This window comes from Saccostrea echinata, unplaced genomic scaffold (genome assembly GCF_033153115.1).
Source record: "Saccostrea echinata isolate AGI-Se365-2 ecotype Australia unplaced genomic scaffold, CSIRO_AGI_Sech_v1 ptg000009l, whole genome shotgun sequence".
NCBI lineage: Eukaryota > Metazoa > Mollusca > Bivalvia > Ostreida > Ostreidae > Saccostrea > Saccostrea echinata.
The window spans coordinates 8942548-9014636 of record NW_026889758.1 but is presented as its reverse complement, the minus strand read 5'-3'; the positions used below and the strand labels follow the sequence as shown (position 1 = coordinate 9014636).

General features: G+C 34.7%; 3 protein-coding genes and 1 pseudogene across 3 annotated transcripts; 2 read left to right on the top strand and 2 right to left on the bottom strand.

Moving 5' to 3' along the window:
- Nucleotides 1-14377: 14377 nt before the first annotated feature.
- LOC133181739 (transmembrane protein 53-A-like) lies at nt 14378-44834 on the bottom strand. Its single transcript, XM_061316314.1, has 2 exons — nt 44707-44834; nt 14378-15570 (listed from the first exon to the last, which is right to left on the bottom strand). The coding sequence occupies exon 2, from the start codon at nt 15559-15561 to the stop codon at nt 14758-14760; it is 804 nt and encodes a 267-aa protein (XP_061172298.1). The 5' UTR covers nt 15562-15570; nt 44707-44834; the 3' UTR covers nt 14378-14757.
- LOC133181740 (uncharacterized) lies at nt 37158-38853 on the top strand (annotated as a pseudogene).
- Nucleotides 44835-63313: 18479 nt separating the features above from the next.
- Nucleotides 63314-65348, top strand: LOC133181730 (angiopoietin-related protein 7-like). The gene is made up of 2 exons (XM_061316303.1): nt 63314-64363; nt 64535-65348. The coding sequence occupies exons 1-2, from the start codon at nt 63451-63453 to the stop codon at nt 65173-65175; spliced, it is 1554 nt and encodes a 517-aa protein (XP_061172287.1). The 5' UTR covers nt 63314-63450; the 3' UTR covers nt 65176-65348.
- Nucleotides 65349-65990: 642 nt separating this feature from the next.
- Nucleotides 65991-71566, bottom strand: LOC133181538 (uncharacterized). The gene is made up of 5 exons (XM_061316024.1): nt 71539-71566; nt 69866-71208; nt 66367-66433; nt 66135-66191; nt 65991-66049 (listed from the first exon to the last, which is right to left on the bottom strand). Exons 1-5 carry the CDS (start codon nt 71564-71566, stop codon nt 65991-65993), a joined length of 1554 nt encoding a protein of 517 aa, XP_061172008.1.
- Between the last annotated feature and the right edge of the window lie 523 nt (nt 71567-72089).

Sequence of the window (72089 nt, the reverse complement as noted above, 5' to 3'; positions counted from 1 at the left end):
AATCAATAAAACTAAACGCGAAATCAAGTCCACTCAATTTAAATTATTTGATATAAAGGTTGAAAAAAAACCTCCTTTCAAGATTTTCGAGGTAAATGCTAGCGTGCCAAAATCGCATTAGGATAGACAAACTGACTTTTAGTGATCATCCGGGTAATAAAACCACGTGGGAGGCACCCCACATCATGCATAATTGAGGTTTTCATGCGCTCTGAGATCTATTTTCCTTTAAAAAGGATCATTTTGTAATAATCTCAAACAATAGAATCTCTTCGTTAAAACCACCATGCATGCAAACCTGCAGAAAAATCTCTCGGACAGAATGGACTCAAAATCTTTGTACAGCGTGATGGAAACAGATATGTTACTTATGTTACAGATTTTCAAAGAAATAGTAATCCGACCAAAAATGTAAAGTAAATAGAAATAGTAATCCGACCAAAAAATGTAAAGTAAATAGAAATAGTAATCCGACCAAAAATGTAAAGTAAATAGAAATAGTAATCCGACCAAAAATGTAAAGTAAATAGAAATAGTAATCCGACCAAAAATGTAAAGTAAATAGAAAAAGTAATCCGACCAAAAATGTAAAGTAAATAGAAATAGTAATCCGACCAAAAATGTAAAGTAAATAGAAATAAGAATCCGACCAAAAATGTAAAGTAAATAGAAATAGTAATCCGACCAAATAGTGATCCGACCAAAAATGTAAAGTAAATAGAAATAAGAATCCGACCAAAAATGTAAAGTAAATAGAAATAGTAATCCGACCAAAAATATAAAGTAAATAGAAATAGTAATCCGACCAAAAAATGTAAAGTAAATAGAAATAGTAATCCGACCAAAAATGTAAAATAAATAAATAAGTGTCAGTAAATGTATGTTCAATGTGTACGTGAATGAAGTCCTTAAATGTTTGAACGATGAGTTATAATGCCCGAATTCCACTGTTTGTATGGGATGGGGTTATTTTTATAAAAAATCTATTGTCTTAGACAATTTTTAAAAATATTCTGATATATTTAAAACCTTTTAAAACAATTTTTGAAATATCTAAATAGTATTTTAGAGGAACTTGAATTTAATTCTACAATTGGTAATCCAACTTATACCCATAGCTCCCTTTCTAAGGAGGAAATTCTTCAAAATCATATGTCAGTTTTGAATATTTTTAATATTCCCAACAACTAACATGAATTTGAATTATCACATCTATATTGGATTCCGAAACTTCATAAAAATCCTTACAAACAAAGATACATAGCGGGTTCCAGTAAATGTTCTACCAAGCCTCTTTCTTTACTCCTCACTAAAATATAACAGTAGTGAAGGAGAAACTTCAGGAGTGTTGTGCAACAGTATATTCGAGAAGTAGTGTAAATCAGATGTGGATACCAATTCCAAGGAACTTTTGGAAAATTTGTAATCACAAAATTTTACCAAAATCAACAACATAAAATCTTCCGACTTTTCAACTTTATACACAACCATTCCCAACGATTAACTAAAGTCCAGGCTTTTTGATATCATAGACAGCTACTTTTTCAATACATATATAAAATAAAGTCATTATAACTGTTTAAAATTCTTATAGCAGTTTATCGCCAATGACGCGAACCCTTCAAATACACTAGTACATAGCACTTGGAACAATTACGAGGGGTAGTTAAAACAATCGCCCCCAAAAGCCTTAATTTGGAAGGAAACTGTTAATATTTTGAAAAGAAATATTTTATAGTGATGATTAGTTAATTTGAACTCGTTTAACTGAAATAATCATGCGGTTAAAACGGTTAAAGAGTTTTCCTTTGTAATTCCAACAGATATGCACCAATCGGAAAACCTCATGTAAGTTCAAAACAATAATCATAAGACATTTTAATTATGGGATAATTTCACCGGAAGTGAGCACACATTATCTGTGACAGACATTTCTGGCCTGTCAGACGTATTATTCCAGCAAGTTGGCTTACCATATCATTAACCATCGATTCTTCCCGGCATGTAGAGAGTCCAGTCGATGTTCTTTAATGAGACCTTTTTAAGTCCGTACTCAATTTTCTGTAATCAGGCACACCCCCTGTAAGATTGCCTCGTGCGATATTGATGTCAACTTTCGACCTCGACCCAAACAAAGAAACAAAAATTACAAGATTCTGGAATCTGGATATAAAAAAGCAATTGACAACCAGTCTGCTTAGTAAACATCGAGATTTTTAGGAGTATTTTTACTTGGTTGATTCCATACCAATTGTATGTAATTTTTTTAACCCCTCCCCCTTCCCCGTTTTCTTCAGGACAAATGAAATTCTTAACTTTGCAAATGTAGCAATTTTTTTTGTTTTCATAACTGTATGTGGCAATTTTATCTAGCAACACGGTGTGGATGATTCTTGTCCTCGAACAAAGTGTGCTACACTGAAATATAGTATAATTTTGAAGTTTTATAGAAGAATATATCTGAACTCTAAAGCAGACGCCTGGAAATGTTACGTGAAACGTTTGCGAGGCTTGATGGATTGGGGATTTGTATTTTCGACGTCAGTTATTTCGATGTATATTACCTCAGCCTGCTTGCGTATTCAGTCGATTAATGCGCCTTGCAAAGTAATCCCTGGTACCAGTTTAGTATTTGTTACCGTAATTTAGTCGTCATGTTAAAGAATTAGTAGTAAATCTCGCCCATGAATAATAATGACCGGTTACAATTGTAGCTGACAAAAATGATGTTCCTGTTACATTAAAGAACTTGTGAGAGAGGGACAGATATTTCCATTATTTTTAAAAGAATTTTTTTCTTAAAAAAATAAAACTATCATGTTTATTCATTTTTACATATATAATTCTTCTTTTGATTTATAATAATTATGCCACGGGCCACAATACTCACCTGAGTAACCTTAGCCCTGCTTTTCTTAAAGATCCCCCTCTTTATTTAGAAATCCCAAACTATGACCTCAAGCTACATGTAGCCCAAAGGGGTCATGACTTTAATCCACACAATACGGAAATGTTTCAAAACCAATATGACAAACACGACATGGTCCATTATTTGAAAATTCTTTTTTTCAAATAATGAGGAAGTATTTCCATATTGATTAATTGTGGCCCTGGTCCTCTTGTAAAGAAACGTAAAGATAAGGAACAGTATAATCATGCTCTAAATTCCAGTTAAACTAACCGGGGAGAAACAAATGCAACGGACCAGAGCGGGATTCGAACTCGGGCCCTCTGAATCTCCAGTCATGTGTTCTAATTACCGGCGATCGAACCCGTCTCATTGCTCCCTCCTTAAAAGTCTTTGGCCCCCGAAGACACTTACCCAGTCTATTCCCTGGAAGGTCTTTCACCTGTCACTTTCAGGGCATGGCACGGCACCAAATGTAACGGGGGAGGAGAAAGATGCGACGGACCAGACCGGTCTCGAACCCGGGCCCCCTGAATCTCCAATCAGGCGCTCTACCAACTGAGCTATCCGGCCACCGGTGATCGAACCCGTCTGACCGCCACAAAACAATACAAATTGTACGCAGAGGTAACACGGATCCCTAAAAACAGAGATGGAATAAGGTGCCATGGAGGATTGAGCAATCCCTGTCGACCTGTCTCATCCGCCGTTTGCTCATTGTCATGAATGAGTTAAACAGAATAATTTTGAGGTATTTCACCATATTCCTTCCCACATCTTAGGTTTGTTTACCTACTATGTTCGGTTGCCACAGTGCTTGTTGTAGCTTTATGCGTCAGCTGATATGCAGTCCCTGACCAGGGTGTGGTTCTCCTTCCCTACAAATATACCAAAAACTACAGAGTGGTATTTAAAATTTTGAACCTTCTAAATTCTCGTTATCTCCAGTAGGGTACTACTGAATATCTGTATCTGGTTACTGTTTATCTCCAGTAGCGTACTATTGTACCTTATTGCTACACAACATTGCATATCATAGAACATATTATTTAGACCAATGAAAATCTGTATATTAATGATAAAAGATACAGAATTATTGATTTAAAATTCAATTTATTAAATTATGATTTCTATTTACAATGTGAACATAACTTTAATTTATCTTTTGAATTGTGTGAACTTTGTACATACTGTGAAAAAAAAAATGTAAACTCAAGACTTTACCTGTTCAAAGTGGTCATGTTATCCTTAAGAATAAGGGGTTGTACTGGAGTATTAATCAGACATTTGTGCTGATCGAAATAACTAAATGAAAGAAATAATGAGTTGCATCCAGGACAGGGACTTGCTCAAGAGAGGCCATAGTCTAAAGACTATCTTCTTAATCCTGACAGGTGATATGACACAATAACTAGTCAAATATGACGTAGAACGGTTGGAATACTTGTGCGTTTTGCATTTACTTACCAAAACATATAAATAAACATATGTTAAGTCTGCGTGTGGAGAAAATTCGGGGTAGTTGTACTCTTCACAGATTAAATTTTGAAAGTCATAAATAATTAACTATAAAACTGATACTTATCTTGAAAGAACTGTGAACGATAGTATTGTTCTCCCGCCTACCTCCAAGTCAATTTTCAAAAGTTAACGCATTTGAATGATTTTTCATATTTATATAGATATTTATATGAATTTTCATAAAACATTACTTCTTTGGGAAAACAAAGAGAGATAACTCTATAATTTGGGTAAAACTTGGGTTTTTCACCATAGAAATCAACGGAAAACGGAAAATGTTTTTAAAACATCTCCCCCCCCCCTCCCGTGAAACAAAAATTCCTTTTTACAGGTAATATGGACTGTCAGTTCACAAATTCATACCAAAGCTTTTTGTGTTTCACGGGGGGGGGGGACATATTTTTACAGACAAAAAAACTACAAAAATGCTTATTTTTTCACCAATTTCAAAGGGATTTCCAACTAAAACATTGTACTTTATTAATAATATATGTTAATTTTATATGCGTAAAACATAAGAAAAGATTTAAGGAACATTTATTCATATCCAAGAATATTTTAAAATGTGTTGATGCTTTAAAGCCCGATTTCAATAGAAAATATCGTCTACACCCCTTATTTAAAGAGCTGGAATTAGGGGTAGTTAACTATTTAACACTGGCATTAAAATTATCAGTCAATTACCATTGAACTGTTCTTTGCATTCAACAAAGATTTTACGGCCAAATTGCCATTAGTATTGAATTAAATGGGTGTAAAATGTAGGCGGGAATCGAGAGTTAGCATGCGTAGTTCTTTGGTGATTATTCTCCAGAATTAAATACATATGCATTGATGTTGTAGTTTATTATATTAGAACAAATCTGAGCATGAAATCACCATTTTGTAGGATCTTAAATTCTCCTCTAGACCACGTGATCGGGAGGTCGTAAGTTCGAATCTCGGCCGCGACTGACCTAAGTCGATAACAAGAGGCCCATGGGCCACATCGCTCACCTGAACACTGTAGCTAGGAAAAAGGCAAAAATCAGTTCAGTATTGAAAAGCTTTAATACATAAGTGGTCCCGACCTACCCCTAAAAAGGGACCCGGGGGTGGGTTATGATTTGAACAAAATTGAATCTACACTAACTAAAGATGCTTACATATTTCTTTGTCTATGACTTTTTTCCTACAAGTTTGAACTTTCATTATGGTCCCACCCTATCCCCGGAAGGGGGGGGGGGTCATGGTTTGAACAAATCTGAATCTACACTATCTGAGGATACTTTCATATAATTATGACCAATCATAGCTTTGCCGTTCTTGAGAAGAAGATTTTTAAAAAAATTCCTATGTATTCCTATGCATAACTTTAATCATCAATTGTGGCCCCATCTTATCCCCAAGGGGTCATGATTTTTTAAACATGAGTCTACACTACCTTAGGATACTTCCGAAGAGTTAATAACCAATCGTGGCTTTGTTGTTCTTGTGAAGATTTTTTCTATATATTCCGGATCCTATGTAAAACTTTGATCGTCCATTGTGGCCCCACGCTACCCCCATGATTTTTAGGCTTTGTTGTTCTTGAGAAGATTTTTTCTATATATTTCGGATCCTATGTAAAACTTTGATCATCCACTGTGGCCCCACTCTATCCCAGGGGGTCATGATTTGAACAAACTTGAATCTACACCACTTGAGGATACTACCACTAAATATGACCAATCATGGCTTTGCTGTTCTTGAGAAGAAGATTTTTAAAGATTTTTCCTATATATTCCATATATAAAACTTTGTTCGTCCATTGTGGCTCCACCCTACCCCCGTGGGTCATGATTTGAACAAACTTGAATCTACACTACCTGAGGATGATTCCACATTAGTTTCATCTTTCCTGGCCAAGTGGTTCTTGAGAAGAAAAATTTTAATGATTTTTCCTACAAATTCCTAAGAACAAATTTGATCGTCCATTGTGGCCCCACACTACTCCCGGGGGTCATTATTTGAACAAATTTATATCTACACTACCTGAGGATGATTCCACAAAAGTTTCATCTTTCCTGGCCTAGTGGTTCTTGAGAAGAAGATTTTTAAAGAATGCCATTAATTTTTCACTAATTAGTAAGTATCTCCCCTTGGGAGAGGGCGTGGCCCTTCATTCGAACAAAATTGAATTCCCTTTATCCAAGGATACTCTGTGCCAAGTTTGGTTCAAATTGGCCCAGTAGTTCTGGAGAAGAAGTTGAAATTGTGAAAAGTTTACAACGACAACGACGACGGACAACGGACAAATTTTGATCAAAAAAGCTCACTTGAGCCTTCGGCTCAGGTGAGCTAAAAATGGGTAGCAACTATTCCTTCTCCATGCACACTTTGAAGTGAAAGATGCGGGTCCTTTGGATGAGACCTTAAAAACCGAGGTCCGGTGTCACGACAGGCGTTGGCTATAGATCCCTCACTGCGCAATGGCCCTGAGTGCCGAGTAAAGGTCAAAATTTCATTTGAAGTCCTTCACCGGTATATGTGAAAATAAATATAAGTGAAAAATTCTGGAATAGGACGTAAAACAACATACAATCAATCAATCCTCTAGACCACTCGACGCCATACTGTTTCCGAATCGGCAATGGTAAAATTGATGGATTGGGAATTTGTATATTTCGATGTATATTCAGTTACTTTTTTGGTTATATAAGAGTGATCAGATTAAATCCAGAGAATGAAAAAAAAATTATAGCGTACTTGATGTATGAGCCAAAAACCACTGAACTGTGAGAAAATTTACTTAATATATTGTGTTTCAATAACATTATTATATTAAGTAAATGATTTAATATTGTGAGCAATTTAAAATAAGAGTTCAGAGAACGAGTAATCAATTGGTAAATCAATATACATCATTCTGTAAAAAACCTTTATAAAAGGAGAGTAACTTGTGCCAAGTGTGAAACAAAATGGCCAGAGAAACTAATTTTGGGGTCATGCATATGGTAAATACAGATTTATATTGAATATCATTCAAACTATTTTACGCAAAATAAGATTATATTTATTGCTATGATTACAACTATTAAAGTATGATAAAGGTTAAAGTGATCAACCTAAAAGTTATAATTTAGGTGCAAAAAGGTCAAGTTAATTGTCCGTTATCATTGGGCAATCATGCAAATATGCAAAAATTATAGTGTGACCTTTTTGCACTTAGAAAGTGTCACATTTGGGGTATTAAAATCTAAAAGGGAATAAAATATTTTCATAACTTACCTTAAGTATCCATTTTTTTTTTATTTTTTTTTTTTTAAAAATGTTGTTGGAAAGGTCTCCTGTAGTCTCTCTTTAACTTGCTGCTTTCATATTTTAGTGGGGGTTGAAGAAAGAGGTTTGGAAGAACGTTTACTTGAACCCACTATGTTTCTTTGTTTCTACCTGACCACCGTATAAGGCTCACGGTAGGTGTGAACAGTCGACAGGGGATGCCTACGCCTCCTAGGCATTTGGTCCCACCTCTGAAAATTCCAGGGGTCCGTGTTTTATGCCCTGTTCACAGATTTATATTGTTTGTAGATTTCTTCTAGATCTATCACAGTTCCTTATCTTCACCTTTTTCATTGTAAGTTTTTTTTTTTGAAGTTTTGGAATCCAGTTTAGGTATAATAATATTCTTGGTTGTTGGGATTACTAAAAATATTTAAGACATACGGTTTTGAAGAATTTCATCCTTAAATAGGGAACTATAAGTTGGATTACAAATTGTAGAATTAAATTTATGCACATCTACAGTACACCACCATTCATCTTCTAAAAGATGATTTGGCTATTGCTTAAAATATAAGAAAGGATCTGGGAACCAGTTTTCTTTTGATCAGTTTTTATGGTAGAAAAACATCACTTTTAGACCCTCATTTGATACCCCCACCCCATAGCCCGGATGAAAATCTAAAAACCTTATTGCTTATCTACAGGACACCAGCAATCATCTTTCAAAAGATAATTTGGTAAAATGTAAGAGGAGTCCTGGGAACCAGGGGTTTTTTTTTTGTAGAAAAAACGTCATTTATCGATCCCCGTTTGACCCATAGGATGAAAATAAAAATCCGAAACCTAATTGCACAAATACAGTACATCACCATTCATCGTCCAAAAGATAATTTGAAAACTGCTTAAAATGTAAGAGGAATTCTGGGAACTAGGGTTCTTGTAGGGGGAAAAACGTCAATTTTCGACCCTCATTTGACCCCCAGAGTGAAAATAAAAAAATCAAAACTTTATTGCACATCTACAGGACACCAGTAATCATCTTTCAATAGATGATTTGGCTACTTCATAAGATGTAAGAGGAGTTCTGGGAACCAGGTTATGTAAAAGACGGACGGACCAGGGTAAGAACAATTTACATGTACCCGAACTTTCCATAGAAAGTGCGGGTATAACAACTAGTATTTTTCTCATAAGAAAATGGGTGAACATATAGCGAACGAAATGCCAGTATTTATCAGGCGTTGTAGCGTAATTGTCAGCGTGTCAGTCTCAAAGGAGAAATGATATTCTCGATTTCTATTGCTAGGGTTCAATCCTCAAGAATACCACATTATTGTTTAAAATAGAATAATGTTTGCTCAGAAAAGTTTTTTGTCATATGATTTCATGAATGTATTAATGAGAACTTTAAATACTTAATTCAATTCATGAACTGAATATAATTTTTAAATATCTGAAGCTATACGCATTCTGCACGTCTTGTTCGTCCATCTCCTTTAATACTAAAAATCAGAATTCAAAGTATCCCCTGTTCTGGCCCCTATCCTAACCCCAAGGGTCATGATTTGAATAAACTTGCATCTACACAACATCAGGATGCTTCTATATTAATATTACTGATCATGGTTTTGCTGGTCATCAGAAAATTTTTATATCCTCGCTCCAAAGGAGAAGGGGGTGGGTATACTGTTTTACCCTTGTGTGTATGTCTGTTATAAATTTTTGACATGGTTTTCTCAGCAACTATTCTTAGCAGATGCTTGAAAATTTAGCATATTCTTTGTTTTGGCATGAACTGAGGCCGTTTGCACCCCCCCCCCCCCATCTCTGATAAGTATTTGAAAACTGTAGGATGATGAACCCTATATGCAATATTTTGCATAAAAATGACTCAGCTCAACAGCTGATTTCTCATAAATTATTAAAAAGTCAAATCCAAGTACCATGCACATTTCTGATTAATGTACAATTAATCCGCAAAAAAAATTAAATAAAAACTTCCCATCTTGAAACCTGTAGGAAAAAAATTAAGGTTATCTTGGGATTGGATTGATTGATTATTGTTGTTTTACGCCGAGTCGGCAATATTTCAGCCATATTTCGGCGGTATGAATTTAAATACTGTACGAATGGTTTTGATAGATTTTGGGTTTCTCTGGCGGCCCCCAATAAGCCTACTCGTTTTCGAAAACCAGAGAAAGGATCTTTAGCGTGCCAAGGGGGTTGTAATCCTTGACATGGGGTACCGTTTTACGTCCCATCCGAAGCGATAAAAATTCTGATTATAATTTTTTAAGAGACAGACACGCTTTTTCTCATCTTTTGAGACTGACACTAATCACTGCACTACACAACTTAACTTACAGGGTGTTTCAGAAAACATGCAACCATTTTGATTGATTACAATTTAATGGTGTTTCATCCAATACCATCCACAAACATGTTTTATTAAAAGGCACAATTTCAAAATTCATTCATATAAAAATGAATTTAATCTGGTAAATAGATAAGGAGTTACAAAAGAATACAGAAAATGTGTAAAATTTCACTTAGTTACATTATATGTTCAAAATGGCGTCATTTTTGCTGAATCAATAAATCTATCCACTGCAAAAAAATTTCTCAGTACTAGTGCACAGTGTCTCTGCGTAATGAGTCTGGTCTCATTTTTTGAGCATTTTGAGTTCTCATGTAGTTTGAGAATGTGTTTTATAAACTATTTTCATTAATATGTCCCCACAGATAAAAGACAAGGGGGTATTAGTCAGATGAGTTTGGAGGTGCGGAGGCCAAATGTTCTTGGATTTGAAAAAGATGAATCGTCCTCCCATCATTTGTTCTAAGGTGTAAGATTCAAATCGTATTTCATCATCCAATATACGCTTGACTTACTTTTAAGTCACATTCGTTCACAAGCTCATTTATTTTACTAAGGTTTTCATGCCAGTCTCTGGAACGTCTTTAACATTCTCAGTGTTTTCATGTTTCAATGTTTCTTTTCATGTTTCTTTGTTCAACCAATATTTCCCTTTCTTTAATCATCAACTTTCCACATGTTCCATTAGCTTCAAAATTATTTTTTAACAGCTTTGTACAATTTCCACAATAAATTAACTTTTTAAGTTCTTTGAATTCTGGATCTTCATTGACCTCAGCACAAGAACTGGAGACATGCTTTGATAAAGCAGTTTCAAAACTTCTGATATTTGCTTCTAATTCTAAAATTCCATATTTTAAAAAATGAAATCATCTGTTTTTCAATGATGTCAAATATGACATCATAATTATTTCAAATGATATTTTTTTCTCTCAATATTTTGTTATAAATAAAAACTTAAGCCTTTTTAGAATAATTTTATATAGAACTTTTGTATGATTCTGTTTGCATATCAATTAAGTGAGGAAAGTAAATGGCTGCATGTTTTCTGAAACACCCTGTATGTAGCTGCATTTAAATGTTGTTTGTGATATGGTAAAATATACATTAACGTTAAATGACATTTCAAAGAAAATTGTTTTATAATTGAGATAATTGCCATATTTGTCAAACCAAAGGCTCTTTGGCACTGGTGTAAGGTCCCCCCAAGGGGAATTTACACTCTCAAGTACAGATTCCGAGGGGGGGGGGCAGCTGTGAGGGAAATCATACTCTAGAAAACTGTTATTCCTATGTAAAACTTGGATCCCCTATTGTAGTCCATCCTATCCCAATGGGCAATAATTTGATCAAAATTGAATCCACACTACAAGGATGCTTGCATATCATTACGACTAGCAGCAGCTCTGCTGTTCTTGAATAGCAGATTTTTAAGAATATTACCCCCTTGATTTTCCTATATAAAACGTTGGCTCCTTTCGCAGCCCTATCCCTCATCTGTCGGTCATGATTTGAACAAACCTGAATCAACATCATATAAGGAATTATCAACTTTTCTGGCCCAGTGGTTCTTGAAGCTATTTCTCAGTTTTCTTCCTTTTGAAAGAGGGAGTGGAACTTAAGTTGTACAAAACTGAAGCCCCTCCTTCAAAGGGTGCTCTGTTGCAGGTTTGGTTGTCCACCAGTCCTGGAGATGTTGAAATGTAAGAAGTTTACGACAACGGCAACAGATTCCGATTTTACGACAACGGCAACAGATTCGATCAGAAAAAAAAACTCGCTTGAACCTATGCATCATGTGAGCTAAAAATCTTTAAAATCTGATGAAAACATGGTAAAACTGACTTGGGTGAGCATTGTGGTCCGTTCATTGAAAATCGATTAAAAAAAGGTAGTCTTTGATTGACACGTGTACCCTTCTTGAGTATCGAAGGACAAGATACAGACAAAAATATTGGATGAATGGATTGGTATATATATTTTGAATATATTTACATTTTTATCACTTTATAGGATATTATTGAGAAACTTTGACTGAAAAATAATGCAGCTAAACTTACTCAGTTTACTTACTTAATATATAAACAGATTTAGTGTTATTTTTGTGATTTTTTTCTTCATTTTTTTCATATGTCCTTAATCAATCAAAAACTTTATGAGAAGTAGCAATCTTTTGAAAGAATTTCAAAGATAAAGTACCAGTTAAACTTTTCTTGCCGGATCAATCTACAGTAAAATCATAATAACAATTTATCAATGTTTTGTTTTATTTCTAAAGGGGCCTCGACACAGTTGCATTGTTTACAATTTTAAATGTCTATTTTTATTCAAAAATTACTTCATTTTAATAATTTGAACTTGCATGAATATTCTAATAACTCAATGACAACCACATTTTTCATAACATAACGCCAAACACCTGTGTTTGTAAACAGGGCACGAGCTCTGTTACTATAAGTGTTTACGTTTTACTGGGTTTTTCAATTTGATTAGTCACGGTAGCTCAGTCGGTAGAGCGCTCGCTTCATGATCGGGAGGACGTGAGTTCGAATCTCGGCCGCGACTGACCTAGGTCGATAAAAAATGGGTAGCAACTGTTCCTTCGCCATGCGCTCGGCACTTTGAAGTGAAAGTTGCGGGTCCTTCGGATGAGACCTTAAAAACCGAGGCCCCGTGTCACGGCAGGCGTTGGCACGATAAAGATCCCTCACTGCTCAATGGTCTAAGTGCCGGGTAAAGGTAAAAATTTGAAGCCCTTCACCGGTATATGGTGACGTCTCTATATGAGTGAAAAATTCTCGAATGGGACGTAAAACAACATACAATCAATCAATTTGATTAGTCTGCACACATCAGTGAGCAAGGACTGACAATACTGGCGAGTTGGTTCTGCTTTTTCGCATTTCTACTACTTTTCCTAAGTATTATGGATAAAGTTAACTTTGTGAACGTGCAAGGATATTTGTCAATCAAATGCGTCCCGAAATCTTTAGTTTTAATAATATTTTAATGATAGTTTTAATTTCCAGATAAAAGAAGCTTTTAACATGTTTTTAATATATTTTAGTGTGAAATGCTTTAGCAACATACATGTCATGATATTACTTGGAAAATTTTAGAAAATATGAGCTTCAAATCCTTTAAAACGAGGACCTTCTTTCAATTATTTTTTTTATTTTATTTTCTTGCTGCCATGTTACATTGCAAAGTTTTATTGCAATTAATTCACATAATTTTTAATGTAAATCAAACAAAATTGTAATTTTTAGAAAACACATCACAAAGATACATTTGATAAAAAAAAAATCACTTGTATATGACCCTGCAGTAATTTTCCTCAGTATATATATATCTAGCCACACAAGGTGAATTGCTAAGTTGCTAAAGAATTTTGCAGTGAAAACTGAATATAGTTAGATCGAGTGAGAGAATTCACTCATTGCCTGGTCAATGGACCTTATTATAAGCATTTTTAAGGCAATGGAAGAAGATATATCTATATATGGCCTATAATTTTTATAATAATTTTTGCTTATAAACAAATTTGCACATTGAAAAATATCCACTGAACATCATCAAAGATCATGATTTTATGAACTTCTTTTTAATATTGTAATCGTAAAGTAATCATGATTCCAAGACTTTTTCAGAGTAATCGATTAAATTACGATTACTTGTAAAAGAAAAAGGATAATTACTGATTACTCATGATCATACCACAAACTGTAATTGATTACACAATAGACAATAGTTTATTTCCAAAATCTGTAAACAGTACAGAGAGGATATTACAAACATAAAACATTTACAATAAAGCATGCCTGTAATACAGCTGATTAAGATTACTGATTACGATAACCCCATCCCCGATTTGAACAAACTTGAATCTACACTACCAGAGGATGTTTCTATATTAATATGACTAATTCTGGCTCTGCAGGACATGATAAGGAAATTTTAAAGATATTTCCTGTATATTCCTATGTGTAACTTAAATCCCCTGTTGTGGTCCCACCCTATGTCGGGGGGACATGATTTGAACAAATTTGAATCGACACAATGAAATGTTTGTTTGTTTGTTTCTTATTGTTTAACGTCCCTCTCGAGAATTTTTCACTCATATGGAGACGTCACCATTTGCCGGTGGAGAGCTACAAATTTTGACCTATACTCGGCACTTAGGGCCATTGAGCAGTGAGGGATCTTTTTCGTGCCAGCACCTACTGCGACACGGGACCTCGGTTTATACGGTCTCATCCGAAGGACCGGTCTCCACGTCCCACAGTGGGATTCGAACCCGCGACGTAAGGATCAACTCCTTACTCCGCGACTCTAGAGCGAACGCTCTAACCACTGCGCCACGCGGGCGACCACAATGAAATGAAACTTTCAAATAAATTTCATTTTTTCTTGCCCAGTGGTTCTTGAGAAAAAGAATTTTAAAGACGTCATTAAATTTTTCAATAATTCTGAAATATCTACCCTTAAAAGAAGGCGTGTGAACAAACTTGAATCCCCTTCACACAAGGATATTTTGTGGCAAGTTTGGCTGGAATTGGTCCAGTGGTTCTGGAGAAGAAGAAGTAAATGTGAAAAATTTACGACGACGACGACAGACAACCTATAAAATTTGATCAGAAAAGCTCACAAGAGACTTTGGCTCAGTTGAGCTAAAAATGTAAAATTAAGAGCAGAGAATTTTTACTCTTTAAAGGTTAGATTTGCATTTTAAATTATTTGATTGTTGTTTAACACAGTTTATAAAGTCGATGAATGCTTCCATGTAATCTTTTTTATGTTCTTTTATATGCATTGCGTGTTTAGATTTCGACCAACATACAAATGAAACAGTAAAATCAAACTCTTCCCGCCATTTTTTAATGATAGCGTCCAATTTCTCGGCATCACACATCGGGTCGTCCCGACTGTACACAAACAACGTTGGCATCTGCAAGGGACACTCAACAAAAAGTTTTACTCCTGTCTCGAAAAATTTGAGAGTGTGATTATATGTCAAACAAAAATAAAGTGACAATAGTCGAGGGATAAGAAACTGGACCACTCGATTTTGTGTCAGTCCGTGTTTTACTCCGTTCTTCATCTTCTCTGTAGAGCCTAGGGTCAGGCTGTCAAAGATTACCCCTCGAAAACGGTCCTTGAAGGAATTGTACTGATTTGGAATGTCATTAAGAAGCATAAGGCAGCTGGTATAATTGTATGCCCCAATTGAAATAGCATGACATAGAATGTTTTGATACTCAGGGAGTTTCTCCACATATTCCAACAACCTCCTTGCTAGCTTTAAAGAGTTGGCGGGCCACACAAATTGTGCCACATGGCCAGGAATGTATAGAAAATCGTAGTCAGAACTGTGATACAGATCGGCATAGCGCTGTATGGCTCGTGGAGTGGCGTTTAACCAGCCAAAGAACAGAACAAGTTGAGTGCATTTTGAAGTACATCTTAAAAGAGGAAAACCATGGTCATCAAAAGCAAAGCTTGACGATTCCATGGTTGGCCACTGAAAAAAAAAAGACAAAACATTTATTTGATCAATTTTAGTGAATATGCAAGCAGGTAACTATATAAAGAGGAGTAACTCTAAGAAACGGACAAGAAGCCCTCCTAAACTGAACAATTCATTGAGAATTTTCACCTGAAAGTAACATTGTTCTTGGGGAGGAATGCCACACCAAAATTTTATTTCATGGATCTTTAAGACATCTCTTTTAATCTATGGTTTCGGCACTGAAGACTGATATTAGCTCTTAAGTATTTTATACAATTTTGGGGGGATTTCTTCTATGAAAAATGTAAAAATAGTTTTATTTTCAAATGAGATTAGAGTTTAAAATTTTTGGTTAATAAATGTATAATATGAATATCTAATAAAACATGTCAAGCAAAGTCAGGTAGTTATTTTTTAAAATATCTTTAAAAAAAAATTCTTATATAAAAAACACATTATTTGTGAATATCTTTTTAGACATATGGATAAAATCTTCAAGAAACAAGTCACAGCATTAGCATGGAAGGGAGAATGTTAGACAATAATATTTTTTAAAAAAATTGAAATGAAATTGAGAAAGATTACGGAAATTATTTTAAAATTTGGACCAATCCCAATCGAAATTAAATTGATCCCAATCAGAATTACATAAAATGGAAAATAGATAACAATTTCAGAAGAAGACTGGGTTGCTGTTACACTGTAATTGAAATACACAATCAAATAGGTTTCTCAAGGACAGAAGGATGGTAGGACGGAAGATACACCGTACGCATGACAAACTCTATATGCCCTGACCATATTCATGGCAGTGCATAAAAATGTTGGAAATGAAAATAAATAAAAATGTTGGAAATGAAAATAAAAAGTGTCAGAAATGCAGTGCAAAATTCCAGAAATGAAATGCAGCGCCCTGTCAACCATGTTCTGCTTATTTAATAAACATACTTAAAAGGATCTAAATTTTCCAATTTAATTATAACATTTTATGAAATAAAAAATTATTAATTAAGTATACATCTGATAAATATTGTGGAAAATATTTTTATATCTATATCTATATCTATATCTATATATATATATATATATATATATATAAGGAAACTTTTGAGTATGTCTTAAAAATTACTAGGTGCTAATCAATGCAAAAAATATACTTTTCTCAAATGTTTCTCTTAAGCATATTAACTTGCTTATTGTGAAAAGGGTAAATAATTGAAGTAAATATTTAGAATATCTTTTTTTTACACCTTATAAATGTATAAATATATATATATATATATATATATAAGGTCATATATTAAGTGATCAAGCCATTCCAAAATATCACATCATCTGAGGTCTTTTGCAGGTATCACATCATATCAAGATATCAGCTAGGTCATCAACTGTTATAAATATAAGATCCTTGAGAGGTACTGTTCTCTAGAAGAGTACATTAGTATTGCATCATCAAACATAGTCTTTTAATTAAGTATGTTCTGTATATAACTTAATACCACACATGTTTCACATTACACCAATAAGTTTATATACATTTTTATAACATATATTGCTTTACAATACACAGGTCTTTCAAAATCTCCCGGTACCCAGTACTTGGGTGCTTTACATTATCACTATATGTTCAAAATAGTCAATTTGCTACATACTCATTACCACTACAAAAGAGTACATATTACTGTTACATTTATAAGTATACATTACCCCTACAATGCCTCCTCTGTTAGCTAGCACCTTACGCATGTACAGGGGTTCATATACAGATATAAAGTACATGTACATTAATCTAATCTAATGCATGCATATGACCTATTTCCCCTGCTCACCACGGGGAGGGGAAGTAAGATTTTGAGCAGGGTGTTTTTTTTCACTTTGTTATTCAATTCAAATACTTAGCCATTTTATTTCTAAAAACTTTTTTTTCCAATTTTTTTTCTACACATCTTAAGACTTTCGAGTTTTTGAAAATCTATTTCCATTAGAGGCTGAATGAATTACATTGAACAGAACTCATACTTAATTGATCTTTGACCTTTTGACTACATTATGAGTGCATAATATTGAATATTAACTCATATTCTGTATCATCACACACAGATTTGTATCAGTAATGAGTTGTATTTACCTATCTTCTTATTGATAAGATATTGCTGAGCACCCAAAATATAGATGAAAAGTAGCAGTAGTGAGTTCAAATTTTTTGCAATGTAGTGGAAATTTTGAACTCCCAGTACTTTTACCCAGCTGAAATCATGACTGTACTGGCCAAAATGGAGAAAAATTTGATATATTCAATTAAAATCGCTTCTACAAGGTACCTCCTATTTTTGTAAAACTACCACATGTTTCTAATCTTTTTGAAAGCCCTGAAAACATTAATTGATTTTATTATCCCCAGTCAATGTTTGATTTTTTCAAGCAAGCAATATTCACACACATTTAAATATAAGGTCAATCAGGGCATATTATACCCTTGGTAAACTTCAAAGGCACTTTCGAACAATAGAAAATATATAATTTCTCCCACATTTCATTGAATAACTTTCATATATTAAAAGTTATTAAATTTTGATACATAAATTATGCAAACTTGCATGGGTTTATTAGAAGATTTTATACTATCAGGTCATATTATACCCCCAAATCAGGACATTATACCCCAGTCAATTTTATCTATCAAATGAAAAAAATAAAATATTTTTTTGCATTTCCCCCACGATTCTAATAGACATTAATAATATGTACTATTTCCAATAAAAATAATATTGTTTATGCACCTAAAAATTCTTTATTTCAGCAAATATCATCTTCCCAAGTCAAGAGTTTCTGATTCACTCTGCTCCACATAAACCCTTTCTGTATCCATACTGTTTAGAGGACATTCATCCCACATAAGATCCAAAACTTTTTAGGGATTTATCTCACAAACTCAAAAACTTCTTACTAAAGTTGACATTGCTACATTAATCATTTAATGTAGACATATTTATGTGGATAAAACAAATCACCTTATATAATTTTTCAATCTTCTTTTGGCACTGTAAGTTTAATTAAGGTCTTCCGTTCCAACGGAACACCTTCTACTGATTCTGATGGTTAAGATTATTATTAAGGTCTTCCGTTCCAACGGAACACCTTCTACTGATTCTGATGGTTAAGATTATTAAGGTCTTCCGCTCCAGGCGGAAGACCTTCTACTGATTCTGATGGTTAAGATTATTCTTATTATTTTTTTTTTTTTCCTAGACGCCAACTTTGAGACCTCATATCTTGCTCATTTCTCAACGGATTTTGCTCAAATTTGCAGGGTTTAAAGACGTTACAAAATTCTATCAGAATGCTGTCAAACATTTCAAAAACCCACTTCCGCTTTTGGGTTATCTCCCTTTAAATGAAAATTTAGGAGGCTTCATTTCCAGACAAAGGCTCAGAGACTACTGAAGCTGGAGTAGAAATTCTACCGAATTTAAATAATAGAAGCACTGAAGTTGTGCACATCGGTTTTTATTTTTCAATTTCTGTATTCAAAATGGCGCTAGAGAGGGGTCAAAAATTAGAACGCCAAAAAGAGCGAAAATTTACACATATTTTCCTTTTTATCTTCTAAACTAAAAATATTTTGATAAAACATGTAGAATAAAAGTTGTGCACAATTTTAAGGCCTTTCATTTGAGACCATTAAAAAGGGTCTGACCCCTAAAATTAGGGATCTGGGGCCCTTTAAAGTTTTTGCTTTATAACTCAAAAACGGTAAATATTTCGAAATAGCTGCCGTAATCAAAGTTGTTATTTAACATCTTATTGATCTCAAGAAAATGTTATTTTGTTTGAGTCTTGTGTTCTAAATGAGCTAGAAGCATAACACATATACAGGTAAGTGTTTTCATTCAGCAAGTAAACAAGAGCTCTTCATGCGTGTAATTAAAATAAACTTACTATAAATAATAAACCTTGCTATATTAGATGCTAATATTCTTTAGAATCAGGTTTTTGAAGTATTTTGTGCTTTATTTCCAAATTATTTACTGACAACTTTCCCTTTTATTTCGTTTGTTTTCAAATTTGGATAAACCAGTCTACTAAACAGGGAAAAAAGATAACCTTTTCTTCTTATCATATAAAAACAAACAATAAAGTTAGAAAATAAAACAAAACTTTAAACATAGACTATTCATAGCCATTAAGTACACGCCTTTTACATTCACCTCGTGTGTTTACAATTATGTAACCCCTCCCTCGATAGCGCGTGGCAAAGGAGGTCACCGAGGATCAATCGGCGTGTGAACCAGCGACCTAAGGTCATACACAAAACAAACCATAGAATGGCCTTTCCAAATACATTTTAACTAAGTGATGAGTGGATAAATATGTTGAATCTTTCAGATTATTTCATATCTTTGAGTAAGTCGCTAGTACATTTCAATTTATATTTTATTCGCTCAATTACAAGAAAGTTGCATATTTATTCTTATAAACATTGCATTGTTGAGATAATTGCGCTTTGTGGAAAATTAATTTAAAATCATTTCGAATCTTTCATATGATTCCGTCTTACTGTTTAATTATCACTCGCTCGTTTTAATCAGCTAGTCTTAACTGCCTTTCACTTATTCACTTCAAATTCAATGCATTTTGAATGCCGAAAAGACCACTTTCTTTGCGTATTAAAGAAACAGTTTATTTATCTCTCTTATGTTATTATTTAACGAGTTGCTATTTCTTTCATGAACATTAAACAGGATGTATATAATTAAAAACGATAATTGTATGTAGAGGTCACATTTTTAATTGTCAGGAAAATCGAAAATAAAATTAAGTACTTTTGAGTTTGTATTATTTTCTTCCTAACTTACAATATTATTGCATACAAAATACTAGGTCGGACGCATGTAACTTAACCGCCTCAATATTTCACTTGTATTTGAAAATTCTATCGAGCGTCGAATGAATTTTACCCGTTAAAAAGTGTACCAAAAAAAAACAACCTTCCTATGCAGTTTTCTTTGGGAATCAATTGGCTTCGATAGTCTACTCCGACATGTGTTGACAAAACTCACGCAATGAAAAGCCATACATTTCAAACTTGTGACCTCTTGGTCAGTGCATGTGAAGATTACGCATGGCAATTAGTGTCTGGAAAACGAAGTATGTTTTATAAGTGATTTGACAGGTTAAGATTTGTTCTCATTCCAAATTAAATACAAACACAAACCCTTTATTTTCTTTGTTATTTTATACCGTCAGTTATATCAGATAGATTGTTTTAAAAACGTGTTGTTTAGGAAGATTAATCTTATGCATTTGTTTTATTTCATCTAATAAATTGAATTTACCCATGACACAAATTATTGGTACATGCATGTAAGTACGCGTAAATGCGATTTAATTTGTTTATGCGGAAGAGCGCCCAAAATAAATACACTTCGAACTCTGGAATTTCCCTATTTTACTGTTTAAATCATAGGTCCACTCAGCTGACGAGTTGTTTTAATAACGGTAATAAATTATATTCAAGTCCTGGCCAGCGATCGTTACTGTTGGTGACATTGCAATTAAACTGGTCGATACTAAGGTACTAAGATACTAATGGGTGTATATATTTTCACCTAATATGTTTTCATCGAGTGTTTTCATAAGAAGTAAATTGCTGGAGGATATCATGTTCTCCCTGATCACATCGATAGCGTGTAGAAACAGAGGTATATGAACACACGCTTTTGTGTACAAAGCAAACGTGTAAACCAAAAGGATGGGGAAAAACGACGAAATAAAAACATTTCTCTATTAACTGAAATTATTGTCTTTAGACAGATAAAAATAAATGATTATACGCCAGAGAACTTGTGAAAATTATACCCAAATACAATGTAACGAAGGATTTTGGGTTTAATCCCGAGTACACAATTATAGCAATGATGTGTACATGTACATGCAGAATACCTCTTTTTTTATCCTTCGTCCATGTGTTCCTCCTTAACGGACAAAATTATCAGTAAATTATATTATACCGAATGAGGTTGAAAAATGCCGAACTTTATTTCTTAAAATTAACAGCAATTATCCGACTTTTCTCATATCACTGTAAAAATGCCGTAAAAACTAAAACCGTCTGGTTTGACTTTGTCAACGCGTTTTCGATCGGGTTTGAGATTTTTATTAAATGTCTGGAGTATTTCGCTTATTCTGCAAGTCCGTATAATGAAAGAAAACACTGACAAATTTAGAGGAGGTTCAGGGGCCTGCCCCCACTGGCGGATTTAAGTGGGGCTTGGGGGCGCACCCCCCCCCCACCCTAAAATTTTCAAAATATGACAGACTAATATTAATAATGCCATACTTTTTTATAATTAATGGTCAATTAAAAAATGGTAATTTTATTTTATGACCAAGTATCGGTTTTCTTAAAAATCAAGTCTGAAAACCTTGCATTCCCTAGGCTATGAATATTATCTCATAATTATTCAAAGCGGAAAACGTCTCCCGATTTCGTTTGAAGGGTAGACAGCACTTGTCAATTTCCTATGATGGTGCAAAGAAAAATACTGCAATATTTAAAGGCTGGTCGAAGGTAAATAACATTCGGCAAACCTCGGCTGATTCCGTCACCTTCATCCAGATGAGGTACGAATCGGCCGAGGTGTGCCGAGTGAGGTAAATAAATGAATTTAAAATCAGAAGGTCTACGTTACAAACCTATCCACTGATTGATGTATTTATTTATCAAATGGTGTAACTATGCAGTAATTTACTTACATAGATACAAGACTTTTTTTAACGTGAGGATATAGGTTAGGATGGTCACAGACGAGTGTAACTTCGACCACCTGGTTAATTTCGACTGTTCATAAATAGCTTAAAATAATTTGTTTATAACCCATTATAGTGTACACACATCTATTTTATGCAGAAAGAAAATGCATTTTTCATATACAAATCAATGTTGATAATAATAGGCGAAATTTATTTCTTTACTGGAAAATTACATCCAAGAAGAAACTTTATCGCCCGAAAAATTACGGACGAGTATTTTTAAACCATTGCGGGGAATTATCAGTTTATCACCTCTAAAAATATCTTGTATATACAGAAAGACACAGTGTATATTCCTGGCGTGAAATTTATCAACTATGTTTAAATTTGCAATTTAAATTCATACCTTTTAAATTTATAGTATTTAGTTTTTACAAATAAAATGCAAATCAGCTGAACAGAAATCGACCGAAGTTACCCTTTGCATGAATACGGCGTCAGCAGGTAACTCAGTTCGACCAATGAAAATGACGCAATGCTATTTGTTACCAGAAAAAAATCATGACCACCATCCGTATAAAAAACTTAAAAAGTATTAGGATAAGTATTATTTACAAGTATACTCCGTAGAAACTAGTTCTATAACCGTGAAAAAATCATCTGTTTTGTTTACATGCGGTTTAGATGCCTGCGCATATATATATATTTGTAGCATGCCTTGATAAATCGGTAAATTAGTCTCTAGGCACCTGGTGCACTTAATGTCTTCAAATTAGGTACATTTTGAAAATTGCTTTTTTTCTTTTTGTCAGCATTTTTTCACAATCTTTTATGTTTTACAACAGAATAATTTAAATTAATATATATGTATTTTTTTAAATTAGAGATGACACGAATAATTTCATTTATATTTGCACATCGATCGAAAATACCCCGTGTGCAGTTAAAGTTACCCAACACACATATCTTGTAAATCGAACACATTTATTTTATATCATGACGAATAATACATATAACACAATGTAATCTGAACAATAAAAGGTATTCCGAAGGAAAAATAATCCAGTAAATGTTGAGCGTAATACATGTAATAGGCAGTGACATACTTGAACAAATCTAAATATAAAAAAATAATCAGTCGAAATTACACCACCCTACCCTACAGTGTATCTGTCATATATGTATAATACTTATAAAAACAAACGTTGCAATATTTATTTTTCAATATTCAGATATTCTTTGTGTATCATTGTGCTTCGTTTATTTCATACTGCTATAAAGGGAACTGCACGTTACAGCGTGTTTGTTTATATTGTTTCGTTGGCTGCGGTGGAGATACATGTGTAGGTCAGTGAATGGAATTAGAAAAAAAAAACACTTTTTGGAATAACATTAGAGTTACATACAAATATCAGGTTGACTAGCATCCTTGCTGAAATAATAATGATTCAGAACGACTTCTGACATACACGAAGTTCGGAGATTCACGAAGTTCGGAGATACACAAAATTTCTGCTTTCTCAAGAGTAAAATTGAAATAAAAATTATCAAATGATTAATAAATCTGTACATTATTCTTAAGCAGACGTGAAATTCCTACAAAGACTTTAGAGTATTGTAAGTTACAAACTTAATTCATATCTTATAGGCTTTTGTGTAAAGGAAGTAATCAATACAACTATTTTTGTGTCTGGTTTTACTGACTCTTAAAATTCACGAAAACCCAGGAGCTTCCGGGGGCTTCGCGCCCTGGGCCACCACCAGGGCTTCGCCCTGGACCCACTGGGGGCCTTAAGGCGGCCCCCAGACCCCCTGCCTGAACGAAGTTATCCATGCCCCCCCCCACCACAAATCCTATATCCGCCCATGGCCCCCTTTTGTATCCAAAATATACACAAGATTTAATAAATCAATTTATAATGTGGCTTTGGGCCCCTACCCCGACACAAAACTGGTCGGGCCCCCTTTTCAAGATTCCTGTTTCCGCCACTGAAAAAGAATGTGTTGTTCTCTTGGATGCCGATATCTGAATTATGTTTTATTTAAACACCTAGTCTAATATATCATGGGCGCCAATAATAGGACGATTATTTGTTTTTTAAAATAAAGTGGTTCTTACAGATGTTAAAAAAACCTTATAAACGGCTAAATAATTATTTAATTCATTTACAACAAATGTTAGTTTAGTTCTTTGCTTTCATAATCTAACCTTTTATAAATTAACACGAAAGTCGTGCGATCGTATACAAATACTCAGAAGCAAATCTTTCATATTTAATGAACGTATAGGTGAATAAATTTCCTCTCATCACTATACGTAAACCCCCATCCTCGAAATAAATAGAATGTTTTGCTTAGCAGTCGGTTGGTTTTACCAGGTACATGTCAGTACAATTGAGGATGGAGCTTTATAGAAGCAGGTGATGAATTCCGAGAGAAAGGCACTGCCTATTTTATGTACATGTACATTCTTAGGGACCTGGTTTTCTGAACCGATCTCACTGTTATTCAAAGACCTAGCTAGAAATTCTCTCTCTCTCTCTCTCTCTCTCTCTCTCTCTCTCTCTCTTTGAAATGCAGGCCCGTCGATTGTAAAAAAAAAAAGACAAAATAATTTCGATTTTTAATAAGTATCTCATCTCCCAAGCCAAAGACCCAAGTAAGCTTTTGCTGTTCATAATTCTTCATCTTTGTTTGCTATCTTGGTGTATATAAGCATTATCGTCGTTGTTGTTCTAAAGCTACTCGTAAATTTTTCTCATTTTTATCTTATCAAGAACCACTGGACCATAACAACGAAAATTAACACAGAATATTTTTGGTAAAGTTTTGTTCAAATGAAGGGTCACATCCTCTTTTAACGGATACATGTAGAAAAAATTAGATGGGGTCCAGGCGCAGATCAAGGAATTTTTTTCCACGGAGGGGGGGGGGGAGGGGAGGGGATCCCAATAAAAAAAATATTTCAACCCAGAAATTTCTTGACGAGCCAAAAAAAAAAAAAGAAAAAAAGAAACTCTTTTCCCAAATGTGAAAAACCTATTTCGTGTGTGTGTTTGTGTGTGTATGGGGGAGGGGGGGGGGTCGTTGACTTTTAAAGCTTCATACCTAGCTAAGACTTTTCATACCTTTTTAACACAGATCCGCGTTTTCGAGGAAGGGTCCGTGTTTTCTGGGGGGGGGGGGCATGGTCACTTTTACTTGTTAGCTCACCTGAGCTGAAAGCTCAAGTGAGCTTTTCTGATCACCCGTTGTCCGTCGTCCGTCCGCCTGTCCGTCCGTCCGTCTGTAAACTTTTCACATTTTCAACTTCTTCTCAAGAACCACTGGGCCAATTTTAACCAAACTTGGTACAAAGTATCCTTGGGGGAAGGGAAATTTAAATTTTTAAAATAAAGGACCAATTCTCCTTACAAGGGGAGATAATCAAGAAAAGACAAAAATAGGGCAGGGTCATTAAAAAATCTTCTTCTCAAGAACCACTGGGCCAGAAAAGCTGAAACTTACGTGGAAGCATCCTGGGATAGTGAAAATTCTAAATTGTTAAAGTCATGACCCCCGGGGGTAGGGCGGGGCCACAATAGGGAATCCAAGTTTTACTTAGAAATATATAGGAAAAATCTTTAAAAATCTTCTTCTCACGAACCACTGAGCCAGAAAAGCTGAAACTTACGTGGAAGCACATCCTGGGGTAGTGTAGATTCTAAATTGTTCAAATCATGACCCCCGGGGGTAGGGCGAGGCCACAATAGGGAATACAAGTTTTACATTGAAATATATGGGAAAAATCTTTAAAAATCTTCTTCTCAAGAATCCCTGAGCCAGAAAAGCTGAAACTGATGTGGAAGCATTCTGGGGTAGTGTAGATTCTAAATTGTTCAAATCATGACCCCGGGGATAGGGCGGGGCCACAATAGGGGGAATCTCAAGTTTTACATTGAAATATATAGGAAAAATCTTTAAAAATCTTCTTCTCAAGAACCTCTGGGCCAGAAAAGCTGAAACTTATGTGGAAGCATTCTGGGGTAGTGTAAATTCTAAATTGTTCAAATCATGACCCCCAGGGACAGGGCTGGGCCACAATAGGAAATACAAATTTTACTTAGAAATATATAGGAAAAATCGTTAAAAATCTTCTTCTCAAGAACCACTGAGCCAGAAAAGCTGAAACTTTTTTTGGAAGCATCCTGGGGTAGTGTAGATTCTAAGTTGTTCAAATCATGACCCCCGGGGGTAGGGCGAGGCCACAATAGGAAATACAAGTTTTACATTGAAATATATAGGAAAAATCTTTAAAAATCTTCTTCTCAAGAACCACTGAGCCAGAAAAGCTGAAACTTATGTGGAAGCATCCTCAAGTAGTGTAGACTCTAAATTATTCAAATCATGACCCCGGGGATAGGGCGGGGCCACAATAGGGGGAATCTCAAGTTTTACATTGAAATATATAGGAAAAATCTTTAAAAATCTTCTCAAGAACCACTGGACCAGAAAAACTGAAACTTATGTGGAAGCATCCTGGGGTAGTGTAGATTCTAAATTGTTCAAATCATGGCCCCTGAGGGTAGGGTGGGGCCACAATAGGTATTACAAGGGGGGGGGGGGGGAGTCTGGTAATGAACAGCATGGCCAAAGTTACTCAGGTGAGCGATGTGGCCCATGAGCCTCTTGTTTAGTATATACATTTAACTGCCCCAAACCCCCTCTAGATCCGCGCATGGGGTCATTTGAAAATAGTATTCTCAAGAATCCCTGGACTAGAATGAGAAAATTTCCAACATAGCATACATTCATTTTTTTTTCAAATATTTATTCCAGGGAGAAGGTTTGGGCCGGAAAGAGTGTTCATAATTTTACAAAGGAATTTATATATCCCCCCAAACGAAGTGTGTGGGTTTGGGGTGGGGGTGTTTTGAGTCTTTTGGAATCACACTGTCCGTCTGCCTAGCTGTCCGTCTGTACGTGATAGTTCGCGAAGGATATTATAACTTTGTTATGAAGAAATTGGAAGGTCACTTGGTACAAAGATTACTAATGATCCGAAGGTGTATCATGGTTTTGATCCAACATCATTCCAGCAAGTTCAAGGTCATTGGAAAAAAATAGCAAGTATCATACTTGATACAGAAATTGCTTACAAAATTAAAGGGTTTGACACGACTTTCATCCAAGGTCATTCCTGTAAGTTCAAGGTCACTGACAGAAAACTGTAAGATTACTGTATGTGTTATAACTTTTGAAGCTCATACTTGGAACAAAGATTGCTTTTGATCCACCGGTTTGAGATAACATAGTACTAGACTGGCAGAAGAAGTGGCAAAATTCGTGCCTGGATTATAAATTTATAAGGGGTGGGAGGAACACAGGAAACCTTTTCTCAGATTGCTTGAGATGGGTTTTCCTGACCTTGAACAAAGGTTTTTTCGGCAAGTTCAAGGTCACTGGCAGATAAATATTTTTTTTTCCTACATGCTATAACTTTGTTATATAAAATCACTGGAAGCTTTTACTTGATACAGAGATTGCTTATGATCCAAGAATGTGTTTTGACCTTGATCCAAGGTCTGTCTGGCAAGTTCAAGGTCACTGACAGAAAAGTGCAATATTCTTTTTCAGGTATATCTTTGTCATTGGGTATCACTGGAAGCTCATAATTTGTTCAAAGGTTGTTTTTGACCTTAACATAGGTCATTTAGGCAAGTTCAAGGTCACTGATATAATAAGTGTAAAATTGAAAAAGGTCTAGTCGCCCAAGTGGCGCAGTGGTAAGAGTGTCTGCTCTAGAGTCGTGGATTAAGGAGTTGATCCTTACGTCGCAGGTTCGAATCCCACTGTGGGACGCAGAGACTAATCCTTCGGATGAGACCGTACAAACTGAGGTCCCGTCTGGCAGTAGGTGCTGACACGAAAAAGATCCCTCACTGCTAAATGGCCATGTGTGCCGAGTATAGGTCAAAATTTGCAGATCTCCATCGGCAAATGGTGGCGTCTCCATATGATTGAAAAATTCTCGAAAGGGACGTTAAACAACATACAAACAAATAAACAAAAAGGTCTATACTTTTCTAATAGAAAAAATTGCATGCATTTGCATTTCACTGAAAAGATGATAAATATATCATCCAGAGTGTGTAATGGCCTTAGAATATGATGTTTTGGATGAATAGTCTGAAAGAATACGTGACTGTGATTTTTTTTTTATGTCGGTGACATAAAGATGGTGTTTGCTCTTAACAAGCTGCAGAATGTGTCATGGCTTAAATTGACGCAAAGTTATTTGGACAAGTTCAAGTTCACTGACAGGGGAATTTTACATTCGTTTACTGTCTTTCTACTGTTGAAACATTGAAAGTTGATGCCCCTTACAGGATTGTTTATAACCTTAAAATGTTGCATGACCTTGACTCAAGGTCGCTCTGTCCTGTCCGGAGCTCCGACGGAAGACCTATTCGTTGCATTGCAACGAGCTCGGCTCTAGTTCTTATTATTCTTTTTTTTTTTCCTAGACGCCAACTTTGAGACCTCGTATCTCGCTCATTTCTCCACGGATTTTGCTCAAATTTGCAGGGTTTATAGACGTTACAAAATTCTATCAGAATGCTGTCAAACATTTCAAAAATCCACTTCCGCTTTTGGGTTATTTCCCTTTAAATGAAAATTTGGTGGGCTTCATTTCCAGACAAAGGCTCCGAGACTACAAAAGCTGGAGTAGTAATTTTACCAAAATTTAATACTAGAAGCACTGAAGTTGTGCACATCGGTTTTTGTTTTTCAATTTCTGTATTCAAAATGGCGCTAAAGAGGGGTCAAAAATTAGAATGCCTAAAAGAGCGAAAATTTACACATATTTTCCTTTTTATCTTCTAAACTAAAAATATTTTGATAAGACATGTAGAATAAAAGTTGTGCACAATTTTAAGGCCTTTCATTTGACACCACTAGAAAGGGTCTGGCCCCTAAAATTAGGGATCTGGGGCCCTTTAAAGTTTTTGTTTTATAACTCAAAAACGGTAAATATTTCGAAATAGCTGCCGTAAATAAAGTTGTTCTTTAACATCTTATTGATCTCATGAAAACGTTATTTTGTTTGAGTCTTGTGTTCTAAATGAGCTAGAAGCATAACACATTATACAGGTTAGTGTTTTCATTCAGCAAGTAAACAAGAGCTCTTCATGCGTGTAATTAAAATAAACTTACTATAAATAATAAACCTTGCTACATTAGATGCTAATATTCTTTAGAATCAAGTTATTTAAGTATTTTGTGCTTTATTTCCAAATTATTTACTGACAACTTTCCCTTTTATTTCGTTTGTTTTCAAATTTGGATAAACCAGTCTACTTAACAGGGAAAAAAGATAACTTTTTCTTTTAATCATATAAAAACAAACAATAAAGTTAGAAAATAAAACAAAACTTTAAACATAGACTATTCACAGCCATTAAGTACACGCCTTTTACATTCACTTTGTGTGTTTACAATTATGTAACCCCTCCCTCAATAGCGCGTGGCAAAGGAGGTCACCAGGGATCAATCAGCGAGTGAATCAGCGACCTAAGGTCATACACAAAACAAACCATAGAATGGCCATTCCAAATACATTTTGTAAATTAAGTGATGAGTGGATACTTTCAGATTATTTCATAATATCTTTGATTAAGTCGCTAGTACATTTCGATTTATATTTTATTCGCTGAATTACAAGAGAGTTGCATATTCATTTTTATAAACATTGTATTTCTCGATATCGAGATAATTGCGCTTTGTGGAAAATTACTTTAAAATCATTTCGAATCTTTCATATGATTTCGTCTTACTGTTTATCACTCGCTTGTTTTAATCAGCTAGTCTTAACTGGCTTTCACTTATTCACTTAAAATTCAATGCCTTTTGAATGCCGAAAAGACCACTTTGTTCGCGTATTAAAGAAACAGTTTATTTATCTCTCTAATGTTATTATTTAACGAGTTGCTATTTCTTTCATGAACATTAAACAGCATGTATATAATTATCACGATAATTGTACGTGAAGGTCATATTTTTAATTGTCAGGAAAATCGAAAATAAAATTAAGTACTTTTGAGTTTGTGTTATTTTCTTCCTAACTTACAATATTATTGCATACAAAATACTAGGTCGGGCGCAGATAACCTAAATATTTCACTTGTATTTGAAAATTCTATTGAGCGTCGAATGAATTTTACCCGTTTAAAAGTGTACAAAAAAAACTTCCTATGCAGTTTTCTTTGGGAATCAATTGGCTTAGATAAGTCTATTCCGACATGTGTTGACAAAACTCACGCATTGAGAAGCCATACATTCCAAACTTGTGACCTCTTGGTCAGTGCATGTGAAGATTACGCATGGCAATTAGTGTCTGGAAAACGAAGTATGTTTTATAAATGATTTGACAGGTTAAGATTTGTTCTCATTCTATATTAAATTCAAACACAAACCCGTTATTTTCTTTGTTATTTTAGACCGTTATAGTTATATTAGATAGATTGTTTTTAAAACGTGTTGTTTAGGAAGATTAATCTTATGCATTTGTTTTATTTCATCTAATAAACTGAATATACCCATGACACGAATTACTGGTACATGCATGTAAGTACGTGTAAATGCGGTTTTATTTGTTTATGTGGAAGAGCGCCCAAAATAAATACACTTCGAACTCTGGATTTTCCCTATTTTACTGTTTAAATCGTAGGTCCACTTAGCTGACGAGTTGTTTTAATAACGGTAATAAATCATATTCAAGTCCTGGCCAGCGATCGTTACGCTTGAAGACATTGCATTAAACAGGTATATACTAAGGTATTAAGATACTAACGGGTATATATATTTTCACTTAATATGTTTTCATTGAGTGTTTTTATAAGAAGTAAATTGCTGGAGGATATCATGTTCTCCCTGATCACATCGATAGCGCGTAGAAACAGCGGTACATGAACACACGCTTTTGTGTACAAAGCAAACATGTAAATCAAAAGGATGGGGGAAAAAACGATGAAATAAAAACATTTCTCTGTTAACTGAAATTATTGTCTTTAGACAGCTAAAAATAAATGAATATCCGCCTGAGAACATGTGAAAATTATACCCAAATACAATGTAATGAAGGATTTTGGGTTCAATCCGAGTATACAATAGCAATGATGTATACATGTACACGCAGAATACCGCTTTTTTATTTATCCTTCGCCCATGTGTTCCTCCTATACGGAAAAAATTGTCAGTAAATTATATTATACCGAACGAGGTTGAAAAATGCCGAACTTTATTTCTTAAAATTAACACATTTATCAGACTTTTCTCATATCACTGTAAAAAAAACTGTGAAATAAAGTTCGGCATTTTTTCAACCCCGTTCGGTATAATATAATTTACTGTCTATTAATCTATATATCGGCAAAATTATTGGGGGAGGGGGGGGGGGGGGGGCACGGCCCCCCGGTTCCTACGGCCATGTATTCTGCAAGTCTTTATAATGAAAAAAAAAAAAAAAAACACTGGCAAATTTAGAGGAGGCCCAGGGGGCCTGCTCCCTTTTGTATCCAAAATATACACAAGATTTAATAAATCATTTTTTTTTGTGTGTGGCTTTGGGCCCCTACCCCGACCCAAAACTGGTCGGGCCCCCTTTTCAAGATTCCTGTATCCGCCACTGAAAAAAAAAAATGTGCATGGTCGATATCTGAATTATATTTTAATTAAACAGCCTGTCTAAATTAAATATATCATGGGCGCCCATAATATGACGATTATTTGTTTTTTAAGATAAAGTGGTTCTTGCAGGTATTTTTAAAAAAAAACCTTATAAACGGCTAAATAATGATTTAATTCATCTGACAAATCTTTGCTTACATAATCTAACTTTTATAAATTAACATCAAAGTCGTACGATCGTATACAAATACTCAGAAGCAATCTTTGATATTTAATGAACGTATAGATGAATAAATTTCCTCTCATCACTATACGTATATACACATCCCCGAAATAAATTAAATAGGCCCAGAATGTTTTCCTTCGCAGTCGATTGGTTTTTACCAGGTTCATGTAAGAACAAGTGAGGATAGAGCTGTACAGAAGCAGGTGATGAATTCCGAGAGAAAGGCACTGCCTATTTTATATACATGTACATTCCTAGGGACCTGGTTTTCTGAACCGATATCACTGTTATTCAAAGACCTAGAATCTCTCTCTCTCTCTCTCTCTCTCTCTCTCTCTCTCTCTCTCTCTCTTTGAAATGCAAAAAAATGACAAAATAATTTCAATTTTTAATAAGTATCTCATCTCCCAAGTCAAAGGCCCATGTAAGCATTTCTGTTCATAACTCTTCATCTTTGTTTGTTTTCTTTATGTATATAAGCGTTATCGTCGTTGTCGTTCTAAAGCTATGTACATGTACTTGTAAATTTTTCTCATTTTTATCTTATCAAGAACCACTGGGCCATAACAACGAAAATTACAGAATATTTCTGGTAAAGTTTTGTTCAAATGAATGGTCACATCCTCTTTTAACAGATACATGTAGTAAAAATTAGATGGGGTAACGCGCGGATGAAGGAATTTTTTCCACCGGAGGGGAAGGGGGGGATCCCAATAAAAAAATACTTCAACCCAGAAATTTCTTGACAAGCCAAAAAAAAAAAAAAAAAGAGAGAAAAGAAACTTTTCCCAAACGTGAAAAACCTATTTCGTGTGTGTGTGTGTGTGTGTGGGGGGGGGGGGGGTGTTGACTTTTAAAGCTTCATACCTAAGACTTTTCATACCATTTTAACACAGATCCGCCTTTTCGAGGAAGGGTCCGTATTTTCTAGGGTCGGGGGGGGGGGTCATGGACACTTTTACTTGGTTAAGTATATACATTTAACTGCCCCCACCCCCTCTAGATCCGCGCATGGGGTCATTTGAAAATAGTATTCTGAAACCCCTGAACTAGAATGAAAAAATTTCCAACATAGTATACATTCATTTTATTTATTTTTTTTTTTTTAAATTTTGATTCCAGGGAGAAGGTTTGAGCCGGAAAGAGTGTTCATAATTTAACATAGGAATTTATATATCCCCCCAAACGAAGTGTGTGGGTTTGGGGTGGGGGTGATTTGAGTGTTTTGGAATCACACTGTCCCTCTGCATAGCTGTCCGTCTGTACGTGATAATTTGTCCAGGATATAACTTTGTTATGAAGAAACTAGAAGGTCATACTTGGTACAAAGATTACTAATGATCCAAGGGTGTGTCATGGTTTTGATCCAACATCATTCCGGCAAGTTCAAGGTCACTGGAAAAAATAGCAAAGTTTTGTCCGACCCATTTATTTGTAATAGATAGTCACTGGAAACTCGTACTTGATACAGGAATTGCTTATGACAAAAGGTTTTGCCACGACCTTCATCCAAGGTCATTCCTGTAAGTTCAAGGTCACTGACAAAAAAGTGTAAGATTACTGTATGTGCTATAGTTTTGGAAGCTCATACTTGGAACAAAGATTGCTTATGATCCTCCAGTTTGAGATAATATTGTACTAGACTGGCAGAAGAAGATGCAAAATTCGTGCCTGCATTATAAATTTATAAGGGGTGGGAGGAACACAGGAAACTTTTTCTCAGATTGCTTGAGATGGGTTTGTCATGACCTTGAACAAAGGTTTTTCCGGCAAGTTCAAGGTCACTGGCAGATAAATATTAATTTTTTTTCCATGCTATAACTTTGTAATATAAAATCACTGGAAGCTTTTACTTGATACAGAGATTGCTTATGATCCAAGGATATGTTTTGACCTTGATCCAAGGTCTTTCTTGAAAGTTCAAGGTCACTGACAGAAAAGTGCAATATTCTTTTCCAGGTATACCTTTTGTCATTGAGTATCACTGGAAGCTCATAATTTGTTCAAAGGTTATTTTTAACCTTAACATAGGTCATTTAGGCAAGTTCAAGGTCACTGATATAATAAGTGTAAAATTCAAAAAGGTCTAGTGGCCCACGTGGCGCAGTGGTAAGAGTGTCTGCTCTAGAGTCGTGGAGTAAGGAGTTGATCCTTACGTCGCAGTTTCGAATCCCACTGTGGGACGCAGGGACCGGTCCTTCGGATGAGACCGTATAAACCGAGGTCCCGTCTGGCAGTAGGTGCTGGCACAAAAAAGATCCCTCATTTCTCAATGGCCATGAGTGCTGAGTATATATAGGTCAAAATTTGCAGATCTCCATCGGCAAATGGTGGCATCTCCATATGATTGAAAAAATCTCGAGAGGGTCGTTAAACAACATACAAACAAAAAAAACAAAAAGGTCTATAATCTTGGACAAGTTCAAGTTCACTGACAGGGGAATTTTACATTCCTTTACTGTCTTTCTACTGTTGAAACATTGCAAGTTGATACCCCTTACAGGATTGTTTATAACCTTAAAATGTTGCATGACCTTGACTCAAGGTCGCTATGTCCTGTCCGGAGCTCCGACGGAAGACCTATTCGTTGCATTGCAACGAGCTCGACTCTAGTTCTTTTTTTTTTTCTTCTTTTTCCTAGACGCCAACTTTGAGACCTCATATCTCGCTCATTTCTCAACGGATTTTGCTCAAATTTGCAGAGTTTATAGACGTTACAAAATTCTATCAGAATGCTGTCAAACAGTTTAAAAAGTCACTTCCGCTTTTGAGTTATTGCCCTTTAAATGAAAATTTATTAGGCTTCATTTCCAGACAAAGGCTCCGAGATTACAAAAGCTGGAGCAGAAATTCTACCGAATTTAGATAATAGAAGGATTGAAGTTGTGCACATCGGTTTTTGTTTTTCGATTTCCGTATTCAAAATGGCGCTAAAGAGGGGTCAAAATTTAGAACGCCTAAAAGAGCGAAAATTTAGACATATTTTCCTTTGTATCTTTAAAACTAAAAATATTTTGATAAGACATGTAGAATAAAAGTTGTGCACAATTTCAAGGCCTTTCATTTGACACCACTAAAAAGGGGCTGGCCCCTCTAATTAGGGATCTGGAGCCCTTTAAAGTTTTTGCTTTATAACTCAAAAACGGTAAATATTTCGAAATGGCTGTCGTTAAAAAAGTTGTTCTTTAACATCTTATTAATTTCATGAAAATGTTATTTTGTTCGAGTCTTGTGTTTTAAATGCGCCAGAAGCTTGACCCATATACAGGTAACTGTTTTCATTCAGCAAGTAAACGAGAGCTCTTCATGCGTGTAACTAAAATAAACTTACTATAAATAATAAATCTGGCTACATTAGATGCTAATATTCTTTAGAATAAGGTTCTTGAAGTGTTTTGTGCTTTATTTCCAAGTTATTTTTTGACAACTTTTCGTTTTATTTCATTTTTTTCAAAGTCGAATAAACCAGTCTACTAAAAAAAGGGTAAAAAAGATAACCTTTTCTTCTTATCATATAAAAACAAACAATATACTGAGAAAATAAAACATAACTTTGAAGCATAGACTATTTACAGCCATTAAGTGTGCGCCTTTTACATTCACCTTGTGTGTTTACAATTATGTAACACCTCCCTCGATAGCGCGTGGCAAAGGAGGTCACCGGGGATCAATCGGCGTGTGTGATCCAGCGACCTAGTCATACACAAAACAAATCATAGAATGGCCATTCCAAATTCATTTTGTAAACTAAGTCATGAGTGGATAAATATGTTGAATCTTTCAGATTATTTCATAATATCTTTGATTAATTCGCTAGTGCATTTTATTTAATATTTTATTCGCTGAATTACAAGAAAGTTGGATAGTTATTTTTATAAACAATTTATTTCTCGATATCGAGTTAATTGTCTGTTTTATTCATAATAAAATTCAAAATATGTAACCTTAATGAATTCCTACTAGTAATGGAACTTTTGAAACTTAAATGTACATGTATGTAATCTAATATACGTTCTTTTGTCGACGCCCTTAAAGGTCTTACGCAAGGAAATAGCCAATCAAAATGAACTTAGTCAATTGTAGTTCTATATATATAGAGACAATTTCTTTTTCTTTTTTCATTTTCGGCAACTTTTTTTAGGTCTACAGTTTTAATTTTGGACTCACGTACTAGGAATATCATATTTTTAGCAGAATTGTGCCACTGAATTACAGGGAACTCTTTTTTTAGATGCGCATGATGCAACTTCCTGGATGGTGTGTAGGCTGTTTGTCAACATGTGAAACCCACGTGTATTTCAGGGTAGGTATGTTTACACTCAATTTTCTTTCTTAAAAGCCGCATAAGGCGTATTTTTTCTGATCTCAAATTTTTGTCTCAGCATTAATCTTTATTTTCTCTTTCATGAATTATCTGCTGAGAGTCTAATTATTTAATTAATTTAATTAAAGCTACATAGTAACATATAGTGAAATTATTTCCTTGTGTGAGACCTAAAGAGGAACAAGTAACTCTCATTTTGACTACAATTTCTTTGATTTCAGGAGTAGTCTCCCCTTTTAAAGATCAAAAATGGCGGATATACAATGCGGCATGCAGTCTGGTCATCAACGGAGAGTTTCAACACCCATATACCCGTATTTCTACCAATCACCTCTGTAACCTTTGTTGTGTTCATCAGACAGGTAAGAAAAACAAGATTATTAATTAAAATAATTTTAATTAGATGAATAATTAAGAATAAAACATATTTACATGCACAGACTCCCTCGTATAAGAAAATGTCACATTTTACATATGCAATTATACATCATTTACATATCCACATTTTCCCCATTTACACAGTTGAATAGATTCAGTGCATAATAATACATAGCAACAATTATTACATGTAAGTCAATTCACAAAATATTTATTACATACAAATTTTATACATTTAAATTAAATACACAGCATCAATGCCCCCCCCCCCCCCTTTACAATCTTACAACTTCCTTTTTAATTTTGGATCTGTTAGTGATTTACAGTAAGTGTCTTTAGATTTTTTATCGTACAGCTGATATCTTTTAGATCTATAGTATTTTCTTTGAGATTTATATTTTAACAGTTTTTGTTTCATTTTAAAGTAATTTTGCCTATTTTGTTGTTGTTTTAGATGATGGACAACTTTACTTCCTTTTACAACAGGTGCCCCTACAGATTCACAAAGTTCCAATGTTGAGTTTCCATGACCCCTATTCAGTGAGTGCACAACTTTATGTATTCTACTTTCAAAATTTCTACTACTTGTAATACATTTTGGATTTGATTTTAAATATGCCCTATTCACAGATTCAGATTTTTGTGTACAAGTATGAAATTTAATTCTGTCAAGATTACTTGGTCCTAAAGTCAAATTTATACAGTCTTTTAACAAACATTTGTCATCTTCTGTCATGTTTAATTCAAAGTCACTAGGCAACACTGAAGATTTCCACTTATTGCTTTTCAGTCCACGACAGGAAAAGGAATGAAGTTGACAGGACTTTCCGCACTGTCCTTGGTAGCAGCTTATGACGGAACCAACAGCAGTAGACATAGCCCGCTTCATCAAAGGTAAGTCTCCGGAGTAGTGTTTGTAGCAATTCTCGTACTCTGTCCTGCATCGAAGCTTCAAGTCTAAGGCAAATCTTCTCTGCATGGATTCTCTTATGGCTTTGGTTCTTCCCGGAAACATGTGACTGCTGAATGGAGCCTTAGCAGTCTGTTTTCTTTGAGAGTCAAAGAAGTGACGCAAGTCTTTAAGGTTTTCAATCACATGTCCTTGTTTTACAGATGCGCCAGATGCAGCGGCACTGTCTCCATCACTGGTGAAATGGGAAATGACGAGTGGACGGTCATCACTTTGTAACTCCCCGATACAGTTTGCAGCCCATCTCTTCTCATCTCCAATGGTGGTCTCCGGAGGAATGGTTGCAGTGCAGTCTTCGTGTCCTGGGCAGGTAACTTCCTTTCCTTTGCTTCGTAGGTGTGTGCCTTTCTTGCATAGTTTGTTCCCACAGAACACTGCCGCAACATTTTTCCTCTGAGTTACATTTTCACTTACGGTATAAGTCACTTGGGTGGCAGCTTGGAATGGGGTTTTTCCAATGGCACTAAAGGTGGCATTATTATACCGAGCATCTCCTTCCGCTCTGATAGGGGTATCAGGAAGTCCACATTTTTCATTAAGTTCTTGAATGTTCTGCCTTATTTTCTTCATGCTGTTTTTATTTACTCTGGTGATAATTTTCCCCACTTTGTTGCAGGTCTGTTGCATGTTGGCGGCTGATGCTGGTTCAATATTTGCACCAAGAAGCATACCACGCATACCCTCTGTTGTAAGACTAGTACCCAGATGACCGACAGCCATGGCCACATTTAGCTGTGCAGCTCTTCGGCCCCTTCCAGATCTCCTCACCTCTTCGTAAAGCTTTTCTCGGTGACTGGTATAGTGGCACTTCTTACATCGGATGGAAAGGATCCATGCCAGGCCTCGTTTTTCCTCCCCATGCTGATTCCAGTCCAGTGAACCGTCACAGTCTGGAAACTTATGTGAGTGTTCTTTAAATGCATGGTTCCACAATTTAGCAGTCTTTTCTTGGTGAAGTACTTTGTATAATTTTGAATTCGGGTCATCTGACACAGCTTCCATGTAGGAGTCTACAGGCTGGACTTCACTTGGCCCGGGTCGCAAAATCTTCATCTCACTGCTTCGGCTCCTGGCATCTGTAACTGCAAACATTCCATTTTTCTGTGGCTGTACAATGTCCCGAAACTCTTCTTTACTAAGTCTTCTTATGAGAACTAGAAATTGGACTGGGCTGGTGGTCCCTGTATTCTTCTGGCCTTTGTTGTGAGGAATACTTCCTTTTTTGTATTGATGTTGATGCAACCATTTTGGTCCCTTTTTTGGCATGATTATTATTTAACTGTACACTTGTAGACTTTTTCTAGTAATATATGCTATTGTATGTGGTGCACATTTTTAAGTATTGTAAACTTTTGTGTTGTTTATTTATTTTAGAGCTGCCTGGTCTTCTAAGAGAAACTCCATTCTTTGATGACTGATGGAAAAGCCTCATCACCCCCCACTGCTAAAGAACCCCTTATCTTAATCGCCAGCCATCAATCAGTGATCACTGTTATCAAAGCTCCAAGGTACATTATTGAAGTCTCTTTTGACACCATTTTTTCCAGTCTCTGACTTTGTTTTAGAATTAAGATTTTCAATTTTTTGCTAATTAATTCCTTATAAATCAGTAAACTTCCTGTTTCTTAGGTAATTAGAGCTTATTAATTAGAGATGAAAAAACTTTAAAGCAGATAGCCAAAAACCCCAACATTTTAGCTTGCATTTCATTCCAAATTTTTTTCTTAATAATTAACTCATAAGATTTTTTTAAGTTTTGAAATTAATATACTGTAGATGAATTTGTATAGAAATTTAGCCTAAAATTCAATAATCTGTTAGGAAGAGTTATCTCCTATTTTTCATCCCTTAAGGACAAAGATAAATTTTGACGCACTGGTATATGAAAGATAAATAACTAAGAGACATTTTATGCAAATTTCATTTAATTTCATTAACTTTTAGTTGTCTTAAAGGTCTTACGCAAGGAAATAGCCAATCAAAATGAACTTAGTCAATTGTAGTTCTATATATATAGAGACAATTTCTTTTTCTTTTTTCATTTTCGGCAACTTTTTTTAGGTCTACAGTTTTAATTTTAGACTCAGGTACTAGGAATATCATATTTTTAGCAGAATTGTGCCACTGAATTACAGGGAACTCTTTTTTTAGATGCGCATGATGCAACTTCCTGGATGGTGTGTAGGCTGTTTGTCAACATGTGAAACCCACGTGTATTTCAGGGTAGGTATGTTTACACTCAATTTTCTTTCTTAAAAGCCGCATAAGGCGTATTTTTTCTGATCTCAAATTTTTGTCTCAGCATTAATCTTTATTTTCTCTTTCATGAATTATCTGCTGAGAGTCTAATTATTTAATTAATTTAATTAAAGCTACATAGTAACATACAGTGAAATTATTTCCTTGTGTGAGACCTAAAAATGTACAACTGTATATATACAAAGCGCCCCAAATATATGCATATCGAGCGTATGGAAATACAAAATCCCACATTCACACGCGCCTCCAAAATATGTAGAATGAGACATACATGCGTAACTGTATTTGAATATTACAAATTTATTAGACACCTAATCTTGAACAAATTATTTTTTCTACTAAACTTGTTATTGTATGCGAACAAAATGATAAACATGTAATTATTTATAGGTTCCCATTATTTTTTCTGAAAATCAGAACACATTTATCAGCTCTCTTAAGGTTTTATGGATACATACAATGTACACGCATGCAAGTACAGAACATGCACGTTTTTTAAGTGCATATGCAAGAGCGCCCAAAATATATGCATATCGAGCGTTTGAAATTCAGAAAAATTCTAAATCCCAAGTCTTTTTTCCCCATTATCTTTGCAATAAAATATCGGTTAAACTGAAATGATTTTATTGATTTACAGCATATATTAAAGTCAATTATAGGTCCGCTGAGTTGATCATGAGTTGTTTTCATAACGGGTAGTCCTCCTGGCCAGTCATCGACACGGTTTGTAACATCGTAATTACACAGGTAAATACTAAGATGTCAATCCTTATATTTTCCATAAGAAATGAATTACCGGGAGATGTCTCGTTTTCTCTTATCATATATTAATTGACAGCGTTTATGAACAGCTGTTAAAACACAGGCCTTTGTAAACTGGTAAATCACAAAAAAGAAAAATCCGAGACAAAAAACAGAAAATATAAATGTCTCTGGAAATAACATTGCCTTTAGATAACTAAAATAAATTAATGTCCGCCGATTTTTGAATTAATCCGAACATTCATTGATGTGTACCTGTACAAGCAGTGTGTATATTTTTATGAAGCCTTCGTCCAAACGAACAATATAATAAATCTTGAATGAATTAACTAACCCCTCAGTACATACACATTCGCCTACACCTGAAATCTAATCAAAATCAGATCTTTTTTGCGGCCCGAAATTCTGATAGTCGCTGTATTTCTAATCTGATTGACTATACATGTACAGTACAGGCAACGCGGATCCCGTATTTCCCGCGCCCCGTCGCGGTATAAACACAACGCGGGATTTGGCCAGGTGAGACAGGTAAACCGCGTTCCCTCCGCGGGAAATTCATCACCTACCTGTCCCCGCCGCGGTTAAATCATCGATCAACTAGTATCGTAAACAAACGGGAGTTATCTCCCCGAACAGGAATTTTGAGAAATTCCCTCTTAAAAAAAACAAATTAAAATCCCGCAGTGTATGTATATTTATGAAAGTATTTTCTTTTATTTCGCAAAAGGTGAAAATAATGAAAGAACAAAAAAAAAAAAAAAAAAAAAATTGTAAAGCAGAATATATTTAATCGTTTTTTTTAATTATTTATTATTATTAATTTTGTTAAGTTATATATCAATACTAAAGCGACATCTTTTTTTAAATAGTATCAAGAAAACTATTTATAAGCTGAGTCATTTGAGAGTTTAACGTGACAAATTTTAATGTCGGAAATATAAGTTCTAATAACTTCTCTTTTCAAATTATATGCGAACTGCAATGTTACATACACGTGCTAAACAATAGTCAGTGCGAGTTCCGATTAACAGTTTTCAGCATTCCTATGAGGAAAAAAATATATCTATATACTGTTCATGTTTTTTTTTTTTTTTACCAAACTTAGAACAATATAATTCATTTAAATAATTTCACTTTACTGTATTAATGTGCAAGCATTTCCCTGAAATTTTCGAATGACCGGAAAGCTGTAATATTCGATGGTGAGCGTTTGCAGTGAGTGGGCGCGTGAACGTTATAAAAGATATCAATAAAATATAACAATTTTTTTCCCTCGATATTTACTTCTTTTGTAAACAGTGGTTTGTTTTTAATTTAAACATTTCTCCAATTACTGAAGATGGAATGTGCATGGTGATGAACTTCACAAAACAATTAAAACGGGGGGGGGGGGGGTATACATGTATCACTAAAACTTATTATTCTCAATAATACTCAATAAAAAAATCGATGCCAAGTTTACTTGAATATATTCTGTTTCTTTGTGTATTAAGTATTAGTCGCGATCATTTCCTGTGTATAGGGATTAGCAGAGCAAGAGCAGGATACGGCATGCCCTAGGGGTTTCACACCTGTCCTAGAGTACCTGTGGTAAATTTCTCTGCATATGCAATGCGTTGTCTAGCCATACAACACACCAGTTCCTTCAACGTTTCATTATTTCATTATTTCTTCATTTTCAAATGTAACTACAACCATGAAAGTTACGCGAGTCAATATATAGTTACTTCTTTTTTTTACCCTGAGTGTCTATTAAAAGGAAAAAAGATCAATCATACTTTTAAAACAAAGTAATAGAGTTTAAATGAAATAAAATAGATCAAATCAAATTATGTTTTATTACTTTTTTTTAAAATGCCGTCGGGCTTGGTATTTATCTTTCTGTTTAATATATATGTACATGTACATGTGCATGTATTATGCAAGTAGAATGTAAAATTAAAAAAAAGAAAACGTACAGAATGTTACGGCACGTGCAAAGTTTTTCCTTCGGTCAGTTTATTGATTTATCGAGTCCATCGATTAAAACAAAATATTCATGATAGAATTTTTAATGAAATGAATTGCTTCTGGATTATTTTTTTCCCAGTTTCAATATGTCGTTTCTGTGAACAGATAATATACTGTAGCCGATTTATCAGTTTATTGTCCAGTTGTGGACTTTGACTAATTCTACGATCAAGTTTCTGAAAAACACCGAAATAGTGACAGCCACAGACACTATTTAAGGTCTTCGGTTTAAATAGCACGATAAAAGACAAAAATATCTACCGAAACAAGATATAATAACATATTTTGGTGACATGTGGTAGGTACATGTATATGATATTTTAGGCCCGATATCCAAGAGGGGTCCAGTGTTAACAAATGGAAGTGACTTACCTTCTCTATTTCATATTACCGCGGGTATGATTTTTTAATAAAACGTTAATTCTTCGTTATTTTTATGGATTTTTCATATGGAATACATAAATGTGTACTAGAAGATTAATTTATGGAAAAAGACGAATAAAAATATTCTTGGACCCCGGGGTGTATATTAGGGGGGGGGGGGGGGTCCTGTCCACAAGCACCTGTGCAGCATTCAAACTTAAAAGACCATTCAAACAATACAAATCAGGAACACTGCAAATCTTTTGAAATCAGAGGTAGAATCAAGTGCCATGGATCTGTCATGTTGTAAATTTTGAACTTACCGGTTGTCAGTATTTACTGCCACCCGGTAAATTCAAAATTTATAGCATGAGAGATCCTTTTCATGCTAGCACTTACCCCGACACGAGACCTTATACGGTCTCATCCAAAGGACCCATCTCCACGTTTTACTACTTATCCAAACTGGGCATAAAACATTCTCAATGAATTTTTTAATCATTATGTTGAATCTAACAAATTATTCCGACTCGCTGTATGATCTGAAAAAAACATGGCTGATTTTATCCATTCAGAAACTCACAGACTGGGATTGCTTTTAACCAGTGTGTGTTATGGCCTTGATGCAAGGTCATTTGGTCAAGTCAAGGTCACTGACAGAGAAACTGTAATTTCGCTACCGCATTTGTACTAGTGAAACATTGCTGGTATCATGCAGAGTGTGACATGGCCTTGACTCAAGTTCAAGGTCACTAAGGATACGATGTTTTGACTGTATGTATGGACTAAAAGAACATGACGTGTCACTGTGAACTTTTCAAGTCGGTAACACACAGATTGGGTTTTATGACGAGAATGTGTCATGGTTTGACGCAAGGCATTTGGAATGTTCAAGGTCACGTACATTCCTTTACAGTTTTTCCTAGCGAACTATTGTAAGTTGCTTCCCCTTACAAGATTGCTTACATGTATAACTTTAGAATGTGGCATGACCTTGACTCAAGATCACTTCTTCCTTCCGCAGCTCCAACGGAAGACCTATTCGTTGCTTTGCAACGAGCTCGCTCTAGTTATTTTTCCATTAGTGTATATAATATAACTGAAACAAACTCGCTTAACTATGTTAACAACTGATAACCTATCTTGACTGCACCTAATCCGAGATTCCTCTGACTCTAACCCCTGCTTTTATATTTTGACATGTGCAGGGGAGATTCACATGTCAAAATATAAACTGATAAAAGCAGGGGTTAAAGTCAGAGGGATCTCGTATTGGACTGCACCGAGTTCTCTTTTGTATATATATCTATCAGTCTGTTGCTTCTTGAGGAATCACAACGAGTTCAAATTAGACTTTTAAAGTTTACCACTTTGAAACGAATCGCTTGCAAAAAAATTCAATGTATACTTATCAAAAACACTAAATACCAATACCTTTAGGAATTAGGACGTCACCTCAGTCAGTAAAACAGTCGTACTCTTTCCACCCATTGTTTCAACTTCAGAGCATGCGTATAACAACTTCCGAGAGGCAATTGTTTACATGGGCCATGATGGGGTACACTTCTACTACAAATTTTACAACAACAAACTTCTTCTATAGTATACTCTTAGCATTATTATAGGTCCCTGTAAAAAAAAAAAAAAAACCAAACGTTCCTGAAATGGTGTTTTCAAAACATTGCATTTCGATCCCGATGTAAATGTATATGGTAACGCCCACATTTAAAAAAAAAAAAAAAAAAAAAAACAACAACAACAACTTTTGAAAGTTTGTTTTGCTCTCTGGTATGTAATGGACAAATTGGAGAAAAGACAGTTGGATGTGTTGACTATAGATACATGAATTTGGGGTCCATTTCACAAAACTATTTTATGATTAAGATCTGTCTTAAGACCGAAAATTATCTTAAGATTGCACCATAACTGTTTCACAAAACTCTCATATCTTATGATAATCTTAAGACCTATCTTAATCTTAAGACAACTAGATACCTGTCTTTAAAAGTATAAAGTGAACATGGCTACGGTATATATTTTGGCTCAAAACGATTTTTAAAATGATTCTTAAAAAGAATGGTTTTTAGAGATAGAACAATCCTTTGTGCTATATTATCAGGCCACTCAGAACAATGACACCTCTCCCTTTCCACCTAATAAATTTGCCAATAAATACTATACAATAGAAAATATAAAATGTAGGTACTTTATGGTTGTGTCACATTATTCTTTTCAAGGCATTTTTGTTTGCTTGTGCCCCTCCCAACTGAAATTGCCTCGCCCCCAGAATTGCTCCTTTCTGCCATGTGTACATGTACTATGTAAGAACCAGATATCATATCATTTTTAACTTCATTCAAAATCATTAAATTTTGAATTCATCATATTTTCTATGTCCAAGCATCACTACTTATGCATTTTTGAAAATGGCTGTCACAATATTCGAGATACATGCATGCAGTTGATTTATTATATTGATATGTTTTAAAGTAAATACATTTTGAATTAATAAAAATACGAAATATATGCATTTTTTGGTCTGGACAAGGCCCGCACATGAAAGTAAACAAAATCGAACTTTGGCGTAGCCACCCTGCATTTTTAAGACGTTTTATACATTTATTTATTTTGTTACTCCGTAGTGATTTTTTTTTCAGAAACTAAACACGTCTTTCAGTCTTACATAATTAGATGAAAAGCAAATAATTTAAGTTGTTGAGGTAACCCCCCCCCCCCCCCCCCCCCACACACACACACACATCCATATAATCCACCGGAATGTTTAGGAAAACGCAATATAAATACTGCTGTACCATTTGATGCTAAACTGTTAAATTATGATTGAAAATTGTTCTTTCGTTTCTCTATTTCGACTGATAGTTAAGAAAGCCTTTTAGGATCAATCTATTGAAAAAAAAAAATTAAAAGGCGTTATATAACGCCTTAATTGACGTTATAGCGCCTTTTCATTTCGCGTTAATACGTTTTTTATTCATAGATTTATCCTTATAGGCTCTTGTAGTTAGCACTGCTATTTTGTTGCAGTAGTTCGGTGTTTCAGAGACACCTTGATAGATTTTTATGGACGAACCGCGGAACTTTGAATATGAGTTGGCGTTTCAACTGAATTTATTGGAAAACCATTCAATAAATCTGCAAAGGCATAAACGTAGTAGCGGATTTAATCAAAAGTAGTATCATATACATTTTGTTAGCAGCTATATTGTTCTGAGCAAAAAGACATTTAAGCAAATTTTATTCATTATTTTTATTATGCCCTCGTTTCGAAGATTTGGGGGTATATAGTTTTTGCCCTGTCCGTCCGTCTGTCTGTTTGTCTGCAAAAACTTTTATTAACCTTGCCCATAACTTTTGATTGGTTGGAGCTATGGCTTTCATATTTCACATGTGTATTCCTTGTGACAAGACCTTTCTTTGGGTACCACCATATTTGACCTTTTGACCTTAACCTTGGAGTTTGACCCAGTTTTGCCAAATTTTACCAAACTTTAACCTTGGCCATAACGTTTGAACAATTGGTGCTGGGGCTTTCATACTTCACATGTGTAATCCTTTTGACAAGACCTTCCTTTGGATACCAACAACTTTTGACATTGACCTTGGAGTTTGACCTACTTTTGAAAAACTTTAACCTTGGCCATAACTTTTGAACGGTTGGTGCTAGGGCTTTCATACTTCACTTGTGTAATTCTTGGGACAAGACCTTCCTTTGGATACAACAACTGTGACCCTTTGACCTTGGAGTTTGACCTACTTTTGGAAAACTTTGACCTTGGCCATAGGTGCTAGGGCTTTCATGTTTCACATGTGTAATCCTTGTGACAGGCCCTTCTTTGGGATACCAACAACCTTGACCTTTGACTTTGACCTTGGAGTTTGACCTACTTTTGGAAAACTTTAACCTTGGCCATAACTTTTGAACGGCTGGTGCTAGGGATTATATACTTCACATATGTAATCCTTTTGAGAAGACCTTTCTTTGGATACCAACAACTTTGACCCTTTGACCTTGACCTTGGAGTTTGACTTACTTTTGGAAAACTTTAACCTTGGTCATAACTTTTGAACAATTGGTGCTTCGGCTTTCATATTTCACCTGTGTATTTCTTGGGAGAAGATCATTAATTTTGACTATTTGACCTTGACCTTGATGTTTGATGTACTTTTGAAAAATCTTTAACCTTTTCCTTATTTATTCAATGGTTGCTGCTAGGGCTTTCATATTTCACAGGTTTATTCCTCGAGACAAGACCTTACTTTAGGTACCAACATATTTGATTTGCATTTGAGAAAGTTTAACCTTTGCTATAAGTTGCCATAAGGGGGAATCAGTGTTTCACAAACACACCTTGTTTTTGCATTGACATTTATTCAAATAAGCCCCCCTTTCAATTGAAGCTGATGCAATAAATTGGTTTTTTTTTCTGAGAGTACAACTGCAAAAGAAATTATTTAAGACTCACTATTATTTCAATGTTTAAAGAAAATGAAAGACAGACATATTGACAATTAAACTTTTTGCAAACATTTTTTTTTTACTTCCTTGTGACATTGAAGCATGCAGTTTGTCTGAAGACTTGTCTTAAGATTTCTTATACTTTAGATAGTTTCGTGATAAAGCAGTGACAAATCTTATGATTATCCATTTTCGATTTAACGAACACAACCTAAATTATACAATGGATCATGGCAATCAGGGGACTTAATTAGAATAGCGAAATTGAGCATCATCTGTTGAGTATTTTAAATGACAAAAAATGGGGGTATAAAGATGTAAACAAGATGTGTTTGTGAAACACTAATGCCCCCATATGGCAACTTATAGCGAAAATTAAACTTTCTCAAATGCAAATCAAATATGTTTGAACCCAAAGTAAGGTCTTTTCCCGAGGAATATACCTGTGAGCAAGACCCGAGGAATTTACCTGTGAAATATGAAAGTCCTAGCAGCAACCATTGAAAAGATATGAAAAAGGTTTTCAAAAGTAAGTCAAACATCAAGGTCAAGGTCAAATGGTCAAAATTATTGGTGCCCAAAGAAAGGCCTTCTCACAAGAAATACACATGTGAAATAGTAAAGCCCTAGCACCAACCGTTCAAAAAATATTGCCAAGGTTAAAGTTTATCAAAAGTATGCCAAACTCCAAGGACAAGATCAAATGGTCATATCCAAATAAGGTCTTGGCACAAGGATTACATATGTGAAGTATGAAAATCCTAGCACCAACTGCTCAAAAGTAATGACCAAGGTTAGAGTTTTCCAAAAGTACATCAAACTCCAAGGTCTATGGGCTATAATTGTTGATATTTGAAGGAAGGTATTGTCACAAGTAATACACTTGTAAGAAAAAAAAGAAAGCCCTAGGACCAACTCTTCAAAAATGGCTAAGGTTAAAGTTTTCCAAAAGTAGGTCAAACTGTAAGGTTAAGGTCAAAGGGTCACAGTTGTTGATATCAAAAGAAATATCTTGGCACAAGAATTACATATGTGATGTATGAAAGCCCTAGCACCAACAGTTCTAAAGTTATCGCCAAGGTTAAAGTTTTTCAAAAGTAGGTCAAACTCCTAGGTCAAGGTCAAAAGGTCAAAGTCGTTGTTATCCAAAGGAAGGTCTTGTCACATGGATTACACGTGTGAATCATGAAAGCCCTAGCACACCCTGTTCAAAAGTTATGGCCCAGGTTAAAGTTGGGTAAAATTATATATATCTGGGTCAAACTCCAAGGTCAAAGTCAAATATGATGGTGCCCAAAGGAAGGTCTTCTCACAAGGAATACACATGTGAAATATGAAAGCTATAGCTCCAACCAATCAAGCGTTATGAGCAATGTTAAAGTTTTTGCGGACAAACAGATAAACAGACAGACGGACGGACAGGGCAAAAACTATATACCCCCGAATCTTCGATACGGGGGCATAAAAAATGATTTTCTTTAAATGTACATACATCGCATGTACACATTCACGCACACGGAACGTTAAGACCGTGGAATATTAACGGGCAAAATTGGAAATATGCAGCTTACGTCATTTCTATCTGTTACAGTAAAAAAAAATAATGATAGACAATTAAATTTCGGAATAGTTTGAAATTTATATAAATCAGGATTTTCTGTCCAGTGTTTTTAAAGAAATATTTGATTTCTGTTTGGTATGTGTGCGCCGGGGGGGGGGGGGGGGGGCTTATCGATCTTTGAAATATTATTATTATTTATTTATTATTCCAAATCGGGGCCCCTTTGAGCATATTACATACATGATTATTAAACAGAACATATGAGTATAATAATTATTCACAAAATGTGATAATAGTAATATTCAGCATATTCTTAATACATATACTTAGTCAATTTACTCATGGTTCATAAATTGAGATAATTGCTAACATGTACAATTTGAAATACACATTGTAAAGTATAAACAAGTACCACCGTGTACCATAATGCAAAAAAGCCAGAGATATACATCTACAAAAATATAAACTGAATAGATATATTCCAATATATTGCAAAAGATACCACAGGACAGTGCATTGGTACTTTATAAGTCACCATGTTTGCATCTCTTATGACCAAACTAACATTTATTGAGTGTTAAAAGTATACAATTTTAAATTCTATATACATGTAGAAGACACATTATATTTCTCCCTTGATCAATTCACAAAGGGATTTAAGAACATCATAATTTTCACAATTCAATATCCATATTAATTTGTTCATGTTATCAAGAAGTAAAATTTGTTTACAATGTTGTTGTATACTTTCATACATATTTTGCCTAAGTTAATTATATTTTGGGCATTCAAAGAGTAAATGAATTTCATCTCCAACTTGGTGAGAAGAACAATTTGTACAAGTTCTTAGTTGTCAGGGAATCCCTAAGTAACGACCTCGTTCTATTGGTAAATTATGTGCTGATGTCCGCAACCTTGTAAGTACTTTGCGTTGTTCAGGTGATAACAGTGCTAGGTAATTTTCAAAAACCAAATTAGTTTTAAATTTTCTGTAAGTTTCAAGTTTTCCTTTTTGTAAATTTCTCATATTGTACCATTCATTTGTGTAATGATTATATGATAATTCTTTGCATTTTTTCTTGAAATATAAGGGTTTATTTATGGTAATAATATGGTTTATCCCAGCAATTTGAAGAAATTTACATAGTATACCATACCATGACCGATTTGCATGTATTAGCATTAAGCTTACTTTGAAGGTATGCTGCATTTAATAATGGGAAAGAAGTCCCAAGATTTTTTAGTCTATTCACATAGTTCATTATATTTTTTACAACATAAAGGTGTAATGGAAATCTACCAAGTTCTGACAAAGTTGCAGAATTTGAGCACTTTCTATGAAGACCTAAAATAAATTTACAAAATTTCATATGGAGATTTTCACACTTTAGTTTGGAGTAAAAATCATGCAAAGATATAGTGTTGCGGTTAAACAAAGATGGGCGATTTATGATTCCCCAAATCTCACTGCCATAGAGTAATATTGGTTTGATAGTGTGATCAAAGACATGAAGAGATGTTCTAATGCTTGGTTGTAATGATAAAAAGTCTTTCTGCAATTCAAAGTATGCTTTCATTGCCTTTTTGTACAAATCATCTTGAGCACTAGAAAAATTTTCAGCTGCATTAAAATATATTCCTAAATACCTATAAGAAGACACACATTCTATTTCTTTACGTTCAAAAATAAAATTGTGTTTAAGAGTTCTTCCCGCTTTATTGAAAATTAAAACCTTACTTTTATTAGTATTAACTTTTAGACACCAATCAGAACAGAATTTTTGCAATTTATCAAGATTACTTTGTAAGCCAGTTGTTGAATGTGACAGTAATATTACATCATCTGCATACGTTAGACAATGTACTTTTTTACCATTCAGTATTATTGCGTCATTTGCATCTTTAAGATACTCTGGTAAATCCTTTATAAATATCTTAAACAAATTGGGACTGAGATTGTCACCTTGTTTTACACCAAGTTTATTGTGAAAAAAATCTGTGTGGTGATTTTTTTATTTTAATGCATGACTTGCTATTATTGTACATACTTTTAATAAGCATATAAAAATTTGTTTCAACACACAACATTAGCAATTTATATTTTATACCTGAGTGAATTACAGTGTCAAATGCTTTTCTAAAATCTATAAAGCATGCGTATAAGCGACCATCTCTGTTCTGACAGTAAGTTTCAATTATGTTTCTAAGAATGAACATATGATCTGATGTCCTTGCCAATTTTGTAAAACAAATCTGACATTCATTAATTATTTGATGTTTCTCAAGAAATTTGTCTAATTTATTGTTGAGAATACTATTCATTAATTTTCCTACTGCACAAGTTATGGTTATCCCGCGATAATTATTTGGGTCATGTGCATCACCAGATACAGTACAGTTATAATACCAGAGGACCATTGGTTTGGATAAATACCACCAGCTAAACAGCTATTGAATAATTTTTGCAGACTATCAATGAGTGAGCTTTGTCCATATTTCAGCATATGATTAGATATTCTGTCCAATCCTGGAGATTTATGATACTTTAATTTGCTTATTGCCTCGGAAATTTCTGATTTAGTGATTCTATAGTCCAATTCATTGAAGTACATATTAGATTCTAGTTTAGAGACATGTTCCTCTAAAGCAGCAATACGCGAGTTAAAACAAGCTTCACTAGTGTTTAACATATTGAAATGCTGTATCCAGTCACTATAGGATATTAAAGAACCTTTATCACCTGTACTCTGTTTTGAATATTTTTTAATTAATTCCCAATACATTTTTGGACCATTTTCATGTAACTCATCAATTTTATTAAGCATACTGTTTTTGAACTCTTTATATTTAAATTTTCGGAGTTTTGCATAATTTTTAAGAAGTTTGAAGAAATGTCCTCTTACTATAGGGTCCTTAGGGTATTTAGCAAGAATTTTTGCATATTCCAGTAAATTATTTCTTTTTTTGACTAAATCATTATCAAACCAATGTTTATTATTTTTAATGTGTGTGTGTTTTTTTTTTGTTAGATAAATTTCTCTTTTCTTTCAAAGATTGTTTAGCTGCAGAGAGAATAATATCTGTCAATTCAGAAATAAATAAGAAAGTTTTCTTATCTTTGGACAACCCCTCCCTGTTTTTGTTTGTCATTTTTCAGTGAAGTCCATACTTAAAAAAAGCTCTTGTCATCCTAGAAATAAATATATTTTGTCATGTGAAAGCATGATCTGACTTTACAATTTTTGACAGCCCCCCCCCCCCCTTTCTAGAATCAAATGGCCGTCTCCTGAAAAAAAAATCTCTGCCTTCTATTACTTTTACGTGTCCTTAAAATTATAGGCTAAAAAACTCGTATAAATATGAATTTAAAACAACATGTATTTGGGAATTGAAATTATTTGTCTTTTGGATCATACATTCACACTTAAGGTTTGAAAACAGCTCAGGTGGATTGAAAATGAATTTCAAACTAGAATTTCAACCCAATGTTTTCTAGGACGTCCGGATCGAATTGTACCCGCCCATTTCATTGTCTATCATTAACCATTTTGAATGCAACAGATGGAAATGACGTAAGCTGCATATTTCCAGTTAATTTTCTGCGGTCTTACTTCAGTTCGTTCAATGAAAATACCGGGTATTTCTTTTAGTATCGGTAATAGGAAATATCACCTAAACAATCCTACAGAGTAACAAAATTAATTTTTAACAAATTATACATACACAGATTTTAAAAAATTATGAATAAAGCTATATGAATAAAATATTTTTTATTACTCCCTCAAATTAACTTAACAAAATCTGTTTTGGATCATTATCTCGATATGATAATTCGTCCTTCGTTATCGAAGATGACCATAATTTCATCTCGTCTGCTATTGTGTTTTGTTGCGAGTGCGAGGATGGCTGGCAAGTCCAATCCTCGCATGGAACGCCCTTCCACATACTGGACAAGAAGGTCCGGATGGAGTTCCGATCAACGCTTCTCTCACTAGCTCACCGGATAGAAGTTGCTTCGGGATGCGTGAGTCGTCCATTCTAGGAACATGTTCAGCCCAACGGAGTTGACCTGAACGTGTATGGTGTCGATGCTGTCTGCACATTATCTTTCAAGAACAGTTCGGTCAGAACCTCTAACGTCAAAACTACTTATTACTATGTTAGAGGTAGAATGTATATTATTCTCTTTAGAGAGGTGGACAGGCTTTCGCCTACATCCACTTCTCTTCGCAAGCCTTCATGTTTTGAGTCTGGAAAACGTGTAAATCTCGAACCGGTGACGGTCTACACTTCAACTGATATTTCGTCTAAAAGACGTCCGAATGTACGTAACAGACGTGTTGTCTTAACAATTTTAACATAAATACACACAACTGTCACAAGAAAACTGACCTTTAAGTTCTGTTAATCCATTTTCACAAGTTCTCCATCCCGGATTTAAACTAATGTTTATCTACCACAGCTTATTAGAAAAAATTGAAAATTTTAAGTCGGATAATTTGGAAAATTGGCGAAGACGTATTTTAATGTTCAAAAAAAGTTTTGGACAATTCACTTTTGATTTAGCATATTATTCAAAATTAATATTATTACCTTTACTTATTTTTACTATTTTAGTACAATTTAAATGTAAATTTGAGCTTAAAAATTACTTCATTACTTCCTCACTGACAATACTAAAAAATATTTTCTTTTATTTTTAAACGATATTAACTCTACCTTTCCCGAGAAATGAAAAAAGATTTAAAACAAACATCAAAAGAATTTGAACGAAACTTGAGGAAATACTGTCTCGTTAGTTTAAACAGAGTAGACGATTTCTCTCGTTTCATTATTATTTTGTAAAAATAGTTTCCATTTTTATCCGAATTAGAGATTTTTGAATACTTCAAGAGTTACTTGCACATAATTTAAATCCGGGATGGAGAACTTGTGAAAATGGATTAACAATACTTAAAGGTCAGTTTTCTTGTGACAATTGTGTGTATTTATGTTAAAATTGATAATATAACACGTCTATTACGTACATTCAGACGTATTTTAGACGAAATGTCAGTTGAAGTGTAGACCGTCACCGGTTCGAGATTTACATGTTTTCCAGAATCAAAACATGAAGGCTTGCGAAGAGAAGTGGATGTAGGCGAAAGCCTGTCCACTTCTCTAAAGAGAATAGAATGTATATGTGTGTATATATAACAGGATCAAGGTTAGAAGTAGAATTTATTTTATATGTGTGTAAAGTGTGTATATATAACAGGATCGTGGTTAGAGGTAGAATTTATATGTGTGTATATCGTGTGTATATAAAAGGACCGTGGTTAGACCTAGAATCTGTATGTGTGTATATTTTGCGTATATAACTTGCTGGAGGAAGCGTTTAATAAGGATTAACTTTAAATATTTTGTTAAAATTCATAAGAGGAGAATGTTCTCTAAACTGCTAAATGAACCTTGTTTTGGGATGAAAGTGTAATCGCATTAGGATGAAGTCAGTGGTAAATACCCTCAAATATGCATCCTCACAACGTCAGGGGTCCTGAGTTCACTCGTGGCCGTTAGACCCCTGACAAATTTCATTTGATATTCTACGGGCTTGTTTAAAAAACAATCAAGATTTGTTTTTTCCCCGAAAGACGTCGCTGCAGTCAGTGCACTTTTAAATGCGCAATAAATATACACTTTTTAAATGTGTGGCACTGTAGCTCTCTGATTTTTTCAGACCAGCGAGCTGCAGATCTGCAGCTACGCTGTCTATTGACGAGTCTTTACTACACAAACTATCTGCTGTACAATCAAACAGGCCCGTGATTCCGGACATCGATCACCGACACATTTAATTTGTTCAAGACATACTGAGTATTTGGACTCTAAGTTGGGAAACTTATCAACTAGTAATATTTTTGACTCTTGCAAAGCAAATAAAGAAAGAGGTTTCCGTCAACTTTCTTAATTTTAATAATATTTCATTCGCAATAATTTGTAGGGGACACGGCAGCAGGCACAGCCTATTCCAGCCCTTTCCCTAATTTTATCACGACGCAGTCTGGGTTATTGATAAATAATGTCGAAATACATTTATTTTGCTATTATAATAGAAAGTCGCGTTCATTGGGATCATTTAATGAATTTTGAATTGACGGATATGATTAGAACAAAGCTAGAGAGTTCTTGACATTCTTGTTGAAAATGAATCAAAAGCGTTTGATAACAAAATTTTTACTTTCTCTTTTAGTAATTTTAGATGCTTGCAATTAATGTTGCGGCAGGTGCATATATTTTGTAAAAGCAGACGAGAAAAGTACATCATATAATTATGTAGTCAAAATCCCAATGACTGAGGATCTCCACATGAAATATATGGAGATAACAAACAGTATTAGATAACAAACAGTATTCAAGCTCAAAAGTCCATTCAAACAATAGAAATCAGGAGCAGAGCAAACACGGACCTCCAAAATATCAGAGGTGGGATCAGGTGCCATGGAGGAGTGAGCATCCCCTGCCGACCTGTCATACTCGCGGTGTACTCCTTATTATGAAGAGAATTGAAAGTCATTGAAATAAAATCAAATTCTCTTGCAGTTTCTTTATCAGGGAAAGCAGTATAGTGACAAACTGATAATTAAAATTGTGCGAAAATTGTTCAAAAAGGCAGCACAACGTCTCAGTTACAAAATTTAGCTTTCAGCATCTTTTCCAAATGTGTATAATTTGCTATTTCTCTCAGTAAATTTTAGATTTCAAACAGGGCAAAACCGAGGTGGACTATTTCGCCAATGTTAGTATGATGACTGGCAGATTACTTATGAATTGTTAGTATTTGGGGGTCCATACACTGTTGACAGATTTGCTAGTGTTCACAATGCTAAATTGCTGAGATCTAATCCATTGTTTTGGTATCCAAGTTCTGAAGTTGTTGACGCTTTCTAAAAATCTCAGCATTTAGAAAATAGTTGGATAGTTCCTGCTATTAACCTACTTTGTAGGGTGATCAAACATTTATTATTTAGCAGAGCTAAGGGAACCCTTATCATACTTGCTAATGTTATTGTGATTTAAATTCAAGACACGTTGTCTTGGTTGACCTATTCAAAGTTTTAAGGGTTGAACCGGTTTTATAAATAAAATCGCAGTTATCAGGAAATTGCAACAGTCTGTTTCATGCTTTTAAAAAGGAAAGGGTTATTACTTTATTGAGTTGAAATTCAATTTTTTATATTGTACATTATAAAAGGTAGTCTACACCACGTTCGGAATGTTTTGCAAAGCCAGTAAGGCGGCAATCGACGTCACTACGTAAATAACCACTTTACTTTAAGGATAAGGAGAATGAGCAGCATTTCTAATGCACTTCAGAGTTTAAATGGCCAACAGGGTTTTTAGCTCTACTGGTCAGAGACCAGGCTCCGGGGCCAGATGAGCTCACTTTTGATCTCAGTCTCACTTTTCTACTATTAATTCCTTGAGTAAAAGTGAGACTGAGATCAAAAGTGAGCTCGTCTATGTTTTATGGCCCCGGAGCCAGAAGAGCTTATGCGATAGTAAGGTGTCCGTCGTCCGCCTGTCTGTCTGTAAACAATTTTTCAAAACGCTACTTCTCCTACAGTTTTGGTCTGATTTCAATATAACTTGGCACACAAATAAACTACACTAAGATACATAATTTAGTGCATCGGTTTTGATTTCGATGAACGGTGTTGCCATGGTTACTTGAAATAGAAATTTCTGTGAAATTCCTTTAAAAAGCTACTCCTCCCACAGTTTTGGTCTGATTTCAATATGATTTGGCATACAAGTAGACTTTACTAAGATACATAATTCAGTGCATTAGTTTTTTATGAACGGTGGTGCCATGGTTACTAGAAATAGAAATTTCTGTGAAATTCCTTTAAAATGCTACTCCTCCCACAGTTTTGGTCTGATTTCAATATGATTTGGCATACAAGTAGACTACATTAAGATACATAATTCAGTGAATTAGTTTTTGATTTTGATGAACGGTGTTGCAATGGTTACTAAAAATAGAAATTTCTGTGAAATTCCTTTTAAAATAATACTCCTGCTACAGTTTTTGTTTGATTTCAATATAACTTGGCACACAAGTAGACTACATTAAGATACATAATTCTATTTATTGCTGTATGTTGCAAAGTTTCAAATCCAAGTGCTACTTTTTCTTTCTTACATGTATATGTACAGACCAGTAGAGCTACAGTCTCATCAGAAACTTCTGGTTTTTTACATCATAATACGCGTGAAGATCCGTGTCTTTTGTCTTTAGCCAGGGAATCCACCTGACATTTGTATTCACTGGTAGTACAACAAAGACATGCATAAGCAAATCGCCTTAAAGAAACCTAGATTTCTTCGTTTATTTAACAAATATTTGTAAAGGTGAACATGGAAATAATAGATAATAATTGACATATTGTTTTTCCTCTGTGAAAAGCATGAAAAATGATATATGGAGATAACGAACAGTATCCAAGCTCAAAGTCCATTAAAACAATACAACTCAGAGCAAACACGGGCCTCCAAAATCATCAGAGGTAGGATCAGGTGCCATGAAGGAGCGAGCATCCCCTGCCGGCCGGTCACATCCGCCGTGTGCTCCTTGTCATGGTTGGTAAATAACGGAAAATTCTCTCGACAATTCGGTGTGTAAATAATGGCCTGACAATAAGTAGGAAAAACGTCAGTCAGCATATGACTGTTCCCTTTTAAGACATTGTTGTTTGATATAGATATGAGGTACTATTGATGTTCTATAAGTTGTACCTAACCAAAACGTATTTCGTCACGGAATTGATATGAATAGCCTGTTCGGTTTAGATCATTTCAATTAGAAAGTATTGGCTGTAAGATTTTGTTTTGAACATTCGTAGGCATGGCCATTTCAATATATCTTTCTTGATAAAGCTGCAAAAATCTACTTTCGTGTTTTCATCTGTTAGGTACAATGTAAATATGCCCTTTTCAAGATATGCTAACTTGATGAAGTTAGCAAGGTCGAATATCGTTGATGTATTATGCGGACATGGCCTTTTCAAGATTTATCAGTATCTTGATGAAGGTGGCATGGTCTGGGATGTCGTATTATTCAGATATGGTACTTTCAACTTAAGATCCGTAAGTATCTTGATGAAGCTAGCATGGACTTGAATAACGTTTTATAGACAAGGTCTTTTCAAGATTTGTACATGTAAGTGCTAGTATCTTGATGAAGCTGGCAATGACTGGGTTTTTTTTATAAGTACAGAAACTGCTAATTTGATGAAGTACAGAAACTTTTCAAGTGGCTTTTCAAAATAATGTATTCTATAAAAGGCCTAACAATCAGTATGAAAAAAATCAGCCAAAATAAGACCCAGTGATGGGTTATATTTGCTAACAAGGACATTATAAATGACCATAAAGTTTACGAAATGCTGACTTTAAACGAGGCCGTTGAAAACCCTGTAACATCAGCTTATCAGTGAGTAGCCTGCTCGCTTTAGAAATTGATCGTACTCAGAGCAAGCTCTTAAGTAGCGAATAAGTTGGGAGACAATGAAAATAACCATTGTCAACTATTAACTATTGTTAATTGATAAAACATCTTCGATATATCTGAATGTCGAATTGAAGGCCACAACTAGTGTTTTCCTCTTCTCGTGTAGAAGTTTTTGAATAAATTCTGCTTCATAAGAATATAAAAACAGGGCAGCTGATAAAGGAGCACAATTAGTGCCCATTGAAATTCCAACAGTTTGTTGGAAATCTTCGTTTACGAAGACTACATAAATAATGTGAATGAGAAACTCCAACATCCTTTTAATATCAACTTCAGAGTGCTTGTGTGTAGAATCAGAGTGGTTTTAGTCCTATTGCTTATTGTCCTATTGCTGACTAGGAGATATTTAGAAAAGGCTGATATCAGTGTATGCTCAAATGAGTATATATAATTAGATCGATTTCGTATTGTAAAGGTTCTAATTCTTTAAAACAGCATTTACTAAAGCACAAGGTATCAAGGGTCTTATATAAGTTTGGACAGATTTTTTTTTCATGTCATCAATGCATTCTTTATTGTCGTAATCTGTTGCACTCGTGCTTGCGAGCTCATCCTTCATGTATATAGATGTTTTAGTTTTATTTTATAAATTTTTTGATTTGAACTTGTGAATTAGAAAATATTATAATTTAAGCACCATCAAACACCCTCTCACTAACTTTAAAAAATAATGACCAAAACACTGGATAGAATTTTCAGGCAATCAATCAGTCATATAATCAATCAGTCATACATGTAGAATCAATTAGTCAAACAATCAATCAGTCAAACAATCAATCAGTCAAACAATCAATCAGTCATATAATCAATCAGTCAAACAATCAATCAGTCAAACAATCAATCAGTCATATAATCAGTCAAATCAACCCTCTGTATTACACTTGATACAGAGTTCTGTACTGTGTTTTAGCAATTTCATTTATCTATTTCTCGGCCAGTTTAAAAAAAACGTGGAAACCATTTATTATAATGTTTTCCTTCCTTTTTAAATATGATCCTTGCAATTCTGTATGCATCGCTTTTATGTCCTTGAAAAATCTTTATCAATAGATCTAGTAGCACCATACAGAATGGTAATACAATATCTGCATCACAGTAGAGTCTTACACATACCTAATGGACCATTAAGTTATATCTGTCTGGGCCTTTAAGAGAACTTATCTCTAAATTATCCTATCAGAGGAGGTTGTCTTTGAATAAAAGAATTCGGAACTAACAGGCACATCATACCTTTGTTTTTGCAGAAAAAAGTCACTTTATAGAATACTCCGGTTAATACATTTGTTAAATGAATTGTTTTTCCTTTTATTCCTCCTATTATTTTGTCTAAATCCTTCTGTCTGTCTGTTCTTCTATGCATTCGATGACTTATTTTTTTTTTTATAATCACTAGATCTAAAAATAATTCTTTGAAGAGTTATTATCAAAATGGCATAATACTCGATGTATGGGGTCGTGGACTGTTCAACATCCTGGAATTCTAAAGCAAATGCCTAGAGTAGAAAATCCCTGCTATCGTAATGGAAGATATAATGGGATCGGAATTTCGGTAAGAATGAAGAAGAATGTTTGACATATTTTTCAGAGCAAAATAGTAGTTCTTTGAAATACTTGTGATTCGTTCTCCTTAATGCCTGGACGAACCCTTTCATGATCGCATGCAAAAGTCGCTCATAGTCACTTTGCCTTATACTAATAGAAATGCTTCGCAGCATCCGATACCCAAGCATTTAACACAAGAACAGCGAGTATTCCAAGAAAAATTCTAACTGATCCGAACACAAGACCCCTAGAAAATCATATATTTATATTTAGAACACAAGTTTTTCTGTATACTCTGTTCACGCGTCCTTTGAAGTATAGATATTGGTTTTCCTTTCCGAAAATATTCCCCAGAAAGCGCCAGGCTAGAATCATATGTAAAATCATTGCCAGTAAATAGAGTTAAGCAAATTATCTCTGCCTTTTGAACTTGGTTTTAAGGATAAATACCGGTAACACAAACTTTTAAGAAATCAGTACTATACATATTACCTATAGATTTATGTTATAGATAACTTGAATAATGTTTGAAAGAGTAAGTGTAGAAAGTTTTGTAAGATTTTTAATTATGTCATAAAATATAAAAATTGGATTATAATATAGAAAATTGCACAAAGTCGCATATTTGAACTCCAATGAAAATCTATGATTTCTTTATATTTTAGGAACTTATTATTCACGTCATTTTTATTCTAGAACAGTCATTATATATATATATATATATATATATATATATATATATATATATATATATATATATATATGTGTGTGTGTGTGTGTGTGTGTGTGTGTGTGTGTGAGGGGGTGTGTGTAGGTGTGTGTGTGTGTGTGTGAGAGAGGGTGTGTGTGTGAGGGTGTGTGTGTGTGTATCAATGCATTTTTTTTTGTTGGCTTGTAATATTTATCCTTAGATCCTTAATGTCAGTTTACAATAATTATATTACATCTAATATAATATGTTGAAAAAAGTAACCCCAGTTCACAAAACAGCCATAAACTTCAATATCTAACCATAGAGGCTTTTTAATGTCGAAAAATGGCTAGAATATCTTAGTATTCATCAATCAACTACAAGGCAATGGCAAGATTAATATAATACAGACAGACACATAGACAGACAATGTGTTGCTTATATGTTAAAACTGTAAACAATACAAACTCAAAATTTAGCAATTTAAAAAAAAGCCAAGGGGGCAAGTGGACCGATTGGAACATTCAAGCAACATTAATGAAAGTATGTAGATGAAAGCAGGAGAAGGAATGAAAATTGTTAAAGGCTACTGCAAAAAATAACACCTACACTGTAGAATATTGAAAAGACGCCTCATCTAATGCAAGCAAATCAAAGTTAAACTAAATTAAAATCCTTCCTTTCTCAGACAAAGAACCGACATTTGATCATCTTCCCTAAGGATACAAGAATATTTTTTTCCAGAACTTTGCAAAAATAACCAAGCGTCCAAGGTGTTATATCCACGATATTGGCTATGTAATGTTTTCGTACTTTATTAAAAGCTTCGATTTCCTTATTTCAAAAAACAACATTTTTTAATCATATTCAATTACTGAGTTGAAAGCTATCATGTTCTCCAATATGGCGAGCTATGAACTGTAATTTGTGGGGAAAAGGCGAGAAGTAAGAACTATAAGTGACAAACTCTATGCTTTAGGCTAAATTTGTCAATTTTAACTTTCTTGAATCTTGAAAATTACCTATATTGATATATCAAATAACAGGATAATGACTTCAATTCGACACCTCCTCTAGATAATTTCGAAGAAAGTCCTCAAGTCAGATGTAGAAACGTGCCATTGAATCAATTTGATTTTAGAAATGCTTATTTTTTTTACAAAGCATTTTCATGTTAGATCTTTCTGATGTCCCAAATCTGTCTAAAATTGGACCATGGGCCATTGACTCCAGATAAAAAGCACTGTAAATAGTTTACAAACATAAAATATACTCCACAATTTCGTATTCTAATGTTTCTTCCTCTACAAAAAGAAAGAAAATTGTTTTATCGTGATTTTTTTCTTGTTTGTTTCTAGGAAGCTCGCCCGGATAAGAAACTTTCTCTTTTAACAGAAAATCAGGAATGTCACCCAGGTTTTTCAGAAGAAAGAACTAACTACATAGATTTCCTAAAAATATATTGTTTGTAAATTGAAAAACTGTATATAATTATGTAATTTATTTTTGATTTACCCCCCCCCCCCCTCTTTCCCAAACGAGACAAATTAATGAAAATAAGTATGAAATAAACGGATAATAAAAATATTAAGAAAATAGGACACCCAGATATATGTTGTGTTCATTGGCAAGTTGTATTAAGTGATACTGAGAAAGTAAAAGATTATATACAGTACATTAACGAATAAATTGCGTTTTGTTAGAGAAGCTCAAAATGTTCTCTGAATAAAAAAAAAAATGTTTGCAAACTGTTTTTGCGTGTGAATTCCTTTTTTTATACGCCACATCTCCTAATACAGTATTTAATTATTGCAGTACGTATTTTTCAACGACCTTGTCAATAATTCAGAGAGCAAGAAATTGTAATGCATCTTAGTTACAGTTGTTTTCAACCCATATGATAAAAAGGTTGCTCTCAAGAGGTTGAGCTCTGTGTCCGCATTCCGGGTCATCGATTCTGATTCACTGATCATACACGGACCATTGGAATTCCAAGCAAAATACAATACAGATGTCTCTTGAATATTTTATCAATTCTCAACAATCGCAAAAATTATCAAGACCAATGCGTTTGAAATTAAAGGCCCTCATGTTTTCCTGCGTGACTTTTAGAATCTTAGAGCACCTTCAGAAAAAAATCCATAACAGGACCATTACTTGGCGTTACACTGTGGACTATCGACCGCCGAACTGATGTAAAAATCTTCCCGTAAAATTGGAGAATTGATATTAGGGGAAGTGATTGATTCAAGAGAGTTCAATGATGTTTTGCATCACTCTTGCAAAATGATGTTTTAATCACAGTAACAAGTCCATAAGCCGACCAGAAGAAGTCATTTCCTGGAGAGAGAAGCATGATGAATGTTTATTCTGGACTATACGCAACAAGCGTCTTTGTGATTTGTTTGAGTGTTACGACAAACGCCGATTCCTGCTCGTACAACTTTGATGTTTGGTACCCCGATAGGGACACTCAGAGTAGATTACAAGTGATAGAATTGAAAATTTCGAATTTGTCCTCGTATGTTGATTTGGAAATCTTGAAACTTAAACATGCCGACCTTCAGGAGCTGAAGTGTATGCAAAATAAATCCAATCAACTTGAATTAGAGTTGATTAAATCAAAACTAAATGAACAGAAAGAAAAAGCTGCCAATAATGAATCATTTCAACTTGGCGACTTAAATTTGCGACTTAATAATTTTGCTCGACGTTTAACACAATTAGAAAGCAAGTTGTTAAGGAGGTCAGGCCGGAAGTCGAGATTGAAACAAGAGAGGGCACTAGAAGATAATGGTCATGTGACGTTAAACACACTTCGCGCGTCCGTCAGTGATTTAAAATCCGAGTGGATTATGATTAAAAGAGACATGTTTGATATTCACAAGGAAATAGCCTACCTGAAACGAGACCATAACGATGTTACCAATCTTACCAAACATTTACAAGACACCACTGCAATTTTAAAGAAATCAGTGAACAATTTCAAAGCTTCACTAGACCATAGTTCACAAACAGTTAGGATTTTAAATTCAAATTTTGATACACTTAAACAAATTGTATCAACCAAAGACGATGCACAAATGAGAACGGAGCTTAAGAAGATTTCCACAAAAGTCGGCGACATCGAAAAACAACTTGATACATATAAATTAAACGCAAGTTCCTTGACAAGAGCAGTAGAGAAAATCGTTTTGACAGCGGCGATTCAAAATAACAGTGCTGTTCCTATGAAAACTCCAGATATAAACCGGATGTATCCGTCAGGTAACTAGAATGCTTTTTTTTTTTAGATCAATGTTGATGCTCTTTTGAAAGTTGGTAACTACATTGTATATAAGTTAAGTATTTCTGTAGATTCCGTTTCTATAGACGTAGGTTTACTAGCTTTTTTTGCTTTGCCAAACATTTATCCGCGATACTCGCTTTTACTTTCAGATTGTGACGATGTTCTGACCTCTGGTCATTCTACAAACGGTGTTTACAGAATACAACCTCAAGGTTCTTTGTACCCTTTCAATGTTTACTGCGACTTTTTTGATGGAAATTTTGTTGTGTTTCAAAGACGCGAGGACGGACTTCAGAGTTTCGACAGAAGTTGGTTAGAATATAAATTCGGATTCGGCAGTCTATATGGCGACTTCTGGCTGGGAAACGAATTAATATATTTAATTACTAAGCAAAGGAAATATGGTCTGTTGATTATGATAGAGGACTGGGAGGGAAAGTCCGGATGGGCCGAATACTCTAAATTCCAAGTAGAGGACCAAAGTAATCAGTATACACTTCGCGTTTCCGGTTATACTGGAAATGCCGGTGATTCACTAACTTACCACAGTGGGATGAAGTTTAGTACTGAGGACACTGATAATGACCTGAACATGCGCAACTGTGCCGCGGAAAACAGAGCTGGTTGGTGGTTTGATTCTTGTTACCTTAGTAACCTCAATGGAGTTTACCACAAGGGTTGGTATACACATGCGCAGGCAAAAAGTAGTGACGGAGTCGTGTGGTTTACATGGAAAGATTCTGAAAAATATTCCTTAAAGAAGGTTCAGATGAAGTTGAAACGTGCATAAAGTGAATTGAGGAAATCCTTTGTTTGTGTAATCTTGCTGGACTTTGTAAATGAAGTAAATGGTGCAACATCAAGTTCAGTAATATCTGAATTAATCTTGGAATTTAATCAAAGTATTTATATATGAATAAATAAAACGCTTACCAAATAAACCGTTAAATTATAAATTGAATCTATTTCATATGTTCTAATTTTCTTTGGCTATGAAGTTTGTATCTTATTTCAAAAATCATTCTATTAGTAAAACAACGTTAATACTCTCCACAGAGTGTTCCATCTTTGATTCCTTGGTATACGAGAGGTCCCAGAGAATTGACAGTATTAATATTTGTGTATTAGATCAGAGCTCCGGGGAACAACACTTTTGCATTAATGAGTTATCTATTTAATTAAAACTGAAACCATTAGACACTTTGACAAATATTAACATTCACCATACAGTCAATACAACTTCAATGATGGGGTATAATCATTTGACAAACATGTAATAGAATTAATTATTTAAATGCGTTAAAAGGATAGCTGGGCACGACATTAGACGTTATCCAATTTTCTCCGGAAACCAATTATGTTATTTATTTCATAAATGGATAATAATCCCCGAGGATTCAAGTATGTGGCGCTTAATAACAAATTAATATTTTTACACAGAAAAATGAACATTTCTGAGTAATTCAATTGCGCTTAATCTTTCCAGTGAGACTTTTAAAAGTGTAAAGGTAGAAAATTGGATAACGCTACAAATATTAAGTTTTGTCAACAATTATTCTTTACATAGACTGTGTATGAGACTAATTCACACAGACAGTGATGATTTCAGTTCATGGTTCCACATTTCTCCGATCTAGACTTCAGTAGCAACTCTCGAAGCTGATCTGTAGAACAGTGAAGTATCAACGTAAATAAGGGTTATGAAAAGCAGTTAACAATATTTTCAGGATGGTAGCAATACAATTTTACCTATAGAATACGCTGAAATATCCATACCATCAGTTGGCAAAAGGTCTTTGGTTTGTTCTAGAAAAGCAAATAAATATGATGGTAAGATTCAGTTACACTAATTTTTACCAAACAAGGAAAACAATGATAAATATATGAAATAAATTCATAATATTTAAATATACGTATCTAAAATGTCGAATTAAGAAACTTCTGAAAATTTTTACCAAACAGATTATGCATACAATCCTACCAGTGCAATTTTCATCCGAGGTTCTTGATTTGGTTTGTTCCCCCTTAACTTTGCCGTCTGTTGAACTCTGCAATATACACCGTATCATAGTTCTTATGCCTCCAAATTTCAATATTAGTGTAGTGAATAGCTTCGGAGTTTAGGTTTAACAATAAAATACAAAGTATGGAGATAACGAACAGTTTTCAAGCTTAAAGTCCATTAAAACAATACAAATCGGGAGCAGAGCAAACAAAAACCTCCAAAAAGGTGGGATCAGGTGCCATAGAGGAGTGAGCATCCCCTGCCGACCGGTCACACCTTGTGCTCCTTGTCATGATCGGGAAATAACGTAAAAATCCGTCGCCAATTCAGTGTGTAAATAATGACTCAACAATTAGTATGAAAAACGTCAGTCGGCATATGACTTAATGATAGATTGTATTTGCTGACAAGGTCATTGTATTGATTGTATTGACCAAAGAACTTATGAAATGATGACTTTAAACGAGACTGTTGATATTTTTGTTTCATCAACTTATTTGTTATTAACTTACCTCGTTTTAGAAACTGTTCATACGTAGAGCATGCCCTTGCGTATCGAATTAACTGAGAGATATATACCCCATATGCAGGTGATAAGGGTATATTACTGCGTAAGTAAGGGAAGTTGACGATTGAAAAGTTAAAGTCATCACGTTTATCATAAAGCTTTGTTGTAAGATTACCATCAACGTCTTTTTCTAGTAAAATATCCTAATATGAACAGATGTGTTAGACTCTGTGGTATCTTTTATGTCAAGCTGAAAAAGATATATCGTGTCGACATATGAATGGAAATAACTATAATTGCTAATTGATAATACGTCGTCAATATATCTAAATGTCGAGTTGAAGGCCACAGCAAGAGATTTCTTTTCCTCATCTATCAGATTTTGAATAAATTCTGCTTCATATGAATACAAAAAAGGTCTGGTAACAACGGGGCCCAACTGGTACCCATGGAAATTCCAACAGATTGTTGGAAGACCTGGTCTCCAAACACCACATAGATATTGTCAATCAGAAACTCGAGCATCTTTTTAATGTCAACTTCAGAGTACTTGTGTGTACAATCAGAATGTTTTTTAACAAAATAACTTTGCAAATGACCAATGACAAGGTAAGTAAATTTACGAGATTCATTTTATTGAAAAAGCAGCTGTCAATGATGTCAAAAGCCTGGACTTTAATTTATCGTTGGGAATGGTTGTATACAGAGTTGAAAAGTCGTACGTTTATTTGTTATTGAACCTATTCACAACGTATTTCTATCATATGTAACAGCACGCTTACAACTTTTTAGTTTTTTGGACTGGACCAACATTCGGTGTTTTATTTATTTGTAAATCAGGAAATTTGAATTAACACACGACAATATTTATGTATATCGTATTTATAACTGTAAAACGAATTACTGAATTTTTTTCAAACAAGTTGTTTGGAAGGTCACATCGCAAGCACTTACAGTGTTTATTTGATACACCAAGTGTCCATTTTGAAGGAGAGTGCTACGGCCACAATATGATATTTTTCTTTTTAGATGCATGGAGAGATCAGTCACTCCTCATAGAATACAGCAAGCACAGAAATTAATTCAAGCAGTCGGAAACATACCAAGAATTTAATCAGATTTATTTATCACACTAACAAAGAAAAAAATATTAATTGAGTCATAATGGTCCTTTCTACCGACGGAGAACATATCAGCGGCGAATGTAATCGGGCGTCTGATACAGAAAATTCATTTCCATCTTGAAATTGAATACACCTGATGAAACCAAAGAACAAAACCAGCTCTTTTGTTATTACTCGTAAAAACTGATTAAATTAGCTTTCACTCCACTTTTATTTATCAGGGAAAGTTTCAGATATTTTATTTTGTTTCGTATTTTAATTTAATATTTTGTAGCTTCAGGTACACGTTCTGTAACGACTGATTAGGATAGATTTAATGTTTGTTCTTTTTTTGTCTTGACAGAAAGTAAAGGAGATATCAAACTGTGGCTAATTGCACGAAGATAAGAAATCCTAATAGGAGATTACCATAAAAACTGAACATAGACAAATCAAAATAAAGGCCATAAAGATAACGTGCATTATATTTTTGTGTTTTAGTTCGTCTCGTCTATCATTTTAGTATAACCACTTATTGGTAAGCGCCATGAAATAACATTCGTATACAGAAGTAATTTTAATTTTCTTTTGTGTAACAGATTAATTTGATCAATCTAATTGAGGATTGAAAAATGTTCTCTATTTCATTAATTCAATGTTAAATTGTTACTAATAATAGAAAGTTAAAAAAAAAAAAAAAACAGAATTATCTTTCAGAGAATGAAGAGCAGCAAATCTTTCCTTATCACTATACCAACTTTAGTTGGTCAAATCACTTAAAAGTCAGCATTTCCTATAAATTCTTTGGTGTGTAACAATGACTCTGTTAGCAAATATGTACCGACATCAAAAGTCGCAATTTTTCGTGTGTGGTGTAATCAGGCTCGAAAAACGCGGGGGCCGGGGGGGGGGGGGGTTGCCCCCTTTTATCAGAGTATAGTCTTTTGCTGTAGTTTTAATGAGTAAATTTTCATGTAGATGCCTCTTGCCCCTCCCCCCCCTTCACTTTTGCTGATGTAAGGTCGAACTCTGGCAAACTCAAGTATTTGATAAAAAAATGTACCAAAAAATTAGACGATGGTCCATTTTAAAACCGTTGCTACGGGCCTGGTGTTAACCACTTTTCCCATTTCAAATGCTAGGAAATTTGCCTAAAATTAAGCAGTTGCCTTGAAATTTGACCACATAATAGATAGTGACCTAAATATGATAAAATTTACCGCCACCTTTTCTATTTCATACTTTTATTTATATATATTACTGGCATATTCTCTGACAAAACACTAAATTTTTTATCCTGCGCCGTATGATCATGCTCTATGCACATTCAAATGTATTGAATTAATATATTTTTTCTATATTTTATAAAAAGAATGAAAATGTACTCAAATATGATAAATGAACATTACTGAAATTTTCAGCTTAGTGCGCACATCATTATTCATTAAAACGCGACCACGATTTTACCTGACAACCTCGTACAACTCATTGGGTCGTATTTTCATTGACATATTTCATCCAATTATATACTAAGTAAGACTACAGAATATTCCGTCTACCTGATCATTACATAGGGCTCTTGGCGGGTGTGACCGGTCGACAGGGGATGCTTACTCCTCCTAGGCACCTGATCCCACCTCTGGACTTTACGGGACTCCGTGTTTTATGCCCTGTTCAAAGAATTGTAGTGTTCGTACTTTTTTCCAGATTGATCACTGTTCGTTATCTTCATCCTTTTCATTGTACATTTGGCCGTTGGATTTTAGACAATCTGTTTTGCATAAAATGACTCATCTATATTTTTGTCTCACTCTCAAATAAGGTATTCATTAGAAGGAAACAAATCTCATTGATTACATTTTACCTTTGATTTGTTGATAAGGTTCCCATCATCTATCCCTGTTGAAGTAGAACTAGATTTTCCTGCCCCTATAAACTGATTCCCATTGCTTGGTATGCTGATCGCGGCATCAGTTTGTATCCTCTCTCCTGTCGTTTGTATAGCAAGCCTCTTCTCTTCACTTTTCGTTACTCTCGGTAGAGCGGGGTTTCCCGGATACTTTGCGTCCTCCTCCGTTGAGGGCCGACTGGAATTGTTTGGAGAAGCAAGAATCATTGGTGGGTAGTTAATACAGGACATGTTGATCGGGAGGGGTACCGAATTACAGGGAGAATAGGGCTGACCTGTGAGATACATAGATTTCCACCAGGGATTGTAATGCATGCTAAGAGAACGAAGGATATCGCCATAAGGACCAATCACATTGCTGGGGTAACTGGACTGGAAAGACGAGTGTGTCATTGGTCTTTCTTGAGTGTCAGTTTCCATCATGCCAGATCCAATATATCTGTTGAATTGGTTTACTCCTGAAGGCACCGACTGCAAATGATCATATGAACATTGGTTGAACTGACCGATTGGTATTGGCGAGGAGTTTGAAGATGTTGATGGACCGAGACTGTGTTGAGTAGTGCGCTTACGGCAACCACCATTGAACATTGACTTTACATCCTCCCAGGCATGTTGGAGAGAATCAGTTGGAGAAGGATCACTCAGAAGAAGATGGCGTCTCCATGAGTTAAAGTTTGCCGCGTCAGGGTGGCGATAACTTGCTGACGGTGTCTTATGGTAATGGAATATAAATTTGTTTGGAGAAAAGAAAGAATTGCAGAACGAGCACTTAATGCACTTAGCACGAGAACTATTGTATCTAGAAGGCAGAAACATGCCTTGACATCCCCAACCACAGGTATGGTAAACCTTGAATGAAAAGTTCTCCGGAAGTTTAGGTGGAGGTATTTCCTCTACGAACGACCTTACTAACCTCTCAGCCTCCCTCTTAGTGATCAGACCACAGCGCCTGGATGACACTGGCATTGCGCCTGTTCGTCGTAATATCTCTAGTTGTACAGGCGTGCATTGTAGACAGGTGATTCCAAGCGCAACTCTGCGGTTGTGGATCTCGTTATAACTAAAGTTCCTGAGTAAAGTATTTGATATCTGGGCCAGACAGAGCCGTTCTTTGCTTTCAACATACAGGCAAACTATAGGAACACCAAACAGAACAACCGAACCCACGTCATTGTCTGCTGGAGAAGAGGAGGACGACGACTTTGTGGCACATTCAGAAGAATGGCTGTCTTTGTACTGGAAATCCATTTCTGACTTTCTATCCGTGTTGGACGAATCGTCCGAAGTGAAGGCACCTATAAAATTATCAAAAAAATTTACAAATCCTTTGATTTGACTGGGACCCTATTGCTATTATAACCAATTTATCCCCACCCGAAACTGGAACTCTAGACTCATTTGACAAACATTTTACATGAAACGCTAAAGGAAAGGTATACTAAATTTTGATAAAAGACCACCCAAATCCTGCAGGTTGGACGCAGGTGTAATGGGTTTTATATTTTTTATAGAGGGAAAGTTGTCCTCCATAATCCTGCAAACAATTACCTTCTCGAAGGCCACTGATAAAGAAGAGATTTTCAAAGATGTAATGTACTTTCAATATATGGCCAGCTTGGCCTTACCTTGGGACACGAGCAAGTAGCCATGCATTGTACAAGTTTGTTAAAAGGTTAAGTGTAAATTATAATCATGCAATAAGTTTGTAAGTTAGATATGTATCAGCAAAGACGAAATTTTTCAAAGGTGTTCTGTGTTTTCAATTTACGACCAACCTACCCCCAACCTTGACCCTGATAGCTAGACTCTGTTATCTGAGGTTAAAGTACTCTTTGTAATCATATAATCAATTTACCCATTACATGTAGATGTGCAAAATGTGAAGGAAACAATTAATGATCAATTTTGTAAATCCTGTTAATAAGAACAATGCAAAAACAGGGACCTTAGGAAATACCAGAAGTGGGAAAAGTTACCCAGAAGATGTAAGTATCCACTGTTGACCAGAAAATAAAAAGATACAAAGTTATGCATTTTCAATATTTGACCAACAAGTGTATTCTCCACCTTGGACCTAAACCATGGACCCAGAAGCCATGAATTTTACAATCTTGGTAAAACGTCAGGTATTCACTGTAATCATACAAACAGTTTGCCAGCTATAAGTAAAGAATTT

What these genes read in the sequence shown, in the direction of transcription:
- LOC133181739 (XM_061316314.1), bottom strand. Translation starts at nt 15,561, where the DNA reads ATGGAATCGTCAAGCTTTGCTTTTGATGACCATGGTTTTCCTCTTTTA.
- LOC133181730 (XM_061316303.1), top strand. Translation starts at nt 63,451, where the DNA reads ATGATGAATGTTTATTCTGGACTATACGCAACAAGCGTCTTTGTGATT. An exon ending in AAACCGGATGTATCCGTCAG is followed by an intron (nt 64,364 to 64,534) that starts GTAACTAGAATG and finishes TTTTACTTTCAG; the next exon opens with ATTGTGACGATGTTCTGACC.
- LOC133181538 (XM_061316024.1), bottom strand. Translation starts at nt 71,566, where the DNA reads ATGCATGGCTACTTGCTCGTGTCCCAAG. An exon ending in CTCGGATGAAAATTGCACTG is followed by an intron (nt 66,192 to 66,366) that starts GTAGGATTGTAT and finishes TTGCTTTTCTAG; the next exon opens with AACAAACCAAAGACCTTTTG. An exon ending in TATTTCAGCGTATTCTATAG is followed by an intron (nt 66,050 to 66,134) that starts GTAAAATTGTAT and finishes ACTGTTCTACAG; the next exon opens with ATCAGCTTCGAGAGTTGCTA.